Source organism: Ananas comosus, linkage group 2 (genome assembly GCF_001540865.1).
Source record: "Ananas comosus cultivar F153 linkage group 2, ASM154086v1, whole genome shotgun sequence".
NCBI classification, from domain to species: Eukaryota; Viridiplantae; Streptophyta; class Magnoliopsida; order Poales; family Bromeliaceae; genus Ananas; species Ananas comosus.
Window position 1 is genome coordinate 10,606,802 of NC_033622.1, and position 72,089 is coordinate 10,678,890.

Genomic DNA, 72,089 nt, shown 5'->3' on the forward strand with positions numbered 1-72,089 from the left:
CGAAGAGGAAAGAGAAAGAGGAAAGAGAAAAAGTAATAAGGGTATATTGGTCAGTTTGCTGAAAAAGCGGACGGAATCTGCAAAAACGAAAAAGGTGGCCCGATTTTGCAAAAGCCCAAAATAAGTGAATTTTTTATGCAAAAAGGCCTTGGAATAATTGTCTATATACTTCTCAAAATTTCAAAAATATCTAATTTATTTGTACTTTATTTTATTTCTAATATACCTATTATATATTTCTCCGTTATTCAAAAATATCTCCGCAGTTACCACCCGTTAAATTATCTCAAGTTTCACGTGAGTTAAATGTCTACCAAAGTTAAAAAAAAATAAAATATCTTTTTTGCTCTTAACTTAAGAGCAAATAAGAAAAGTTGGTGATGGTAGAAGGGTATATTTGAATTTTGAAAAAATCAAAACATAAAATACTTATTTTGCCCCTAATTTAAGAACAAATAAAAAAATTTTGTGATGGTAAAAGAGTATATTTGAAAGGACAAAATAGTAATTTTACTAACACTTCACTAACAAATTGAACCCTAAGGATATATTTGAAATAATTTGAAATATAAAAAGAATATTTTAATATTAGCATTCCAAAAGAGATAAATCAGAAAGTCAAAAATTTCTTTGGAACATTACATATAGCTATTTTCCATTATATAATAATCTCTACCCTTATCCCTTGATATATTATTATTATAGTTATTTATATAAGAAGATGAGCTAGAGGTGTGATTCAAATGGGGTGCATCGGTGCACTATTAGGTATCTTTTGGTTCGGGAATAAGCAAAAAGTGGCTATTATAAGAATATGTATAAATTGAGGTATAAGTGGGAGTTAGATCAATTTTGTGTTTGATAAAATTAGGTTATTCTGGAAATAAAAAAAATAACGTTTGGTTAAGTAAAATAGAATAAGAATTAAAGTGAGCAGTTATAAAAAAAAATAATGATATTATCCTCTCATTATATTTGAATTTAAATTTTAATTTAAATTTAATATTAAAATTAAAATTTTAACTTTTAAATTTCAAAATTTGAAATTAAAATCAAATTTTAAATTCATAAAATTTTAATTTTTAACTTAAATTTCAAGCTTTAAATTTAAATCAATTTAAATTTGAAAAATTAAAATATCAAAATTTAAATTTTAAAAATTAAAATATTTAAATTTAAATTTAAAATTTAATTTGGAATATAAAATTATAAACTTTAATTTTGATATTATAAATTATAAATTTTTAAATTTAAATTTAAAATTTTAAAATTTTAAAATAAGAATAGGGTGTGAACAATTAATAAAATAATTTATCTAAATTTATAAATTTGATAAAAATAAATTTTTTAATAAATTTATAAATTTTTTATTATTAATAAATTTATAATTTTTTCAAAAATTCTAATTAAACTTAAATTTAATAAAAATAATTTATTGTAATATTTAAATATAATTTATTATAAAATTTATTATAATATTTCAATATAAATAATATGTATTAATATAGTACATTAAATAATTTTATAATAAAAATAATGTATTATAATATATAACATATTATATTTATATAATTTAGCTTTAATTTAATTTATAATTTTAATTAAGTTTGAAATTAAGTATTGAAATAGCACTATTCCACCAAAATGGTGGAATAGCAAATCTCAAGCTATTCCGGAATAACCGGAAATAGCAAGATTTGACCGAGATAAAATATCCAGATAAAAAATTATCTTGTTTGGCGGGAATATCCCGTGAACCAAACGAAGTCTTACAATATATATTAATATTCTTATCTTCTCGAAACTTACTTGAACTATTAATTATTTTGACCGAACTATCCAATATTTTAAAATTTTAATTAAATTATCTAACCTTTTAATTTATTTAATTTGAACCGATTAATATTATTTTAACTTTAAAATTTAAATCTTCAAAATCCGATTTTTCACTTTCTCTCCCTGTCATTTAAAAACCTACACTTTACCATTGTAGTATCCTTTCATATATATCTATAAACTATTATGAATCCCCGTGGGATTCAAGCTTTCTTCTTATTTTAGGGAAAAAGTGGGACCCACCTCTTCTGTAAATGTACAGAATATATTTCTTTAGTGGGATCCACTAAATAATAATGTTTAGCAGAATAGGAAACATTTGAACGTTAATTGAGGAGTCCATAAATACTGGGTCATTTCAAATGTTGCACTAAATAATAATGTTTAGTGGAATAAGAAATATTTGGAAGTTAATTGACGAGCCCATAAATGCTAGGGTGTTTCTATATATGTAACGTTTCACATAAAAACAAATTTTTTTTAAAAAAATATACAATAATACATGTCCAATAATTTAGTTATTTGTTCTTAGGTGTCTTAAAAAATTAAATTTGTATCGTCTGTGTAATTAATGCAAAGTCGGTTATCTCCTCAAGAGACTTCTCGGTTCTTCCCATCCACCCCCCATCTCCTTCTCTCTTTATTTTTTATTTTTTTTCTTTCGTTCACCTATTCACGAAACCCACGAAATAATAATGTTTAGCATAATAGGAAACATTTGGACGTTTATTGAGGAGCCCATAAATGCTAAGTCGTTTCAAACATTCGCATTAAATAATAATGTTTAGTGAAATGGGAAATATTTGGAAGTTTATTGAGGAGCCCATAAATGTTGGGTGATTCTATATATGTAACGTTTCACATAAGATGATTGTTTTTTAAAAAAATATATATACAATAATAAGTGTTCAATCATTTAGGTATTTGTTCTTAGGTATTTTAAAAAATTAAATTTGTATGCTCCGTGTAAATAATGCAAAGTCGGTTGTCTACTCAAGAGATTTTTCGGGTTCTTTCCATCCGCCCGTCCATTTCCTTCTCTCTATTTTTTTTTCCTTTCATCCATATATTCACCACCACCCTCTTTGCCCTTTCGCCGCTTCTCGCTCACCTTCGACGCCTTCGGAACTCCCTTCCTCGACCACCTCCGTCGCTGCAGCAGCAGCCGCCTCGGCCACTGCGTTGACTCAACACAGCCAAGATCATTTTGAAAGAGAGGGTTGGTGTATCGGCTGCAGAAGTGAAACATTGAGTGAAATTTCAATATATTCAGTAATTTTGTCTCAGTAATTTCAGAGACCTCATTGTGAATTAATTTTTTAATCGGGTTAGAGTGAATTTTTGATTGTTGTGTAACTATTTTGTAGGTACAGCAGCAAGCGGTATTAGGGGTGGAGAGTGGACTGCGTATTCATCAGTCAACAACCTTTAATAGTCATGATATTTATTTTCATGGTTTGTTTCTACAACCTAACTTTTTTATCTATTTTGAATATTACTTAATTATTTTTTTCATCTTTATCTATATTTTATATTGGTTTTGGCAATTCATTCCGCTTTAGGAATTCAAATAGTTTTCAGTTCAACTATATGAATATGCATAGCAAATAACTATTTTATGATTATCTAATTTCGTATTCTTGGACTCATTTCAAATATGGAAAGAAAAGAGTATATATATAGTTCGAATGTTTAGCAAAATTAATGTGTGATCGGATATAATTACAGTAGATATAATACAAAGATTGTAGATTTATCTTATTGAATATTTTTATTTTGTTTCAGGAATTGACTGCTTCTGCCTGCAACGATTAATTATATTGACGGGTTCTTTTTTATTTGAATTTAATGCTTTATTTATTTTCTCCTATTTTTCACTATATAATATATTTTAAACTAATGTTAACCTTTTTTATTAGGAATTCATTGCTTGTGTGTGGTTGATCTGTAATTGTTTGTCTCTGATTTTGTGCATATGACGTAAATTGCAGCCAAAAAAAAAAAAATTGCAGCTCTGATCNATAGGAGCTAGCCCATGAATAACAAGTTAAAAATATTAGAAGGAATATATATATACTAGTGTAGTGACCCGCGCGATGCGGCGGGTAGATAATATTCAATATTTAACGTTAGTTTTTCTACTATAATTTTTTCGTTTTTCAGTTAGATAGGTCTCCAAGAAAAAAGTTACAGTAAGCCTTGCACACGTGGAACATGATTATAAATATTAATGAAATTTTATTTTATAAATTGTACTTTGTAATATATAGATTTTTTTTGGAGTATTGAAAAACAACGATTAATAATTAAATGAATGTTTATTTAATGTATAAAAACCTATCGACGATTTGTTCGATGTTGTTGTCATGCTTCATTATATTTTGCATCTTATATATTACAAAGTACAATTTATAAAATAAAATTTCATTAATATTTATAATCATGTTCCACGTGTGCAAGGCTTACTGTAACTTTTTTCTTGGAGACCTATCTAACTGAAAAACGAAAAAATTATAGTAGAAAAACTAACGTTAAATATTGAATATTATCTACCCGCCGCATCGCGCGGGTCACTACACTAGTATATATATATATATATATTAGTACTTAGTTAGTTGGTGATGACTGAGTGTGGCTATGGATGCCACGTGCACCCCCCATGCATGCTTATCAACAAAGTTACATGTGGGCATTTCTTTATTTTACTTGTCACTCTCTATTTCTCTGGAGCCGTACGCAAGGAGGAGGAGAACCCAGTTAGAGCGCGTGTGTCGCCGACGTCGCGCCGCGGTACCGTTTGAGCGTGTGTTCGTCGTCGTAGCATCGCGAGGAGGCCGGGCGAGGGTGCGTTTACGCCGTTCTCGACGTCGCACAGGATTGGAATTAGCTTTTGAGGTGGGTTTATCATCAGATTTCTACTCCTATAGTCCCGTTGGTCGACATGTATAATTTGTGTTATACGTTATTATTGTTTTAGCTCAAATTCATAGGTATGCATGTTTTTAGACATATGAACTGAATTTGGAGCATGTTATTAATTGTTAGTAATTATACATGTTGGATTTGGATAAGACATAGGAGAAAACCAACGTTCGGGACTTGTCATATGTATAAATTATCTGATTTAGCTCTATGAGCCGTTGTATTTTGTATTGTCGCAGTATCCTTTTGGTGAGTACCCCAGATAGTTCAGATTACTGTTACGCTCGTGCTGGAATGCCGAGCCGATTTTTACAGTAGTGTTTAGACTGTTCCGGACTAGTGGGTGCCGTCACGATTGACGGTGGACCCCGAATTATCGTTTTGGTATCAGATTGTGCCGAGAGCACGTGACTAGTTGGTTGGTAGTTCAGTTGGACATGTTTTCTTGACTTTAGCCTGTGAGAGCCTAATTGAGCTCGGCAGAGATACGCTTGCATACTCGGTTGAGTCGCGCCCACGAGTGCCCCTCCGGAGTCTGGCTTTGTGCTTTCGCATTGATGTCGCTGATTATATTTGCTACCCACGGACTACTTAGTATAGAGGTAGCGTGGCTTAGACAAGCGGGACGAGTGCGTTCACAGTCCCTGGGACGGGGTACGGTTACAGTCCCTAATGAGATTGGGTCAGAATTGACAGTTGCTACAGTTGGATAGTGTAGGGTATGATAGTGTAGTGGCATATAGCTGTAAATTTTTTTCTAGCTTTACCTACTAGCTTTGTTTCCTACTGTAGTCATAGTGGGTGGACCGATGATGTTGAAGGCAGTACCCACTGAGGACTACTTAATTTTACAGTAGTTCTCACGCCCAGTTGTTCCTTTTTATTTTACAGAGCCATCGTCGTCGGCTGTTGCTGATCCTGATCGTGATAAGGGCGTCGCGAGTTAGAGCCCTACCAGACGAGTTAGAGCTAGTGGAGTACCAGCTATAGGTAGTTGTAGTTTTTGGTTCATCACATACTAATGTTATACCTCGCTGGAGCGAGTGTTTTTATACCAGGATACTGTGTATGTATTAATCCATTTTTATTATATGCTCATGTTTCTTTTCCCTAGCAGCTCTATACTACTGGTTGTAATGTTGTATTATTACTGGTACAGTTACAACTTCGCTTCGTATACAGGAAAAATTTCTTTGTATACGGCGGATTTGTTGGCGTGCCCGAGGAACGTGATATCCGGGGCGTGACAACCATCTTATAAAATAAAAAAGTCACAAGAGGTACCGTGTGAACTGTGATGACAAAATGACTATTTTGCCCCTTACCATTTTCGTCTCCTCCCTCATCTTACTCATCCACCGCCTCGATCGGCCGCGGTTCCTCTCCATTTTGTTTTTCACCAGCTTTCTCTACACTCTCGTCGCCCCTCCATTTCGGCAACGGTAGAGAGGAAATTGATATGAGTGTGGATGGAGAGGTGGGCAAGGGCAACGAAGGAGAAGGCGAGGCGGTGGAGGCGGGGTTTGTGGGCACGGACGGAGATGTGGGCGAGGACGAGGCAGTGGAGGAGGGCGAGGCGTAGGAGGACGAAGCAACAGTAGAGAGAGTGGAGGATGTTTTTGGTATAAAAAAAATATTTTATAATAGAATTCTAATAAATCATTAGTTGTAGGGATGAAGTGAATATTTTTTATTTTATAAAGAGATAAAGAGTAAGTTTTTAATGACAGATTTTTACATGAGGGCTTTTTTTGTAATTTTAGTTTTTTCTTTTCTTTTCTTTTATTTTAAACATTAAACTGTGCACCCGGAACTCGCACTTCCCAGCAAACAAAGAGCGGTAACGCTCCCTTCACACGTGCTCGCGCATTTACTCCCTCCCGTCGGTGATTCGGGACACGTGTAGGCGGGCGTTCCCCCCTCCCGTGGGGGCAACCGGAATCTCCCGGTCACCGCCGCACCACTCGCCGGTCACCGGAATATTCCCCTTTCTCTCTCTCTCTCTCCCTCTCTCCCACTCCCTCTCTTCTTCCCACCCCCTCCCCAATAACCCCAACTCCCAACTCCCAAAAGTCAAACCTCTTCTTCTCCCTTCCACACCTCTCTCTCTCTCTCTCTCTCTCTCTCTCTCTCTCTCTTCTTCTCTCTCTCTCTCTCTCTCTCTCTCTCTCTCTCTCTCTCTGTGTACCCTCCTTCATGAACGGATCCGGAGGGGGCGCCGCCGCCGCCACGGCGGAGATGGAGGCGGCGGAGCAGCTGATCATGCGGTGGGACTCGGCGGCGGCACCGGAGGAGGATCGGATGCTCTTCGACGGCGCCGATCGCTCCGAGGCCGAGCGCTACCTCCGCGCCGTCGACGAGCTTCGCCGCTCCGTAAGGGATCCCGCCGCTGCCGTCGGGAGCCCCCGGCGATCGTCGGCGCAGTCGGCGTCCCCGGCGTCGGCGCTCCAGGTCGCCATGGCGCGGCTCGAGGACGAGTTCCGCCACGTGCTGGTGTCCCGCGCCCACGAGATCGAGGTCGAGTCGCTCGTCGACCTGAGCTCCCTCTCCATGTCCAGCTCCCTGGACACCGCCGACCTCTCCGACGACGACAGGGAGGAGGAGGAGGAGGAGGAGGAGGGGGGGGAGGGGGAGGGGAGCTTCTCGGCGGCTGTGGCGGCGGCGGCGGCCTTGGGCTCGGAGGGGAGCAGCGCGGGCGCGCGGCCGATTCGGAGGAGCAGCTGCAGCTCGATACGGAGCATCCGCGAGATCGATCTGCTTCCCCCGGAGGCGATCCACGACCTGCGCAGCATCGCGGAGCGGATGATCGGCGCGGGGTACGGGCGCGAGTGCTACCAGGCGTACGGGTCGGCCCGCAAGGCGGCGGTGGACGCGTGCTTCCGCCGCCTCGGCGTGGAGAAGCTCAGCATCGGCGACGTGCAGCGGCTCGAGTGGGAGGCGCTCGAGTCCAAGATCCGGCGCTGGATCCGCGCCGCCCGCGCCGCCGTGCGCGCCGTGTTGGCGCGCGGGATCCTCTCCGAGTTCGAGAGCGCCGTGCTCCGCGACCCCTCCAAAACCCCCGTCCCGGGGGGCACCATCCACCCCCTCACCCGCTACGTCATGAACTACATCAGCCTCATCTCCGACTACAAGCCCACCCTCGCCCGCCTCATCGTCTCCCGCCCCTCCCGCCCCTTCTCCTCCTCCTCCTCCGCCTCCTCCGCCTCCGCGGGAGAGGAAACCCTAACCCTAATCCCCGAGCTCGACTTCCCGGAGCCCGAGAACCAGCCCCCGCTCGCCTCCCACCTCGTCTGGATCATCGTCGTGCTCCGGCACAACCTCGAGAGCAAGGCCGCGCTCTACAAGGACGCCGCGCTCTCCCACCTCTTCCTGATGAACAACGTCCACTACATCGCCCACAAGGTCAAGGACTCGCCCGAGCTCCGCGACCTCATCGGCGATGACTACCTGCGCAGGCTCACCGGCAAGTTCCGCCAGGCCGCCACCAGCTACCAGCGCGCCACCTGGATGAAGATCCTCCACTGCCTCAGGGACGAGGGCTTGCACGTCAGCGGCGGCTTCTCGTCGTCGTCCATTTCCAAGGCCACGCTGCGCGAGAGGTTCAGATCCTTCAATGCCGCCTTCGACGAGGTCCACCGCGTCCAGGCCACGTGGATCGTGCCGGACGCGCAGCTGCGGGAGGAGCTCAGGATCTCGATCGCCGAGAAGCTCTTGCCGGCTTACCGGTCTTTTCTGGGCCGATTCCGGCAGCACATCGAGAACGGGAGGCATCCGGAGATGTACATCAAGTACTCGGCGGAGGATCTTGAAACGGCGGCGGCGGATTTCTTTGAAGGCTGCCCGCCTTCTATCCACGGCAGGAGGCGGCCCCATTGAAGGGGGGATGGCTGGACTGGCTGTTATTCTTTCGATTTTTTCGAGGAAAAATTTGTCAGGCGTTCTTCGTTACCGTCAAAGAAGGGCTGCAGATTTCCTTTTCCGGACTTAATTTATGTAGCTGATGAAGATGTTGCAGTGCAATGGAATGTTTACTTCTAGAAGCAAGATCTTGTGGGAGCTGTCGAAGCGCCTGTTTACATTTCCCTCTGTAAGAAACCAGTTCCAAACTTGTTCATGATGAATTATTATGTTCTTGTTAGCCTGATCATAAGTAGAGCTTAGCAGGATCTTGTGTTTTGTCTTTCCCTTATTTGCATACTTGCCCTAGAATCTCTTGATTTTGTTGCTGCAACATTTCTTCAGTTGTATGATTGAGCTATGGGGATACGTTTTCATAGGTTAGACACGGCAACTCGACATTTTCATTATTTTTGGAATGAACTATCACTCTCACTATTAATTCTCACCTAGTCAAATTATAATTATAGTAATTTAGTATATAAAGCATATCTTCTACTCAAAGAATTCATCAAGCAACTAATATAGAGAACTACAATGTTTGATTCAATCACAACTTAATAATGCTATGTACAAGGAAATAGAAAATTAACTCCTTACATCATGTTACCTTCTTATTTTGGATATGCCATGGACACACTTGGAATGCAATGGATGTGCAAGAACATAAGGGATGTGCAAACATGCTATCGACATGTGCCGAGTGAGTGGTAGGATTTGGGAAACGTAACGGACGCATGACAAACATGTCTCTGTGGAGTGTCCGCTTAGGAAATATGTATGACACTTGTTTGATGCACAATGAGAACATTTTTGAAGTATTCGTGTTACCTTGATATTTTCACTTTAAAGGGAGAGTAGAATTATGCAGCAGCATCAGGTGACTGAAACTATGTATTTACTTACAGTTCTCTCTTTAGCCAAAATTAGGGCTAGATTGAAAGGGAAGGGTTATTCGGCCTTCATTCTCTTCTAGTTACTTCTACACTCTCTCGGTCCTCTTCTAATTTCTCTCTTTCTCTACTACAAAGCATCTGGTCTATGGGGATCTATATCAGCCCAGTTCTTGAGAACTAAGCTTCTCTATAGGAGCATTCATGATCACGAACAGTATTCGTTTAATGCTTGAGCAGCATACTTGAACAGGACATCCTTGTACTCATTCAGTAGGATGTGATCTCAAAACTACTATTTACAGGAATCAGAAGTTACCTTTTTCCCTAAGGGTAAGCAAATTCACTAATATAACTGCTTGCCTATTTAAGAATTACGAATATTTAGCTTCAAGTGTCATAACTTTTGCTTTATTTCTTCATCTTGGTTTAGTTGGATGATGAACGACACAATCACATATTCACATGGTTAGTTCATTCAATGGTGCTAAAAGTTTGGCTACTGAAGATTTTAACAAAAAATTTGGCTTCTAATTCAGAGTTCAGTTTCTGGCACTCAGCGGTGTTACTAGTTATAGGTCCTAAACATACATTCTTACAAATTAGGAACAACTTTTGTTAAACTTGCTGAATGGGTTGCTGAATATGCCTTTGATCTTTTATAAGTTTTATGCCCAGGCATTGAAAGACATCAAATTTCAAACATTGCTTGATTTTCCACATCTATGGATGCCGCTATAGATTGCCTGCTATACGATCTAAACTGTCAACTTTAGTGACTCAAAGGTAACATATGGTCACAGTAAATATGAACCATGGCCTGATTTAAAGCTGCAGTTCAGGTTTCAGTGGTTGACAATGGGGAAGTTATTAATTCCCAGAAAATGGGGACCTTCCTGTAGGTCAGGTTTCAGTGGTTAACCATGGATCATCTTATTATCCAGTGATGCCATGACTCATCGGAATGAAACTGTCAATTTCCAAATCATAGGATGTGCTCTTGATATTGCTTTCCCTTACCAGATTATACAAATATGAAAATGCTTAGGTGAATCAGTAATTGAGTGGCGCTGACAACTTGGTTCAGTTAGATTCTTTCAACCAATAAAATGCTTTGACGTGTGGAGATGAAGAGTTTCGTACAATTTATGCTAATAGAAGGGGGTGTTAAATACGGTTTACGGTGTCAAAATTACTGAATGCAAGATTATTAAGATCCATCGGAAGGATGGAAGTGCATTTTAGACATGGGCAAAGACATAAGCAGAAGTAGAACTAAACGTATTTGACATCGTAGCTCAATTATCCCATAGGATAGGAAATTAAGTATGTAAATATAGGATTAGGACACTTTTATCCTGGAATTCCTTTCACGTATAGGAAATCACCTTATGGCCTTCCTTTATTGTTGCAAAGATCAATTGCCTGCAAAAAGGTTGTTATGGAGGACTAATGTAAAAGGCTTAAAGCTATCGATGGCTTCTCCAAAGTGATTATTTATAGTTGGCTTGATATGGGCATTCTAACAGTAAAGATTGTGATTGCCACTAGTATCTTGTTCCATCTTTTTGTAGGGTCATATTGCTGTTGGTGCTAGCAATAGGAGAAAAGTTGGAGCCTTGGAGAAGAGCCATACCTTGTACTGCTCGCAATGATTAGCCCAGTGTTGTAACTCATTACTAAAAGGTCGTGGAGGAAGTTGAATGGCGCTAGTTGATTGAATAAATGACAATCAAAGTGACAAGGTTGGTTCCATAATTATTACTACAAAGTTTGGCTCATTTGGTAGAGAAATTTGCATTACACAATACTTGTATTCAAATGAAAGAATAAGCTGTGTTTGGTTGTGAAAAAGGTGAATCTGTGGAGAAAGACTGCTTGCCGGCCGTGTTTGGACATTACTATCTCTTACAGGAAGAAACAACTTTCTCCTGAATATTCAGGTTGTTGGCTACAAGTTTAATCTTTAGATTCCATTATACAATGCACAGACTTCATAGCAGTTATCATGAGTGCTATTGAGAAGATTAAGAATGACAAAGTGATAAGAAAAATTAGCAAAATAGATATCTACAGGCAATGTAGGGGGCATCATTTCATCAATTATTACTAAGCCCTCGATCATGGTTTCTCCTGAGTAGGATTTGCGCTCATTAACCTCCTTTCCTTATTCTTGAACAAATGGATACTAAGAAAGAACGAGCACATACATGCTAAGGAAAGGAAACTGGTGAGAGTAAGAGAAGCTCAGCTCGTACGTTTTTCTCCTTTTAACTCTTGAAGCTGAATTAGGATATTTCCATATCTCAGTATCTCAATTACATTAGTTTTGTGGTTTGTATTACAATTCAAAATGTCAACTTGTTTCGTTTGCCTAAATATCTTTAGTATTCCTCAGAGAACCTATTGATTATATTGATTTGGAATATATTTATGTTTAATGGATCCAATCTGTGGTGTCAATGTTGTTACTTCTAGTAGCTATCTCTTGATGTAATTTTTCTTTTTTTCCCCCAATATGCTAGCGCTGATTGATGTTTTATTTTTGCAGTTCTTCTTTATCAAAGTTTGTTGTGTCGATTTTATGCTTTTAAAATATAGTATCTATCTTTTGACGTCACAGGTCAATGGTCAATCTGTGGGCAGCTCGCTTTCCAACTTAAAACAGATTCAAACTATTGACAGGTAAGGATCAGCTTCCAAATTTGGTTTGAAAAGTCGATAGCTATTAAATTTTTGGTGCGTTTTGTTATATTGCTATCGTTATAGTGACAGTTAATGTGCTGTTGTTGTATTTTGTGACAATGATGATTTATTTTCTCCTTTCAGATAGAATTTATAGAATTGTTGGATTGATTCCATATGTTGTCTTGCTTTTGTCTTGCTTTTACTTTGATTAATTAGTTGGAATATGACTGGTGAAATCAATTTTGTTGAAAAAAAAATGAGACTAGTGAAATCTAGGAATGAATAAAATGGTCAAAAACAATGAAAATGAAACCTCAATCAATTTCAAAGTTTTCAATTTACCCTGCTGTCAAATTTTGTGAATAATAATGGTGGGGGGTTAGATTGACCATTTGAAACAAGCTATGAAACATTCTATGTATGTTGGTAACTGGATAGATAGCAAATTAGTATACATTTAAGCCTGATTGGATGTCCGAATAAGTTATCCAATAATAACTTATTTGGTAGGACAATTTTTTAGTATGATAATAAGTAGAAAGTTTGATTTTTTTTTTTCTTTTTGAAATGTTTTTGTTGTTCATGATTTGATAGAATAACATATTTCACCTACGAGATGATTTATTAAATTCTGAAAAAATAATTTAAAGACCGAATATAATATTCCTTTCTAAATCTTTGTCTACCGAATGTATAAATTTCTTAAGCCTCTGTTTGTTTAGATAAATATCTTATTCCGAATATATGTTTGATTTAATAGTTGATAGATGAGAAATGTGATCAAACGTCTTTAATGGAATAACATTTTTCATTTTCTACTTAAATTTTCGGAATATGATAAATCATTTTATAGGCAAAATATATTATCCTACCATATAATGAAATGACAAAATCTTTCAACTCCAATCGCACAAAAAAATTTTCATGCTGAATAATAAGTTATTCAATAATAATTTATTCCAACATCTAAATATCCAAATAGAGCTTAAGTAAATAAAAAAAATATACCGAATAAGATATTCATACATCCAAACCCAGCCTTAGGTTTTGTTTGGATGTATAAATATTTTATTCGGCATATATCCCTTCAATTTACTCAAGAAGCATTCAATATATGGTAAATGAGGAGCGCGATCAAATATATAGAATTTGATAAGATATTCATTCGAAATAAGATAAATCTCTTTGGAGGTAAAATATATTATTCTACTAAATTATAGATGTCAAAATCTTTCCGCGAGCAAAAATTAAACTCCTAGCTTTCAATCACACAAAAAAATCTTCATATCGAATCTATTTCTACTAGATATCTTATTCCGACACCCATTCAATGCCTCAGGTGCCGTTTGGTTTAAGGTTTATTTCTAAAAACATTAATTTAGGTTGGCAGGTTGCTAAGAATTGATATATTCTTATTGATCAACTACTAACGGTTCTCATTAAATATAGATATAAGTACTATCTAGGAATCTATAATAATTCTACTATTTCATTAATATTTTTTATAATTATTCAACTTGAGTTGAATAATAATAATTTGAATATTTTTAATAAAAAAATATAAAGAATTATTGGAATATTTTGAACCGTGAACCAAACCGGCTCTTAAATGCTAATATTTTTTTATGGTTTTATTATCAGGGTCAATGCTATTACTTGCTTTTTAAAAACCCCTTTGTTGGAGAAGTTCTACACTGTCACGCTTGCACCACGTCATCAATAATAAGTCAATTATTTTTTTTCTTTTCAAATAAAAAATATAATAAAAATATTTTTTTACAATCATGAAGAGATATATATCTTTAAAAGGATTTATTTGATTGATTTATGACGCCATGTCACTAATATATCCGGTGTATTCTAGAATTTTTCCTTTGTTGCCACTATGCAAAGTGTCGCTTTACTACCATGAGGTTTATTTTTTTTTATTATTATTCTGCGTTTGAATAAAGTTGTAAAATGAAAGTAGGAGGTTGTAAAGTGCTACACTAATAACCACATAGTGGCAAAATACAGTATACTATGGGCCTATCATTTTTTACTTTTCTGTTCTATTTTATAAATTGTATTATTTTGCTACTCCATTCAACTTTGATGGTAGATCCTTACAGTGAAATAAACACAAAATTATAAGATAGGCAAAATGTAAAAAAAAAAAGAAAAAAAAAGAAAAAAAAAAAGAGAAGATGTGCTGAACCAGAGGAGCCAATTGAAGTGTGTTTCCTTTCGAAATGTACTTCAGGTCTTAATAAGTGAATATTTTAGGGGCAACGAGAGGATGTAAACCAGTAACATGATTTGCTATGATTTTGATGTGGTGAACTACAATTGAAGAATAGTACTTACTACTTCACAGGAGTAGAGAGTGTGATAGATAGTTCGAGAATAATCGTGTAAGCTTTTTTTTTTTTTTTTTTTTGGAGTTATAGGGAGAATATGTTTTCGAATCAAATGACGGCAAAATAAAAATAAGCTATAAACTAGCAAAGGGGCAAAGTAGCCTTTTAAATCACCAGATGGCAAAATAAAAGTGAGCTAAACAACAAGAGGAGGGCAAGTTGAAGCTTTAACCTTAGCATTATTATTATTATTATTATTATTATTATTATTATTATGTGCATAAAAATCCAACCAAGAAATAATTCTACATTCAATATGCCTCCCAATCAACAGGAATAGTAGCTCAAAAACTGCACCCCATCCACAACAACCATTAATCTCATCTTGAATTGATACCCGCGAATTTGTATTTGCAGCAGGTCGGCGGAGTTTTTTAACTTCCCAGCTAACTAGTAATAACATCTCATGCAGAATAATACGGAGAAAATTGTCAATGTAACTCTGGTGAAACGAGAACAATAAATAAGATCCAAATAGTAACACAAGAGTTGAATCTTATTGTTCCAATTGGTTTTCATCACTCTCCAGCAACAAAACCTTCGGTTCAAATGATGAACACCACAAATAGCAGCAATACACCTGCGTCGTTTAACAGAACACGTATGACTTACGGATTATAAGTACTTGCACACAGCTACCGGGAAGTACTTGGATCCCCCTCGGGCTGAAAATGTTGCCTTCGAGGCTAAGCAGCAACTAACAAAACACAGCAACACCAAAAGGACTTTCAAGCACAACTTAAACTTATAAGTAAGAATACACCGTATTTCTAGAAGCCATTTTGGCCGACGATTGAAGCAGAGAAACTAAAAGGAAAAGTTTTCTTTTTTCGCCTTTCGCAATACCCCCCCTGTATGAGAAGCTGCCATAAAAAATCGCAGCCTCGGTGGTAACAGGTACTAAAAACGAAGCATAAGTGCGAATTGAATTGAATGAGAGGTTAATCAAGATCAAGAAACTCCATCCTCTTTCTCATGGTCCCTTTAAGATCTTTCGCATCCCTTTCTGCCTTCTCAGCCTGGAGAAGAATAAAGGGTGGGGACAAAAGTAAGAAACAGAAATATTACATGACCTATAAAATATAAATAAATCGTCAGTGAGAGAAGATGATGCAACCGAAAACCTTTCTGCCAAAGATGTAAAATAAAACTTGATAGAGCAAGCTGCATTGAGTGTATTTCGATACTTTCCAAACAAATTCTCCTACTCATGCGTTTCAAATATAAACAGAAATGAAGGATGTGGTATCATAACACTCACTAGATGCCATGGTAACCACTGGTAATACAACTTTCTTGACATGGAGCTTTTGCATAAGGCTGTTATGACTAGATATGCTTGAAAAAGCAGTAACAGCTTTTTTCACTAAGAGATTCCCAACAACTTTGCAGTTAAGTAGAATCAGAAGCCTCAAATTGCGTCTTCAGCTTTTGAAGCCTGGAAGCTCATTTAAAAAGCTTCAGGCCTTTTGAATGTTAAACGCCTAACAGGTAATTCTCAGAGAAAAAGTAATCCTGATTCCATGCCAACCAAACACTACATGATCCTCCTATAATCTTCAGGCTGTTCTTTCCACTTTCAAGCATTTAGCCCTTCAAAATCAAATGGCTTCAAGCATGTGGTGTTTTAACACTCTCTGATGATTTCATCTCAGGACATACCCACTGGCATTAAGTGCAATTCTCTTTAGTAAGTAATTCGCCTGATGAGAAACAACTAAATATTTACTTCACACAGATGCCTTCAGTAAACTTATGACTGCAGTTTCCAAGTTTAACACAACTGACACAAACTAAAGGGTCAAATAAGCCACCCAACACAGACTGCAACACGGAAGGCATGGAAAGAAATGACAAAAAGAACCAAAACTTTAGGCGATGATACGCACAAGAATAGTCACAGATAATAGTAATTACCTTTCTTATTTCTGCCTCTGAAACCTTCTTCATGTTAGCAGGAAGCTCATCCCTCTCATGGTCCTGTCGATCACATACCAAAGTTTTAATGAATCAAGGAAAGGAAATAGAATCAAATTTGCATAATTGTGATCCATGATGTACAGGAGAACTCCATACCAGTTCTCCTATTAAAACAACATTTTCTCCACGGATTACATATAGACCAAGAGGAACATCACAATACAGATCCCCAACAATTACTCGCTCACAGGCACCCAGAAGAACAGCATTTGCTGACAGAGGATCGAAAAGACAAATTGAAGAGATTTGGTAAAACAATGATATGGAAATATAAGATATAAAGACAAATGAAATATTTTCCGAAGAGATTATAAAAAAACATAGATATCAAAAGACATACCAAATTGATCAAACGAACAAAGAGTACCGAGTAGCTTTCGTCCATCTCGTAACAAAACAATCAGTTTCTCTGCAAAATGATTAAATTAGAAAAATTTAACGAGAAGGTCAAAGGGAAAGAATCAGTTAGTGCAGAATAAACATCTTAAAAGACATTTAAAGCTTAAGGCTAAAACTTAGCAGTTTGTGTGGTTGTCCTCCCTAGCTAAGTACAGAAAGAAGTTGAACTAACGCCTTTCTTGAAGAATAAATTTAAATCTTAAAGCTAAAAGTAAACGAAGAATACATTTAAAGCTTAAAGCTAAAGGTTGACGAAAAATACATTAAAAGCTTAAAGCTAAAAGTTAATGAAGCATTGTGCACCAAAACCTAACGTCTTGGGTTAATTGTCATTGCAAAAAATAACTACCTCTCTCAGTGTACTACACCAATGAATGAGCATGCGTAATTAAAGGATGACAAGTATAATATAAGTGGAAGGACGGTTGAAAAGGCTAACCATAAGTCATGTTTCTACCATACTAAGATTCCATTTGGAGTGGTAATGACAAGCATTCGAAGAAATAGTCTAATATAATATGGACATGGAGAATGTAGAATTGAGCTATATCTAGACATCACGGACACGGACATGAGATGAGACAAGACAAGACTCAGACACGACATGAATATTGCTAATAAAATATAATATTATTAATATAATAATATAAATTATATATATATATTTAATATATATAAACTATTGATTTTGCTTATTTTTAGGAAAGAAATTCTCCACCATATATAATTTATTTATATTGTCCAAAAAAATTTATATGCATTCATGAAAAAGCCAAAATATGTATCTTACATCACATATGCATAAAAAATAAAAATATTTTTTTTCTTAATGGGATGCATAATGAACCTGAGTTGAACATGCGAGGCTAATAAAAGTGCCTGGGATACATAGGCTAATTTAGACAATCAAACTAATGCAGAGCATTGTATCCCAATTCTAGTGATGGAAATAGCTTCCAAGTTTGGGAGATCAGTGAAACCACATAAGTACCGGAGAAAAATATATTTTCCTCTTGAATCCAATCTTCCCTCTTTGCATCACGTGAAGTTTTTAAATCCCAGAGTCTACGACTCAATTTCAAGAAAGTTACGAACTACGAAGTTAAGAAAATGAAGCTCACTAGTGATTCTCACGTTTGCAGACACACAACAAGTACACGTAGACATCAAACAGTTTGAAAATTCAACCCCATTATAGTCAAAATTCATAAGTTATTGTCACTATATGTCCAGCCTTTGACTGTCAAATTATGGCTCTCATCTTCAGTCAGAGCATTCATATCGCCGCTGCTAAATATTACACACTCTTAAAATCTTGTATTCTTTGATTATTTCAGTCTTCCATAGACATATCCACCGAGTAAAGGACTCGCAAAACACTATTTCATGCTAGTTGCAGAGGAAAGTAACACTTCCGATGTAATCTATTTCAGTACAAGGGTTGTTTGACATCTCATACAACAAAATTGTGACCTTGGTACCATATAAATCACCGGCCTTCTACATATCACTACAAAAATCTAGTTTCCTGTAATCTTTGGCACTTTGCACAAATCACTGTATCATCAGAAACAAAGAAAACAATACACTGTAGAATTTCCCAACCAAGAATACCAGATACACATGTGCTCAACTTGTCTATCAAACCAGATATAACATTACAAGAACAAATCTTTATCCAATCTTTAAACGACTAAAAAGTAATTCGAAACACAAATCACAAAATACTTTCACTCTCAAATCAAACAAAAAAAAAATGAGCTGCAAAAAGAAACAGAACAAAGAGACAACACCATCAAATTACAACTCATTACATTTTTAAAAAACAAAAAAAAATTAAGAGAGAGAGAGAGAGAGAGAGAGAGAGAGAGAGAGAGATTACTATCGAGGAAGCTCGCGAGCGAGGTCGAGAGGAAGCTATCATCTGGCCCTGCCCAAGACATCGTGAAGCACACCAATTTCGATCTCTGCGCACTCCAACGCCTCACAAAAGAGCATTTGGGAGATCGATTCCTCTCCAATGCCCCAACCAAATCCCCACAATTTCTAATCCCCTTCGCCAATCCCACACCAAATCCCCCGACAAACAAGAAAAAGATCAAATTTTTTACCGAATCAAACCAAGGAGAAACCCGAATCAGCGAGGGAGACCGCGGAGGGTTCCGAGAAGAATCGGGAGGAAGAGGAGGGGTAGGGTTTCGCCCCCCGATTAGATTTCTAGGGTTTCTTTGTCCCTCCGATTTAGAGGGAGAGGGATAGAGGGCGATGAAGAAGAGATTGGAAGAGGGAGCGAGGGTCGGGATTTTGACTCGAACTCGGACTTCGGGTTATGCGGTTGGGTTGCGCGCGTGCGAGTGTTGTTAATAGTTCGTACGACGAGGGTTTTATGATTTGACACGTGGCGTGTATTTGGCTAGGAAATAGAGTTAGGGATTTTTTTTTATATTTTTCCAATTAACCCGTAAAAAATTTATATTTAGCTAAATAATCATGTTAGAAATTTATTTGGTCAAACCATTCTATTTTGTCTGTCTCGGCATCAGAGTTGAACAATAATGGAACATAGTAAATCATTCGTCATCTTTAATTAAATGTAAGAGACGATGATCATTTACCATATTTCTTCTTTTTTTTTAAAAAAAGTAAACTATATATTCACATGTACGTGATATACTAAGAGGTTTCAGCACTGATGGCATATGTTTGAGCACCGATACTGGACATCATGATAGACTTGGTGTGACGCTCCAACTTTCTGAAGATCACCCATCCTAAAACTACTCTTATCCTATCACACTTAACTCTTTTAACCCCTTGGATCTAGCCACCGTCCAAAATGCTTAAATCGGGTTAAGAGTTTTAGTTCTATTAAATCTTATATAGGATCATATGAAATCTCACACTAGGTAAGTTGAATTTGACTCTAACTTAATTTGATCTTCTGCCTTGAGATTAGGGATGATCCAAAATCACCTTATGAAGGATTTGTAAGAGGTGACCGACGGTTAGAAGTGGATCAGAGATTCGAATGGACAGAGAGATCTTTTCTGCTAGAATTGGGATTTTAGGATTTTAAACTCTTGTAATTCATGTTTTTTAGTTTAAAGCTTCATTGTAGATACTCTAATTGAGAGAAAAGCATGAACAGCTTCTGAGAGAGATTCTTATAATCCAATCTTACTCCTTATATTTTTTATGCCATGGATTAATCGAAAAAACATTAAGGAGATTTTGCCCACAGACATAGATCGACACACCGTTAGTTGAACCACATAAATTTTGTATTCTTATATATTTTTTTATTTTTTTTATTGCTTTATTATTCTCGTACTTATTTTCTATAATCGTTCTCGTCTATTTTCAACTACGTAAGATCCAGTTTCCCGCTGTGCTCGTGTGCCGTAGCGGGATGGCTCTTGTAGGAAGGAAATTTCAAATAATCCAGTTTGTACAAAATTGCTAGGGTTAATTTCATAGGTGCTCTGGCACCAATCCCTAATTACATAGATACCCTCCAAAAATATTAATATCAAAAATACCCTTCAAATTTAGTAAAATTATCAAAGCTACCCATATTACCTGTATTTCAAAAAAAAAAAAAAGTTAAAATACCCATTTTACCCCTCTCACTCTTACAACTATTATAATTCATACTTTATTAGCAAGATAATATGCTTTTATTATAAGTATTTTTTAGTTTAGTTTAATTAATTTAATATGTCTTTCATTTGACTAATTTAATATGTCATATATATTCATTTTATTTGTTTAATTACAAATGGAAGAATTAGATACTTTTTGTTAGATTTATTTTAAGATTTTTATATTGTTCTAGATGTAGTTTGAACATTCTTTATTTTAGCTTTAACTCATATATATTACTCTGAGTTTTTTTTTTCATATTTGTCATTTTATAGTTTACTTTGACTACTTTTTAAATATTTATATTATGTTAAACATATTAAATTAATTAAATTAAACTAAAAAAAATACTTATAGTAAAAACACATTATCTTGGTAATAAGCTTGAGTAAGCTTGAATGACAGTAATTCATGCCATTATATATTAGCCCAAAAAAATTTTTTAGGATTTTAAGAAAATGGAGATTTTGAATGTACATAGTAGAACACAACTACATAAATGCAGCATAAGGAAATGATTTTCTCTTTCAGAAATGTAGATGCTAATTACTCAATGGGGGTCTTTTAAACAGCCCAAATCATCTGATTCAAAAAGAGTCTTGGTACCTGCAAATTAGGAGGTGAAAAAAGAGTTAGTTTTCATTGAATATAACTATTAACAATACTGTTTTCTAATAGCTTAAATTTTCAGACAAAAAGAGTAGTTTCACATAATTTCGACATCGTATTAGAAAAGGAAGTGACTTTGAGTCTATCAAAATGTCTTGCTTAGGAGAACTTATGATACTTTGTGTGATAAGTTGACAAATATTGTTACTTTATAGCCATCCGACCGTGAATTCATTTGTAGATCTTTCAATATTTTGCTTCTGAACCTCATTTGATTTGAATAGAACACTATGGTAAATGAAATTGCATATGACTTTGTCAAAGAAAAGTTTGAAATTGTATTAAGGCCCCCTCAACTGTAGGCCATTTAGGTCATTATGAAACTGGCCCTCGAATTTATGTTAATTTAAGTTACTTACACTACTCAGAAGAGAACAATGAGAATTTTAGTTCAATTGACCAAAATAACTCACATTAAAGCAAATGAAAGTTGATTCAAGAGAAAAACAGAAAAAAAAAAAAGAAAAGAAAGAAAAAGCAAAGAAAACAGCTTAAGTTTTGTGCACATACCAGACATTTTTCAAAGAATATAAAGCTCCTATATTTCAAGAACAATGACTGGAAACAAAGAAATTAAACATTAATTAGTACATAATTTAACATGTGATAAAAACATAACATTTCATGTTAGCATGCATATGAACTTACATTGTGAATCTGTTTTGACCCATTTGCCCCCATCTTCTCCTTTCTCCTGCTTCTCTTCCTCGATTTCCTGTGGTTTGCTCTCCAAATACTTGCCTTTTTTTGTTGTTGCAGAGTTTTGAGGATGTATTTGGTGTATTTTCTTGTGAAGAATAGCTCTCCAAATCTATGGCAAAATTGTTGTAAAATGTGAGGAGTTTGTCAGGAGAACACTAGCTGTTGAACTTCAATTCTTTTTATTTTTAAATTGCGTCGTTGTGTCGAATTTTATTGAAATTTCCTAAGGGATGATGCAACAAATAATTTGATTGCCATGGCAACTTTTAAAGATAATATGGCAGCTGATTCAGTTGTCACATCATTTTTTTATAAAGACGTTGTGATTAAATCAGCAGCCACGTCATCTCTTGCGCATCATGTGGTATACGATGGTACGTAGCTGAGTCAGTAATCACACTACCTCAGCAATCACACTGCTGTTATATTAATAAAAGTAAATCTGTATAGTGAATTTAAGCCAGTTTGGCATATGACCTGAACGAATTAGAAATTAAATGTTCCAATTACAATGAACTTATTAAGTGAACTTTTGCGATAAATTCAGCAACCAGTGCTGTAAGCATCTACCTTTTCCATTCTTGATTCAGGGAATGGAGCCCTCAACTCAGGAGCTGGAGTGAAGCCACCTTTGCAAACAAACATCTTCTTGAGGAGAAATGATGCTGATTTCTTCTTAAGTGCATTTTGATTTCCTGCTACCGAATCTTGGGCTTCAATTACAACGATCTCGCTATGCAGCGACAGATCTCTACTGCTTTCGCTGTCGAACTCATCGGTGCTAGACTCGCATTTGCGTGTCAACATGTCGTCTATTTCTTTCTCTAACCTATCAAGTTCTTCTACAGTGAGGTTGTTGAGATCTTGTGATGAATGCGTAGTCTCCGGAATTTGCCCTAACTCGCTGTTACCGAGTGTGCCGATCGAGAGAAGCAATTGAGGCCAGTCGCTGAATTCGTCTTCAGAGAGATCAGATGTGTTTGCGTCTGAAAAATTTACTACAGATTTAGTCCTCAATCAATAAAAAAGCATAAAAAAATGGATATTATGTTGTCCTTAAATATATCCTATAATCCTTGTGCTTTGATGAGCCTTAAACTAGTTTATAAATTGCAGATGGTCTTTTAAATTTTATTGTGTATAAACATACATGGTCTGCTTTATTAATCGTCAGTACATATTGTTGCATATTTCCATGGTTTATTTAAGGGCGATGACATAAACATAGTTGATTTTGATATTGGCAGATAGGTATATACATATATATATATTAAATACCACCACAATTTATTGAGTGAACTAGATGAGATTCAATAGATCCAATCTTCGCACCAAGTTAAGATGAATCAGTTAATATCACTTACCTCTAATTAAAGGTACTTTTTTTTTATTATGGTGGTTTTAAATGAATATAAAAAAGAAGAAATAGTGACAGGCTATAAAAATGAAAACAGGAAAAAAAGAGAAAACAGAAAACAGATGTGCTAATTCAGTAGGATCTTCTTAGTTGATAATTTTTCATAATATTCCACCTTTGTTTATAAGTTTTTCTTCTTCTTTTTTTTTTTTTTCTTTTTTTCCTTTTTTGTTTCTACTATACTTGTAACAAAGAAAGTCACCCAGCAGAAGCATCTAACCTCAGAACATGCAACAGTATACCATTACCATCTTATCACACTTACACACTTATTCCTATAGCTAGTAAGAAAATCTATGAGGTCAAATTCCAAATTTAAATAAATGTAGAAAATACTAATAATAATAATAATAATAATAATGATAAGTAAAAATAGAACTAAACAAATGAATGAACAGTACAAAATTATCATCACAAATAATTCATCAATACAACAACATTAAAGAATAAAGTTACGATGAACCGGGCGCGAATGCCGATCACATATCTTTGTTTCTTGCCTCCCACTTAGCTTGTTTAGGGCCCAACTGAAGATCTACAAAGAAGACAACAAGACCATGAGAAGCACAAGATGTAGGAAGGAAAGAAAGAAAACAAACACACACACACACACACACACACACACAACAATTTGTTTCTTTTTTTTTTTTTAAGGTTCTTACCCTCATGTCTCTAGAGAGAGAGAGAGGTGAATGAAGAGAGAATGAGTAGCTACCAAGAACCTTGGGCTAATGAGACTAGGGAACAAGTGTAAATAGATTGGTGGAATGAGTGATAAAATGCATTTTATTTTTTTTAAAAAAGTAAAAGGTGGTAAAAAGTTGGTATATTATTGAAGTGTCCAATAGGCCAGGTGTGATTCAGGTGTGGAGTTTCAATTACCAAGGCTTTGATTGCATTGGCTTGAGCATTTTGCCTTTTCTTTGGCTGCTTAATTAGCTGTACTACTAATCTACTATTCCCACTCAAGTGTTACCTTCACCCTTTTGGGGAAAATCCATGCAACTCTCATTTGTTCTTTTGTTTTTTTTTGTTTTTTCTCCTTAACTTTGTGGAATCTCTTTGATGATATATTATTGTGTAGCTAGACTAAGATGCATGGTGAAAGGTGGTGCCAAAGAGAGCTAACTCCACATTTCAAAATTAAAAGGTTATATAGAAAAATTAAAATTTTTAAAGATTGAATAGTAAAATCAAAGGGGGTCATAGAAATCATTCACTTATATATAATGATATGTCAGTTCAGTTTCAAAATTAGAACATGTTGAATAAGACTTTTGTTAGCAATTTTAAAAGTTGATACATACATACAAAATTTATCTAAATTAAGGATCATTTTGAATCAGCTATCTAGCCTAATCTTTTAAAGTTTGATTTTATTATCCAATCTTTAATTTGCTTGATTTGAGTTAGTCAATGATACTTTGATTTCAAATTTTAAACTAATAACTTATTTTAATGAATTTATAATTGTGAAAATTGCATAAAGTTAAAATGTTGTTCACTAATTTAAATCAAATAAACGGATAGTTTTGATAGTAGCATTAAAATTTAGAAAGGATAGATAGCCAACTCAAATGATCTATAATTTAGATATGTTTTGTATGCTTTTTACTTTAAAAGTTTTGTTCAGCCTTTTATTCTTTTTATTCTTTTTTATTTCTTTTAACAGGTCGGGTTATGCGTGTCCAAGATTTGGTAAAATCTAGAAAGCAAATGGTCAAAAAAATATATTAAAAAATTCTAGGTGGGGCCTAAGTTTTTTTATTTCTTTGGTTGATCACGTCCGCGTGAGTTCTATACGGACCTCCTAACAATAATAATTTATTAGATTAAAATAATTAGCTTAAAATATTTAAATTTAGTTATTATTATTAAAGTTCTTTGATGTGACATCGAGAATTATTGAAATATCACAGACTTTCAGACCTCAGACCATCGGCCCAAATTACTTAAACTCGGTTATTATTATTAGAATCTTTTGATGTGGCATCGAAAACTAATGGAATATCACAGACTTCCAACCCAAACCATTGGCCCAAATTACTTCAATTTAGTTATTATTACTATTAGGATCCTTCTATGTGGGACTACTGGTTCAAATTACTTAAACTTAGTTATTATTCTTAGAATCCTCCGATATGGGACTATTAGAATGTTACAGACTCCCATTCCATATGAGCCCAATCATACCACTGATTTAGGTTTTGACGTTCTCATTAGCCCAATTATATATATAGCTCAATATCACAAGACGATACGAGTCCCGCCTTATACTTTTGGCTAGTGATCCGACTCCAATACCAAGTATAACGGCTCGAATTACTAATAATAATAACTCGTTGGATCCAAATCATTAATCTAAAATACTTAAAGTCAGTTATTATTATTACTAGAGTCTTCCACTGTTTGGGACTATTGGTGTGTCACAAATTTACCTATTCGAAACTTACCGGGTAGGATCTCAGGCCTATTTATTATCTTGTTCTATTGCGCAATAGAACTTACAAATTCTAGTTGAAATTTATCAGCAGGTTTCAAATATTCGGAGAAAAATGGATATGAATATCAGATATCCATGTTTTTAATAGTATTATATTTTATATTAATAAGTTAAATTATAATATTTATTCCTAATATCTCGTTTCTCTAATTTTCTGATCCTAATATTCTTATATCTCATTCTTTTGTTTTGATAGAAAAATGAAATGATTTCTCGTGATCTTCTCTTGTTTTATTTTAAGTTTTAGGCAAAACTTCAAAAACCCCCATGTGGTTTCGTAGTTTCTCACTTGCCCCCCTGTGGTTTAAAATGTATCAATTTGGCCCCTGTGGTTTCTTTTTTCTCTTTTTCTTATCAATTTCATTATTTTTTTTCTTTAAATTAGTGATAAAATTAAAATTAAAGGGTACTAAAGTGAATATTTGATAAATCTAGATGGGTATCTGAAGTTTTTTGTATATAATTTAATGAAATATTAACGAAAAAGCTACCAAAAAGATAAAAAACAAACCACAGGGGGGCAAATTAAAACATTTTAAACCACAGGGAGACAAAGTGAAAAACTACGAAACTACAGGGGGTTTTTTGAAGTTTTCCCGTTGTTTTATATGCAAGTTTTATATGCAAACTACATTTGTGCCGGTTAAATCTCAAATTTTATTCAATCAAATATGTAAATAATATCCGAATATATAATCGACCCATATTCGAATCCGAAGAAATATCCAACCGTATCTGAATCTACTTTTCGTGGATATATATAGTACCAAATTTTAACATCCAAACATATATTCTTGTCTAAATTCGTATAAAAAAAAATTATAGATATAAATATGATTTCGTGGAATATCCGTCCATATCCCCTTTTTTATTTTTTTCATTCATTCGTTGATCGGCTAAATCCAGCTGGTGCACGTCAATTTTACCCAATCGGAAATCAACGGATCCAAATTTAAAGTGTACCCTTCATTTATTTATTTATTTATTTATTTATTTATATAATATAAGTTACTGAGAGGTGGAGCCCACAAAGCGGATTACAAGTGTCAATAAGACATTGATGCGATCGCGCAATTGCGAATGTTGTCGGATCGACAAGTGTCGTATTGGTTCTAATTAGCTTAATCTCTCCAGTTAATCCTTCTTGATTAGCGAGGCTAATCTTTCTTAAAAAAAAGGCCTTGCTTTTTGGTGGGTATTAATTAATTACGCTCTAATACCAATGCTAATCACATATATTAATTAAACCAATCTCCAACTCTCTCAGGCAACGAGGTACGTGTGAATGTGTGATTCGTTAATCGAACTATATCATAGAGAACTAACAAAAGGCTTGAGGGTATGCTTTAATTTGTTTTCTATTAAATTTACGAAGTTTAATTTGTGCTTTAGTACTGAGATATATACTTTTAACTTTGTTAACTAATTTTTCTAAAAAGAGTAAGTAACATCTCGTTTTAACTATTGATGATTACTAAATTAGTAACCAAATAATCTTTAAAGAGAGAATTTAGTGACTATATATATCATCTCTACCGGATGATGTTATCACTGAGTTAGCTACTACTTTGATTCTTAGCTAAAATATAATATATATATATATATATATATATANCTAAAATACAATATATATATATATATATATATATATATATATATATATATATATATATATATATATATTATTCGTACTTTCTAATTTTTAAAAATCTATATTTTATTTTCTCAGAATTTTAAGTTGATACTCTTAACCTTCTTTCGTGAGAGTGTCATCACTGTTTCGTTTATTTCTGATAATTTAAGAGAGAGAGAGAATATCGATTTTTGAAAGTCAGGAATAGAAGGAGGGGGGAGTGAAAAAAGTTTAGGGGCATTTGGTTCCGCGTAAAACGAACCGCAAAATTATTTTCGGTATGAAAGTTACCTTTCCGCTTGTTTGGTTAAATTTTTTTTATGAATTGGAGAGAAATTGAAGTTTTCGTTTTTCGCTATTTTTCAATGGAAAATGAAAACTCAAGCTATACAATTTTTTTTATTCAATCGAATCAAACAAATATAATTTTTTTCTGTTCAACTAACAAATATTGATAGAAAATTATTTCTTTTTCCTACAAGTCAAATTCTACCAAAGGTTTTTTTTTTTTTACTAGAAACATTTTTTTACTAAAAATTTGTAGTGTTTCAGAGCTTTTGATAGGATTGGCTTCGGTGTTAGTGACTGGTCGACACATCTGGAGAGTGTGAGACTGAGTCGGAGTCGTTTCTGTGCGAAATAGATGCAGAAATGGACTCGGCGCACTCAAATAAGCAAAATTGGAGTTTTGCCAGATTCGGGGGCCCAGAACAGGTTTTGGGTCGCCCAGAAGTTGAGTGCAGATTTGATCAGAACTGGAAGCCAATTTGGGTCCATGTTTCGGGCGCCCGGAAGTGGGTCCGAAAATTTCACCTCATGAGTATCGTTTGCACTGACACGTGGCTGGTGGTAGGTGAGTTTCGCCGGAGCCGGATTCAGGCGCAGCACACCGCAAGCGGAGAGTCCGAGAAAGAAGCCTTGTGTAGCCTGGAGGATTCGGGGGCCCATAATGTGGGTCCAGGCGCCCGGAAGTGCCCGTTTCTGCTGAGTTGTAGGTTTACAGCTGTTGTTCCTGAGGCTTATGGGACCGTTCTAACACCCTATAAATAGATGGTGTGAGACCCCAGTGAGGTCTTTTCACCTGTTCTTCACAGAGGAATCTCATGTTGCATTTCTAACCCTCAGATTTCCTCAAATTGCATCCAATCTTTCAATTGGAAGGTGGTGGAGTGCTGATTCTGTAGTTTTTCAACGACGACCTCCAGTGTTTTGGTTCGTGTGCGATGTAAGAAGGTCGGATCGCGATGAAACTTGGTTTGCTGGATTCTAGACTACCGGAGGAATCCACGAAGTCCTGAATTGCAGATTTTGGTTGAGGTTAGCTTGGTCGATTTCTTATTTTTCTAGACTGCTGGTGACTTTGAGCTGAAAATCTATTTTTCTGGATTTTCTTGATGTTAGCTGCAAAGGCAGTGGGATTTTGGACCTGAGACACATCACCCATCAGTATTTGCTGGATTTGGGACTGTCCTCACCTGATTTGAAGATCGTTAGGTGAGTTTTGACATTGGAGTTTGGTTAATTTAGCTTAAGTGCTGAATATTTGTGTTGATTGTGGTATCTTGATGGAATTTTAGTGGATTCGGAGGTTCAGAGCTGGATTGAGGACCCTTGCTGGTTGAGAGGGAATTCGGCTAAGTTTCCAGCATCTCTGAGATCTTATTGCTGCCAGGAATTAGCTTTAGAGGTGGGTGTATCATCGGTTTTTTACTCCTAAGTACATGTTAGTCGACGTGTATGAATTGCGGCTATTGTTATCTTGTTGTAGCTCAAATTCATCGATGAGTATGATATATAAATCTGAATTTGGAGTATGCTTAGTAATTAGATAAATTATACATGTCGGACTTGGAACCTGACTTAAGAGAAAACTAACGTTTTGACCTGTCATATAATTTCACTACCTGATTTAGCTCTAGGAGCCGTGATGTGATCGTATCACCGCTGTTTTAGCGCGGTGGATACCCAGGGTAGTTTAAAATGCATTTACGCTCGTGCTGGGATGCCGAGCTTATTTTTACAGTAGAGTCTAGGCTGTTTCGGATTGTCGGGTGCCGTCGGGGTGGACGGTGGACCCAGATTCCTATTTTTGGTATCAGATGGTGCCGAGGGCACGTGGGTTCGATTTCTAGACCTGTTTTGACCCTAGTTTCTTGACTTTGGCTTATTAGAGCCTGATTGAGCTCGACAGAGATACGCTGCATACTCGGTTGGGTAGCTTCCACGAGTGCCACTCCGGAGGCGGGCGCTGTGCTTTTGCATTGGTGTCGTTCGTACAGGTTGGACTTGCTCTCCACGGATTTGTTGGTGTGGAGGTAGCTGGTTAGTTGCAACCTGGCGGGACGGGTGTATTCACAGTTCCAGGGACGGATATGATTGCAGTCCCTATTCGAGATTGTGTCTGAGTTGACACTGTTCTACAGTTGGTTAGATTAGAGCATAATAGTATAGAGGCAGATAGCTGTAGATATGTTCCAGCTCTCCTTACTATTTCTTGCTTACCCTGTAGACTTAGTGAGTGGACCGATGAGTTGAGGGCGGTACCCACTGAGGACTACTTTTTGTAGTAGTTCTCACGCCCAGTTGTTATCACTGTTTTTGCAGAGCCGTCGTCTTCGGCTGCTGCTGTTGCTGATCTTGATCGTGGCAAGGGTGTCGCGAGTTAGAGCCCTTCTAGACGAGTCGCAGAGCTAGAGGAGCACCAGCTACAGGTAGTTGTAGTTTTTAGGTCTTTACATACAGTTGTTGTATCTCACCAGAGCGAGTATTTGTTTACCTGGATGACATGTATGTATTGAACCACCGTTTTATATATAGTTTATTTTTCTAGCTGCTCTATACTACTATTTCTAGTATTGTATGATTACAGGTACTTTTACTTCTTCGCTTCGTATGCAGGAGAAATGCCTATGTATATGGCTGGTCTGTTAGCGAGCCCGGAAAAATGAGTAATCCGGGGCGTGACAAAATTATTTGTCACGGTTTTACATTGAACCAAATGGACCCTTACTTAGAGAGGGTTTTCTAAACCCAATATCTGTTTCAACTTGTTTTTCAATAATTTGAGAATTGCTATTTCTAGGCAATCCATTGAATAAGCTTCATACCATTCTTTTTAGGAGGCAAAGTTCAATTTCTCTAAGAACAGATCCATCTAGAGAGTATATAGTGAAGTGATAATACATAGCGATGTCAACGGGTCAAATTCATGATGGATTTTAAAAAATCCAAATCTGAACCTGACTCCAAACCTGAAACTCGAATTTGAACCCAAACTTAATGGATTTTAAAAATTCATATCCAAATTCAAACCCGAGCACAAATCTGAAATCCGAACCCGAACCCAAAAATCCAAATCCGAAACAATTATTTCTCTTTCCGTATTTCAAAATATATTACATTAAGTCTAAATTTTTAAAATATAAATTCAAATATAACATCAAATTGTTATATATATAGAGAGAGAGAGACAACAAGAAATTTAACTTTTAGCAACATTTAACTAGCAATATTTGACTAAGTCACACAAATTATAAAATTTTCAAAGCCACATTAAATATATTCTAAAGTAGGATCTACTAGAATTATTTTCTATGTTCGGTATTATTTTACAGAAGTAGGTGGGTAATGCGTTCCCTACTTTTATTTGTCCTAAAATGAAGCGAAGAAAACCTTTAAAATCCACTGACAGGGAATGGTTGGATTCCATAAGGTAGAGTTTATAAAATATTTTATTCATAGACACAACCTACCAAGAGACACACAATACATAATATATGAGCTTGCGCAATTGATAAGATTGTTATTGTATGTATCTTTATATCTTTAATTTAAAATATTATTGCAACATTTTTTTTTATCGTGAAAACGGTGAGTGTTAGAAAAAACCCATATCGAGTTATACAGGATGCAGTGGTGTCAATTAACTTCTCACAAATTCTTGAATAATCAACTACTCTCAAACCTTATTAATCTCATATATTTTATAAATTATTTTTTTATAAATTTTATTTCGTCGTCCAACTGTCTCCTTAGTTAGTTACTGGTTCTTGATAACATTATCTATTTAGTGTACCTCTACTAAAGATAACATATTACTCTCTTACATTATTATGAAAGAGTTGTGTGTCTCTTCACTTTAAACTGGTCCACTTTTTTCTAAAATAAGGAGAATAACTTAGATACAGAACGGGATTATTCATAATAGTGTTTTCACTTAGTCAAATATGGATTTCTTATCTTCTATATATCTAATAATTATCCACTAATATAGAGTAGAAAAATCCTTTATATTATGAAATCTCCTATCAATAATTATTTTTGATTTATTAATTTTTAATGTAGCAACATGATATATTGGTGAGTGAGAAGATGGAATTCTATATATATTACTATATAGATTGTAATCCGTTTATGTGCCTATTTCAATATTTTAGTGTTATTGTCTAGAAGGATATAGGATTGGTAAGATTGAATCTATAGTCTCTTCTTCAAAAAATCTTTCTATTTTATAAGAAATAATAGAATATGTTAAAAAATTTCATCATTTGTAAAATTTTAATATATGTTTTCTAGTGTCGTCAAAATTTATAGATTCTATGATTGAGAGTATTTATTCTTTTCTGATATAATTTAACGCTTATTGATATTTTTCATTGATATCACACGCTAAATAATCGACTCAAATTTTATTGTATGTGATAGAGTAGAAACCGGTGAAATTGAAGCTCATCACGCTTTAAAAATAGGAAGCAGTACAAAGTTATAGAAATTGAAAGCCCTGTGGAGATCATTTGATTAATGCAGATATTAATATAATATATAAGCGCTGGTAAATGATTTCAACCGCATTTTTAAAATATAATGATTTAGTTTTAAGTAGAATTATGGTAATAGCGGTAATATATGAATGATGGTCTACTCTCTCGATTTTACTTTAAAATCTATTCTTTCATCATAATTATTTATTTTTTACATTTATGGAAGTTATACCTTATTTTAGTAATATATTTATAAAATATTTGATAGGGTTGTAGTTATTATATATATAACTAAAATTGTCTTTTAGAATTGTAGCTAAAATTATATATTATAGAAATATTACATATTTTTATCTTTTATTTATATTTTTATATTTAGGAAATATCTATTATAATTATATAAGATTATTATAATAATTAGTGAGTATAAATATATAAACTAAAGTGTAAAATATCAAATAGTCATATAAATTATTACGATTGAATCTCTATTTAAGTAGAATAATAGAGCGAGCATGACTCTCTTGGGCTTGTTGTTCGGGCCATTAGTAAAGTGAATAAAACGTTCGACAAATATAATCTTTACTCTCTTTTGCTAGGTAGTTTAATTTTTCTCTAACTCCTTTATACCCATGTTAGTGTGTTTTTAATAAAGTTGTGTATCATAAAGTTAAGTATCTCTATGTCTTTAAGGTCTTCTCGTACTTTTTCATTTTACAGGCTCTCCCTGCGGTTCCTTTTTCTCACTTTTAGCTACCCTGTGGGAGAATATAATAAATCGCACATTTTTACTCAAAGCATTTGTTTTGTACCTTTATGTCTGGGTTTTACTTATTGGAAAGACTTCATACAGTACAACGAATAAGATGACTAGATTTTCTTATATTTACTTATGTACAAAGATATCATAATATAAATCCTAACTTATGAGAGAAAACTTCGCATTCATTTCTTATAATGGATCAATAACTGAATAAATTAAATTATGATTATTGATAAAATTCAACTCAATGTGCAAATGATTGTCTTATGTTATTCATGGAAGAGTTTTTAGTTTTAATAGTTGTTGCTCATTTTGAACTATCAATTAAGTATAAAAATTTTACGTACTATAAACTGTAGAATATTTTTATTATAGTTGAACTATTTTTTATTAATTCAACTATAATATATTTGGATTTATCTTACCAATATACTTTACTAATCACTTTTTAATATCACATGTAAATATAAAAACTAGTGTAATGATAAATTGCTGTAAACACAACTAATAGGATTATCGATAACTTTGATTTACATCTCTTTTAACACCTAAATTCAACAAGATACTATTATACGTGATTGTTTAGTTAATATTTTGGTATTAAAAATGAAAATAAAATTATGTAAAACCATATTAAGGCGTGGTTTATTATTAATGTAATTAGATATTTACTCTCACACTCACTATTATATAATAAAAAAAATTCTAAGTGAAGGAATACTCTATCATTTATTAATTTGTCACAATAAAATAATAACAAAAATCCAATATTTATTTGGTCGCTTATTCGCTCAAAAATTACCGGTCCAATCATTTTTTCGGTTTTTATTTTAATACAAAAATAGCAAGATTAATCGTCTGTCACCCGACATTTTTTTCAGACATACATCGAGAGCACAAATACAACTTTAATATACATATTTATCTCTGCACACCCACTTTTTCTATTCTCACATTCTTGCTTCCTTTTTTATCTACGTTACATTTTTTTTTACATACTCTTGCCTGCCCAAGCAGCTCTGGGTATGAGACTCTGTAGGCTAATTCTTGCTGCAGGCTAGAAACGGTCGTCTCGTCTCTCACCCTCTATTGCTCTCGCCTCGGCCCTTGACCCTCGTCCATGCCACCCCCCACTTCCTCCGCCCCTTCCGACCCCGCCGAAGCCCAACGCCGCGACTTTTTTTTTTTTTTGCATTGTGTGTCTTTTTCTTTCTTCTCCGAATCTTCATCAAGCGCTACACACTTCTGTCACTCGATCAGATCGCGCTCTTCGTACATTCACCATATACTCACCTCTCCCTCTCACCTTATTTATCTGCCACACACTACGAGACGGACAATGTTATATGGGCCCACCCCTACAAGTTAAGTGTTTGGCTAAAAAGATTTAGTCACATTTGTTTACTGTTCAGTCTGTCGGGTCAAGACACCTGTACAGAGTGGTCACATGTTACTTAAAGTGCTGATACATTATAGCCCTTCGGAGCGGGTGGGTTCAGTCTTAGCACGCGTCCAGCTCATCAGGCGCCGTAGCTTTTGAGCAGGAGATTAGCTGCGAATGCTATCGGAGAAGGATGAACAATATAAAATTACGTAGGATAAAGATTGGAAAAAAACATACAAATAATAAAATTATTATATTATAAGATACGGATAGTGAACACTCATATAATCTAATGCACATTCGTTAACTTACAAAAAATACATGATTACACTGGTTGCTACTTATTTAGAGAATGATAAACTGCCCTGACTTTAAGATAATACATTATAACTTCTTTCACTTGAAGTTTATCTAGAAATCATTATGTATACATGAAAAATTCTTTTTCATACTATTTGTTATATCTTAACTGCAATCACTTTTAAGTGACTATTGTATAACTGTTTCTACCTTTTATCGCTCAATAATCATGTATTTTGGTTCTTCTTCAGCTGCAAAATTCTGTATATTATTCTTTTATAGTTTCAATGCAGTAAAAATGCCGTGATAATAATCATTTTCTTGTTTAACGGTGTAAAGGCATCAAGAGGAGAATCCAAGAAAAGTCAATTGAATTTTTCGTTAAAAAATTCTTTAAAAACTATTTAGAACAAAGATCCATACTCTCGATTTGTGATCATACAGAAAAAAAAATAAACATGTGTACTAAATTATCGTTTCTTTTAAAATGAGGATATTCATTTTCAGTCGTTCGATGTTACCGCCCATGAGAATAAGGGAGATGCACAGTATCTATTCCAATAACATATTGACCAATGTGCTTTCTCCTCTTTTAGCGACTATTTTTTCACAATATATTTGTTTATTATACCTAAGACACTTCAGTGAAGAGTAAGAGATCATTTTCAAATGCGAACAAGTGAGCGATAACATCGCATCGTCGATTGAAAGGCTCCATCATCGAAACAATGCAAAATGAGAGAAGAAAAGTTAACAATAGATATAGTCTTCTTCAGAGAGATGTGTAAGGTTTCCTGTCTCTTTTGTTGCTCAACCTTAATTTTCTATGCCTATTTATTACAAAAAATTGGTGCTAACAGAGGAGAAACAGCTCATAATAACTTCTTATCTCTCTCTCTCTCTCACATCTACTCACGCTTGTACCTAGTTTCTTCTCTCTCTTCTCTTCTGCTCTCTGTCTAACTATTTCTTCTTTACTTGTTATACACTAGAAAGTTGTATATATATATATATATATATATATATATATATAATGTAAAATAAATTCGAATTCGAATCAGGTTCGGATTCGGGTCGGATACATTCAAAATTCATATCTGAATCCATATCTGTCGGATTTTTATTTTTCATATCTATATCTAAAATCATATTCGTTTAGTATCGAATAAATTCGCTTAATTTGAATTTGAATTCGAATAAAATCTCAGGTATCCGTACATACTGACATCCCTAATAATGCAGAGATCATGCTCGGCCTTAACATGATCAGAGGAATCAAACTATATATATATATATATATAATATGGGGCCAAACTTACCACTTTTACCGGAACTATTTTTAGATGGAGTGAGGAAACAAACTACATAGGGCCAAACCCATCACTTTTACTAGAACTATTTTAAGATGCAGTGCCTGAAACAGTAGGGACATTACTCTAGAAAAGGTGAGGAAAAGATTAAATGATGCAGTCGGTGTCAGAAACACAAAGAGCAGGTACTAGTTAGCAGCTACTGGATCTTACATTCTTATCCTGCAAAATGCATATGCCAGCTAAAAAATATATGAAAAACACTTCAGGCAAAGGCCCCTACTTTTTTTGGCTGGACATCCCATACATTAAAGGTGAATATTTCTTTTGTAAAATTTTTTATTTTTTTAGAAAAAGGTAGTGCGATATCTGCTTTATTTACTAAGTAAAATAAAATTGGTTATAATTGTAAGTGTCACGCCCCGGGGTCCCTTTTTGTTTGGAAAAACAGCGGAAACGACAGAAATTTTTTTTTTTTTTTTTGAAACACCTGACCCCAGGGTATGTNCGAAGTTACTATTCACTTAAGTCAGACTTCCGGGTCGCGTAACTTCTCCGTTTTAACTCGTTTTCTCCTGAAATTTGACGAGTACACTTATAATTATGTTACACACAAAAACATCGTCAAACAAAAGGGTTTAATCACTCAATCAAAATCTCAGTTATTACAGTAAGATACCAGTTAACGGCCTCGATATAGCAAAAACAGAAAGGTTGAAAAGAAAAAAAAGTAGGAACGAGGAAAGGAACCGGTAGCTAAAGGCAGTGCTCGTCTCACACACTTAAGAGTCTTTGCTTATCGTTTTACTTGTCGGGTTTGAGCATATATCTCGAAAAAAGGATATTATTTCTCTTCAGCCAAGTTGCCCACCATATGATATCTAAAGTGGTATGCACCTTCTTTTTTTTACCTATATCTCTTGCGCAGCCAAAGCGGTAAGCCCTTTCTTTCCCTCTCGCCAAGTTTTTCATAAACATCTTGAGTGTAATTTTGTTGGAATTTTTTTACCGTCCGCAACACAAGTGGCAAAAAGTATAATGGTTGGTATATAAGATTTCAAATTCAAAACCTAGTTAATTTACATTTCTACCTAAGTTCATTTATTAAGAAAAATGTGCAAAACGGAAAGCACGCTAACTTTCTCTCTTTAAAAAAAAAAAAACTTTTTCCTAATGTTCCTTGATGATTTCATGAATGTATGTTTGGCCAATAAGAGGAGATTAATTCCTTGCAAATGCTTCATCTTTGCATTGATGCGCAAAACACATTCTCTTCTCTTACCACATTTTTAGAGAAAGGTAGAAACAAATTTAGTTGAAAATATAAAATAACAGACTTTGAACTTAAGATCTCAGCTACAAACCATCCAGTACTTTTATTTGTGCTAAGGACAATATTTCTTCTTTTAATACTATTACCAATATATGGATACTAATGAGGAGCCATTAATTGGGAGTTATTTAACTGCACTAGTATGAAACTGAGGTAGTAAAACTGAAGAAATTAGTTCTTTACTAGGGCCTATTTGAGTATTTGATTCAAATGAATATAGCTTTTTTAGCTATGTGGGTTGGTAGATGCCAAGTATATATTCACAAGTGAAAATAAATACCATGGTAATTCAAAAAAATTTTAGATCTTTAAGTTGTGTAAGTTCTACTTGTGGGTAGTGCAAACTTCTATTTTTCGCTTCGGCTACTTGATTGTACGTAATTATAACTGTACTACAGTTATAACTATATGCAGATTCAAATTCTACATTTGTCATGGTGCATTTGAATTCAACTATTGCACTTATACTTACACGAGAAGACTCAACTGTAGCATAGCAGTTGAGACTACGCCCAACAATTTCAATTGCAGCATTTGAAGAGAATAATTTTAAATAATGATAAGCTTATCTCCCTAATAACCTGTTAAATAGATTTTTTTTCTTTCCTACATAGAGAAAAATCTCACTCACCTCATAAATAAAATGATAGAATTTCTTAAATACACTTTTCAACCGTATACAACCAAATAAATTATTTATAACTATAGCACTTTCTACTACATCCAACTAAACAGGATATACATAATTATAATTATTATATATTTAACTGCATGTATTTTTAGCTATAGAATATTTATAATTACGATTTACGCCGAATCAAATTAGAAAAAACTATTTGAGAAGCCAGAAAGCAAACCAATATGCGCTTTTTACAAGAAGATAACAACTTCTTCAATAAACAAAGCGAGTTTGATGAGAGATGAGCAATTAAACAAGTAGTAAATTAATTATTCGCTAATTAATGAAAAGATTCTACATGATTGAAAAAAAAATAATAATAATACAATTGGTACTTTAATAATACCATATCTGTATCCATATTTTTATTCAGATGCAAATTGGGATGCAGATTTGTGCCGCATGCTAAATTTTTTTTTTTTACCATATTCTTTAAGAAATTATTCTGATTTAGGAATGTGTTGAATTTATATTTCAATTAATATTATGCAAATAATAATATATACCAATATGTATATATAAATATAAACTAATTAAAATTAATGTAAATAAGACACACGGTGCAATTGAAGACTCACACTCATATTCAAACTTTATAAATCTATATTTTATTCAATAAAATATAATATTTTAACAAATATGAATGCAATTGTAGCATAATTTATAGCAAGATAAATTTAAAACATATTCCTTTTATCTTTTAGAGTGAAAACAGTCAAATACGTGCGGACTTGTTAAAAAAACCTTAGGATATAGAGAATGTGATTCCGACTACTATACTCTTATTATAAGTACAATCGTCTTCGTATTCATAAGTTATTTTCAATAATAAAACTTTCAAATCAACAATCCATATAGTTAAATATTATCTAAAGATTTTGGAACTTTTAGAAATTAAATTTCATAATTTTTAGACATCATCAACCTTGCGATCAAAATTTTAAAAATTGATAATTTTTAACGGCTGGTATGTGATACTTGCTAGTTTAATGGTACAAAAGAATCTATTAAATTACTTGAATTTTTGATAGAAATTTCTATTCACTATCTAAATAATTAAATATTAGTAACTCCGATCTTAAATTGAAATATCAAATTCTCTATTTTTGAGGAATCGTTCGATTTTAGTGATTCATTTTATCTCCAATTGATAGACTTTATTATAATTTTAAAAAATTAAAAAATTTATTTTTTAAAAGTTTTAAATGTTCTAAATTGTATTTAACAGTACGGATAATCAATTCGGAAGCTCTCTAATCGAAAATAATTTATGAATACAAAGAACTCTATACTTATAAAAGGAGTTGAGCTAGATTACTATCGATAGCAAACGATCTCTGTTGCCATCCATTTGTTTTCGATGATGGACCCTTCAAATTGATGATCGTCACCGTTGAACATGATCTATACCATTTGAAGTATTTAGAAATTAAATTTCATACATTTTCGATATTGCTCTCTTATCTATCGAGTGGACACAAAAATGAACGGCTGAAAATGAATATTCTTAAAAAAATGATGATAGGAGTCTTGTAATCAAGATCAAGAGTATAGATCTTGTTTTAAATAGTTTATAAAATTTTCTAACAAAAATTCAATTGATTTGGATATCTTTATGCCGTTAAACGAGAAAACGCTTCATTTCGACCATTATAATTACAAATTTTGAAACACTTTAATCATTAAACAAATGATGTCGAAAAGATTTGAAATTTGATTTCTAAACACTTCAAGTATTATAGATCATGTTCAACAGTACCGATCATCGATTTGGAGGCTCTATCATCGAAAATAAATGGGTGGCAACGAAATCCGTTTGCTATCGATAGTATTCTAGCTCAACTTCTTATAAAAGTATAATATATGTAGCCTTATTTTAGAAAACATTAAATTTTGATATTCATGTTCGCACGCTATGGAATCTAGCGTCCCAATTCCTGGATACTACACATAGTAATAAATTTTTATTTTTTTTAGAGCAAAGAGAAGGGAACTGCTTCCCCATGTGGTTCCCATGCTACATAAGGATAAACCTTATTTCTCACTCCTCGAGATTCACGCCACCATGGGAAAAAGGAGGGTGACTTTTTTTGTGTGAGGAGGAACCTCAAAGCCCAAGAAATGTTTAATTAATTAGGAGCAAACCTATGTGGTTTTTTGTCAACAAAATACACTTTTAATAACAATTTAAAATACAAGGGCTTGCATGGGGAGCCAATGTGGACTCTGTGATTTGGTTTCCGTACTTTAATAACGAGAACAATTTGTTGGAATAAATACCGCAACGAAAATTTGATTGTGATTAAAATCTAACTAATTTTGTGATAACAATAAATAAATCAACTTACAGATAAACGCAAATATTTCAATAAAGATTTGATTTTATCCGGAAGCGTATAAGGCACTGTCCTAAGGTCTATTCCCGTCCTTACGTGCGGGATTAACCGAAAATAACACCCCACAGCACGATTGTGAAGGAGGTTGACGGAGATTCTCAACACCCAGTGGATAAGGGAAATGTTTAAAAATAAAAGATAAAAGAATAAATGGATAGAGATTAACCCATGATCAAAAATCTTTACTGCTTGCTCTATCTTGAGCGAGGAGAAAAAGAAAAGGTATAAAAAAGGAAAAAGGACTTCACGCTCTTTCTCATTACGCTGAGAAAGAAGCGTAACCCACGCAACGAAACGCAATTCCGTTTTGCAAAAGAAACGGAACGGGAAAAAAATATCTCGTTGGTTTTTTTCTTACTAAGAAAGAGAATAAAATAAATAAATAAATAAAATAATAATAAATAATAAATAATAAATATCAATAAATATTAAATGGATTTAAAGTTCAAATAAAATAAAATAAATTTAAATTCAAATTTTGAGTTTTTCTCCAACACAATTTAATGCGTAATTTGCATGATTGGACTTGTTAATATAATAAATGATTCGGTGACAACACATGCTTTACGAAAAAATTTCTTTGGTGATTGCATGTTATTAAAAGAGTTTGATTTTAGCTTATTGTAATGCTTTAGTTATTATGATTTTGTAAAATAGTGTATTTCACCAACACGTACGTACGATAATTTATCTCAATCTGATAGCATGACTCATAGACCAAATGTATCAAACATATGCTTCATCTTCTCGGAGTATGACAAATTATCTAGCAGGTGGAAAACAATTTTTTTTTTTGACAAATCACGGCTTCTTAACACTTATAAGGAGCTAAATTTAAACTCCTAAATTATAATAAATTCTTTATATAAGTTATCACAACTTATCTGCCATCCAAACAAGTCCTAAATGTTTAAAAAAAAAAAAAAGGTTAACCTTCTTTTATCAGATAATCATATCATAATTGATTCACTAACTTAAGATGCTGCAAATATGATTAATTAAATATAATTTTAGAATAAAATCTTTACTTTTTTACTGGTCAACAACTAAAATATAATATATATGAAAGTTTAGAAACTCTGAATTATTTTTAAATTAATAGTGTGGTGACTGAATTGTCACAGGGACATAGTAAAAGGGCTATCCATATATTTTACCCTAATTACGCACCTTCTAAAATGGAAAATGTCCATAGAATATTCTACCACCCATAAATGTATAAACGTCTAATGTTCCCCCGTACACACGCACTGGTCCCTCTAACCCTAATCCCCAATTAATAAAAGGAAAAACATATAAAACTTTCCAAACTATAAATCATTTCAAATCAAGTATCCAATCTCTCAAAATTTTAATTATATTATTTATTTTTTTAATTTACTTAATTTTAGTCCGTTAATGATATTTTGATTTTATTTAAGCTAAGTATATATTTTAATAAATTTATAGTTGTAAGAATTATGTGAAGCATATTAAATCTGCAAACGTAAACTAGGTATTCAAACTTTTAAGTTAAAATGCCGTTAACTGATTCATATCAAACGAATTAAAAGGCTGCATAGTAAAATCAATATTTTAAAAGGTTAATTGGTTAATTTAAAATGATTGATAGTTCATGCAAGTAACGTACTTTTTATGAGACGCCGAATAGTACTATATACAAAATATAGTAAGGTTAAAATTCTTAAGCCGACTTAAGTATTTTGGGCAGTGGCTAATCTCAAAAGATTGAGAGAGTTAAGCGTGTTACGATGAAAGTAATTTTAAGATGGGTGACCAATTAGGAAGTTGAGGCATCACAGTTAGTATCAGAGCCAATTAACAGCCGGAAGTGTAAAATGAGTCTCGGCTGAGTCAGAGTTATACAGCGGAGAGAACGAGACTCTCATACTATTGACTGTTGCGGGTAGAGCACGGCTCCCCACAAGATGGGGATGAGTCTCATATCGTCTGATACTTGTGAATTTGAACCTGACAAGAACGTCAGGGTTTAAAGAGGAGGAGAATGTGAGACACCGAATAATCTTATATATAAAATATAAGATGGCTAAAACTCTTAACCCGACTTAAGTATTTTGGACGGCGACTAGGCCCGAAAGATTGAGAGAGTTAAGAGTGCTAGTACGAAAATAATTTTAGAATAGGTGACCCATTGGAAAGTTGGAGCGTCACATTTTCTATCTAAATTTTATCAAGCAACTTGGGTGTACCACAATGGGGTCACCGAGAGGGGATAAAAATGTATGGAGACCCCCTTAACTATAAATATACTATTTTTATTGACAACTCTTTTAGTTTTTTTTAAAATTTTTATTTACCATAAATGTAATTCAAACTATTAGAGAAAAACTTCCATTTTTAGACTAAAATTATTTAATTCTAAAAAAAATTAAAATCAAGGAGATGTTGATCACAAAATAAAAAGTTGAGGGTACATATTGCTTATTTGAAAGTGACTTGAGAGTGTCTCAATGCATTTTTGCCTAATAGAGGGAGTTAACCATCTTATTGAGCACCTTTAATTGGGTAAATTTTAATTTACCCACCTATAGTTTAGCGTATTTTTATTTTATCATATTATGGTTTAGAAAGATATATTTAAGTAATCTTAGAAAGATATACTTAAGTACTTAACTACTTTATAATTATTTTTTTATGTCATTATATGAAACTTTCACTAAACAAGATAGCAAATTAAGTGATAAAATTTAAAAAATCATAGAGTAGTAAAATACATATTAAAGAATGGCAAAATACTATATCGTACCTCCAATTGGTTTGTAAAAATATCAGCTTGCTTATATGTCGTTTAATGATAAATTTTTATGAATAAAACAAAAATAACATCGCAGAATAATTAAGTACGACTTTCTAAACTACCGGCGGCAAATTGAAACCGCGCCAAGCGACAGGGGGTTAAAGTAAAGTTTACACTAATAAATTATAAGGAGAATAATAAACTGAGGGAAAATTGGTTTTCCTTCTACTACTAGATACACGTTAAACTATAGAGTACTAAACTAAGAAAGTGCGAAACCACAGAGGTGGTATTTGAAGTTTACCCTTTCTATTAAGTATACATTATATATGAGCATTTCTTATACATTCAGTGTATAACTTTTTTTACACTATGAAATTTTAATTTTGTTATATTAATAGGGTACTAAAGTGAGAAAATGAAAACACATGATACTAACTTTGTATACTTTAAACCACATGGCACTAAAGTGAGAACGTGGAAAAGTACAGAGGTGGTATTTGAAGTTTGCCCTTTTTATTAATTATAGATTGTATATAAGTATATCTTATACACTCGGTGTACAATTTTTTTTTATACCTAATGAAATTTTAATTTTGTTATATCAACTATTAAAAAATAGAATTGGTTCATGCGCTAAAATTTTACACTTGGTATAGAAAAAAAAAAAAAAGAATTCAAATTATATATTGTATATGAGAATGTTTTATACACTTGGTGTATAATTTTTTTTTACACCGTATGAAATTATAATTTTCTTATATCGACTATTAAAAAATAAGATTGGTCTATACGATAAAATTTTAGAGTTGTGGGAAAGAAAAAAAAGAAAGGGTGTTGAGTGGAAAAAAAAAAAAAAAGAAGAAAAGAATGTTGGTGAAAGCAAAGAAAAAAAGAAAGGGTGTTGAGTGGAAAAAAAAAAAAAAAAAAAAAAAAAGAAGAAGAAAAGAATGTATGGTGAGAGCCCCCCCCCCCCTCAGGAGGCAGCCGTACCCCCTTGGGTTCTTCTTCCATAAAATGAAATTTTAATTTTGTGTATCAACTATTAAAAATAAAGATTGGTTCATGCGCGCTAAAATTTTACATTGGTATACGAAAAAAATAAAAAAAAATTCAATATATATTGTATAAGCATATTTTATACACTTAGTGTATAATTTTTTTTTACACGTATGAAATTATAATTTTATTATATCGACTATTAAAAATAAGATTAGTCTATACGATAAAATTTTACACTCGGTGTAAGCAAAGAAAAAAAAGAAGGGTGTTGAGTGGAAAAAAAAAAAGAATGTATGGTGTGAGAGAAAGAGAGAGAGAGAGAGAGTTAGAGAGAGAGAAAAAAAAAAAAAGTGGGGTGCCCCCCCCCCCCCCCCCCTCATTGCTTGAGGAGCGCAGCGTCCGCTTTTGGGTTCTTCTGTCATGTATAGAAAGATGGTGATGGTTTGGTTTTCTCTCTCAAATAAATTAAAAAAGGAAAAACTTCAAATACCCTATTTGTGGTTTCGCAATTTCTCACTTTAGAATCATGTGATTTAAAATATATCAAGTCATATAGTACCTTGTAGTTTCGCACTTTCTTACTTTAGTACTCCGTGGTTTAAAGTGTGCCAAGTTAGTATTCTGTGACTTTATTTTTGTATCAAATTAGTATCCTATGATTTCATTTTTCTCTTTTTATTATTCATTTCGGAGTGTTTTTTTCATTAAATCAATGACAAAGTTAAAACTAAAGGGTACTAAAATGAATATTCGATAAACCTAGGTAGGGTATCTGAAGTTTTTTATATATAACTTAACGAAATATTAAACCACATGGTACTAAAGTGAGAAAGTGCAAAACCACAGGGTACTAATTTAATACAGTTTAAACCACAGGGTATTAAAGTGAGAAATTGCAAAACCACAGAGTACTAATTTGATACACTTTAAACCACAGGGTGCTAAACTGAGAAACTGCGAAACCACGGGGGTGTTTGAAGTTTTCCCATTAAACAAAGGTAATGGTTTGGTTTGGACCACTAACAAAACATTCCTTAATAGATTAAATAAGGAGAAAACATTAACCAAAAAATAATCCTCCTGCAAAGAATCTAGAGGTTAAACAAAAGAAAAAATTTCAAATATCATTTATGTGATTTCACACTTTTTCACTTTAGTATTCTATATTTTAAAATGTATCACTTTCGTAGCTTGTGATTTTATTTTTCTCTTTCTGTTATCTCTCCACTAATTTTTTTGTTAAATCAGTGACAAAATTAAAGCTAAAGAATGTTAAAGTAAATATTGGATAAACCATAAGCAGGATATTTAAAATTTTTTGTATATGATTTAACAAAAAGTTAACAGAGAGGGTGATGAAAAGAGAAAAATGAAACCACAGGATGCTAAATTGATACACCTTAAACCGCAGGGTACAAAAATGAGAAATTGTGAAACCACATAAATGGTATTTGAAGGTTACCCTAAATAAAAAGGTACATAAAATAACTAGTGTTAAATATAGAAACATTATTGTTTACTGGTTTAAGTTTTTGAAGAATACTTATTTTTTTATATAATTTTACATATTATCAAAGTATGAAGTTTTAAACTCGGATTATGTCAGGCTCCTATTTTTTTTATTTTTTTTCACTTATTTAACTCAAGTCTAATCTAAACATAAGAAAGAGTGTTAAATATAAAGAGATAATTGCCTATATACTCCTCGTGCGTCTGGAAATATCCGATCTACCCCTATTTTTTTTTTCTTTCTAAAATGTCCCTCATATGTTCCACCGTTATTTCAAAATACCCCAGCAGTTATCCCCTGTTGCTTAACTCAGGTTAAACATCGGTTAAATGTGTACTAGAGTTAAAACCTATATAAAATACCTATTTTACCCCTACCTTATTATGCTAATGTCTTAAGTTATCCTCTTTCTCTCCCAACTTGATCGCCGGCTCCTCCGCCTCCACTTCGCCTCATCTCCTCCCAGACCATGGGTGAGGATGACGCCCGCCGCCTCCCAGACCACAGGCGGGGACCTGCGGCGGCGCGGCGGAGGAGGAGGAGGGGTGCCGCGATGACGCGGCGACGCTGCGGCTGAAGCTGGCGACGATGGCGGCGATCCTGGTGGCAGGGATGGTGAGCGTGGCGATCCCGTTGGCGGCGGAGGAGGAGGAGGGGTGTCGCGATGACGCGGCGGCGCTGCGGCTGAAGCTGGCGGCGATCCTGGTGGCGGGGATGGTGAGCGTGGCGATCCCGTTGGCGGCGGAGGAGGAGGAGGGGTGTGGCGACGACGCAGCGGCGCTGCGGCTGAAGCTGGCGGCGATGGCGGCGATGTTGGTGGTGGGGATGGTGGGCGGCACCTCCTGAGCACGAAGAGCGGCTTCTTCGCCCTCGCCAAGGCCTTCGTCGGGGCGTCATCCTCGCCACGGGCTTCGTCCACATGCTCCACGACACCAAGGCCGCACTCACCGATCCCTGCCTCCCCCGCTTCCCCTGGCGCCGCTTCTCCTTCTCCGGCTTCTTCGCCATGGCCGCCGCCCTCGCCACTCTCGTCCTCGACTTCCTCGCCACCTAGTTCTACGAGCGCAGCGGAGGACGACGAGGAGCACTCCATCATCACGGCGGCGCCGGAGCCACTCGTGGACGAGGACGAGGACGAGGGCTCCGCCAAGGGCGGCGACGCGGTGCACATCGTCGGGATGCGCGGGCACGCGGCGGCGCACGGCCACAGCCAACACCAGGAGTATATTAGAAAGACTTAGAAACATAAAAAGAGTCTATTGGAATGGGCAAAATGGTAATTTTTCAAAAATAACGGTAACTCACTAACGGAATTTAACTCCAGCGGTATATTAGAAAGACTTGGAATATAAGAAGAATATTTTTAACATTAGCCTTCTAAGAGGGGTAAATAAGAAAATCGAAAACTTTTCAGATGTATATAGGCAATTGTCCCAAATATAAAAATATCATTCTCTACGGGTATAGTGGTCAGTAATAATTTGGTACAAGCGCCTCACGGGCCCAATTACTGTGAATTGGCCAAACTATGTCAAAGTCACCCAATCACATCATATCATTTGGATATAAGTAGTCCAAAAATGCCGCACGACTGGACTTTCATATTGCTTATTAAAATATTTTGAGCCTAGTTCAAACCCACATAAGGTTAAAAAATGATATATTTAATAAAATTCATTCCGCCTAATAATTTTAGTACTTAGATCGGATCTACTAATATATATCTATTTTTTATTTATTAATTAATTATATCATATGAACAATTAACAATTTTTTTTTATTTTTTTGAAAATAATTTGGCACAAGCACCTCACGGACCTAATTATTGTGAATAGGCCAAACTACGTCAGAATCACTCAATCATATCATATCATTTAGATAAGTAGTCCAAAAATGTCGGATGATGGGACTTTCATATCACTTATTAGAATATTTTGAGCCCACTTCAAACGCACGTAAGGTTAAAAAATGACATATTTAATAAAATTCATTCAGCCTAAATTTTTTTAGTAATTAGATCGGATCTACTAATATATATCTATTATTTATTTATTAATTAATTATATAATGTGAAAGTAGTTATTCACATATGAACTCTTAAGAATTTTTTTTATTTTTTTTAAAAAAAATCATCTTTTATTATTATTAATTTTTTTTGGAATATCCATAGGCATTCTATTTTAAGAGGCAATGCAAAGCAGAGACCCAATACAACGAACATAGAAAATTAACCGCAAAACTATATAGCAGAAAAAGACAATGATACAAATAAAAAAAAAAACAAAAAACAATAAAGAGGAAAATATTTGTGTGGGTCCCTTAACCTAATCAACAACTTTAATCAACAAACTAAAGTTATTTCAAATATATCCATATAGTTAAATTTTGTTAGTAAATTATTAGCGAAAGCCGTTATTTCTGTAAAATTATTATTTTGTCCTTTTAAATATACTCCAAATTAAAGACAGAAGAAGTATTTTGATTTTTTAAATTTTGGTAGACATTTAACTCATATTTAATCCGAAATAACTTAACGGATGATAACTGCGGGAGTATTTTTGAATAACGGACGAATATAAGAGAAGTATATTGAAAATTAAAAAAAAGCAGGAATAAATTAGATACTTCGGAAGTTTTGAAAGGTATATAAGCAATTATCCTTTTTATTAATGAACCTAGATATAAAACTGAGATGACGAGGTCTCGAAAAAAGAAGAAACGAAAAATAAACAAAAGAAGAAAAAAACTAAAGATTATAAAATAGCTCAATTGAAATAAAATGGAGGGAAGAAGAAGGGAACAAGAAAGCTCGGTTGCATAGTGAAGGAAAGATTACCCAAACAGAAAAAAAATCAGAAAACACTTCATATGCTTAATTTACTGTGATTTACTCTCTTTTTGCATTAGTGTTATATAGTTTTAATTAGGGATGTCAGTGGGTATGGATACCCAAAATATTATCCGAACTCGAATCCGAACGGGACGGGTTTACCCAAGCTAAACGGGTATGGATTCGGTTATGGATATAGAAAATAAAAACCCAACGGATATAGATACGAGTATGGATTTTGTATTTACCCGACCCGAATGCGAACCTGAACCTGAATAAATTATATATATACATAATTTATTTTTAATTATTTATATAATATATAAAATATTTAATAATTTTTTATCCCTTACATTTTTATCCAACGGTATGGATTTTTAAAACCCGTTGGGTTCAGATCCGGATCCGAGTTCGGGTTTCGGGTTTTTGGTCGGGTACGGATATGGGTATGAATTTTTAAAACCCGCCGAGTTCGGATTTTAATTTGGTTTTCATGTTCGGATTCGGGTTTTTAAAAATCCAACCCAAACCCGACCCATTGACATCCCTAATTTTAATTATATCACTGAAGTATTCTGTGATTTCTATTTTATTTTTGTTAACCCCCATTATCTTCTCCGTTAAAGTGTCATAAATATGACCATCAAGAATGTCCAGCAAAGTTCGATAAAAACAACATAAGATCGTCTATGAATGATGAATGTTAAGCCATAAGAGGGTCCTTAGTGGGACATTCTTGACAATAAAGTGCGAGCACATGGAATTTTAATAAAAATAAAAATTACAGAATACTTAAGTTATACAGCTATAAAATATATAGTAAAGTGAAAAAAATAATAAACTACAGAAGAAATATTTAAAGTTTTTTCAAAAAATTAGGAAAAAGATTCCGCGATATTGCCTGAATTTTGGCAGATTGGACATCATCTTTTAGTTGTAAATAGTGAGTTTACTCTAGTCGTGACTATAAAAATTAGGGTAAATTATACTTTTGGTCCTCAAATTATGAGGCGCAAAACATTTTTGTCCTCAAATTTGAATTTATGGTAATTTTTTTTACTTAAATTTTAGAGATCATTGCAATCAAGTTCCACAATCTAATTTAGTTGGCTAAATATTAATAAATTTGTTAATATAGAAGTGATGTAAAAATATTATGATTAATAATATGACAATAATTAAGATGTCGCATTATTTCTATATCAACAATTTATCAATATTTAGTTCACTAAATTGGATTGAACGATTTGATTGCAACAATTAAAAACTCTACACACTCAACTTTAGGATGGATCCGTGTTTGGATACTTAAGTTATTAGCGTACCCATCAGCTCTGTTTGAGCAGATCTAGGTAATGACTATCTGTGAACGACCTGCTTAAATATCCGGTGTGAATCTGGTGTAAATCGAGTATATATTGGGTACATATATCCGTATGCATATTTATGATATAAAACACTAATATTTATTACGTCATAAGTTCAAAATAAAAATACAAAATTTGTAATAGTTATACATGTATTAATTTCTCTAAAATACATAAAGCCACCATCTAAACACATACAACAATATAATAAATAAAAAAATTATATTAATAAGTCCAAACACATATAATACAATTACATAAAACACATACAACTAATCAGATAATGCACACCATAAATCTAAAATACATGCACCTACTACAATATAGTTAAAACACATACAAAATAAGACATATATATTACAGTGAAGGAATAAATATCAAGTTTTTTTAAAAAAAATTCTCATTGCCTGTTTTGATGGTCAATTATTTTACCGGATCAAGGTTTGGCGGGTCCGGGTTTGGCTCCGAATATGAATTATTATTTCAGCTCAGTACTCCGGGCCGTGTCGGGCTGAGTTTTTGCAGCCCGCCAGGCCCGGCATGGCACGGCCCAGCATTTTAAATTGCTAGGCCTGCCGTCCTGGCCACCTGGGACTACATGTAGGAGGAATTCTACACTGCCACACTTGCACCACATCATCAATAACAAGTCAATCACATTTCTTTTTTTTCAAACAAAAGTACAATAAAAATATTTTTTTATAATCATGATCGGACATATATTTTTAAAAGAAAATATTTGATTGGCTTGTTACGCCACGTCACCAATATACCCGTTGCATTCTAGAATTTTTCTACATGTAGGGTGCTGTTGCCTGATGGGCTGCTGTAGCCTAATGGCTTAATCTTAGATAGGGATGCAAACGGGGCGGATCTGGGGGTGGGAGCCACGCCCCGCCTCCCCCACCGAATAGCAAAATCCAGCCCTGCCTCACGCTCCGAATCCGTGACGAGTTAAAAAATACATCCCATAATTCGTCCCGCCTCGTAAGCAGCCTCCCGCCGGCGCCCCGAATCCGCCCCGCCAACTAATATTTTTTATAAAATTATAATATTATTAATATTTTATAAATTATAAATTAATAATTTTTAATAATATTTTATATAATTTAATAATATCAATTATAAAAATCAAAAATATCAATTACAATTCAAAACAAAATTCAAAAGTTTTCAAATACATTAGAAATGAGAGTACTAACTTATTTATATTTTGAACTTTTTTTGCAAATACATTATTTTTTAGGACTATTTTTTTAAAAATATAAATGATTTTTGGGGCGGATTCGGGGCGGATCATGGCGGGGCGGATTCGGGGGCGGGTCAAAATTTCTCCCGTTTCCTGCCCCGAATCCGTCTCGGATCGTAAAATTTACCCCGTTTTCCGTCCCGAATTCGTTTATTTTCTCCCGTTTACTGCCCTCGTCGGGGTCGATCGAGGCGGGAGCTCCACCAACCCGGATCCGTTTGCATCCCTAATCTTGGAGGATGGGCCCAACGGCATTTAAGTAGTTGGGTCCCATTTTTTTTTTTAAAAAAAATACTTTTTTATTTTTATTTTTTCAAAATAAGGGTCAAAAATATTAAAAAAATATTTTTTTAGTCAAAATGACGACAATGCCCTCACTAACATTTAAATTTTTAACGGTTTAGAGAGCGAATTTGGTCAAAAATTAAAAAAAAATTATATTATTTAAAAAATTAATTTTTTTACATTTATAAATACTCCTCTAAATCTCCAAACTCATCACCAACAAAAATTATTCATTCATTTATCTCTAAGCTTTAAATTTTATATAATATTAATTAACAATGTTAAAAAATAAATTTATTGTTAGTGTTTAATTTTTTTAAAATTTATGAATTTTTTTTAAAATAGTTGGATATAATTATGTAAATTAAAAACTATAAATCAAAAGTCTATAATCTAAAAACTACTTATCTCTTTTTCTTCAAAAGATAATTTAAAAAAAAAAAACAAAAAGGGCAATTAGGAAGAAATTCCCTATTACTAGGCCGGCACGAAGCCCGGCCCGGCCCGGTTCGTGCCGGCTGGGTCAGGGATCCAGGCCGGGCCTTCCACTCTAAATAAACGGGCTGGCCCGGTCCGGCATGGGTAATTTGGGCCGTGACCTTTTATTTTTGGATAAACTTCAAATGCTATTACTGTAGTTTCGCGCTCTTACACTTTAGTATCTTCTGATTTAAAATATGTCACTTTAGTATCCTGTGGTTTCATTTTTCTCTTTTCGTCAGCACCTCCGTTAACTCTCCGTTAAATCATATATAGAAAACTTCAGATACTCCACCTATAGTTTACTGAACATTCACTTTAGTACTCCGTAGTTTATCGAAACTATATGGTACTAAAGTAACATAATTTAAACCACGGGGTACTAATGTGAGAAAGCGCGAAACCACAGGGTTGGTATTTGAAGTTTGTCCATTATTTTTTTGCTTTTGTTAGAATCATGGAGTTTTGAGTTCCTCTATAATCAACATTAATCTTTTAAACTCCGGATTTTTAATATACTTCGTAAGAATTTGATTGAGTCCAAGTTCCAGGTGATGATGTCCACATATTAATGAATTGCTAGACCAGGTCTAGGGGACAGCATTTCCACACCAAATTAAAGAGCACACTTTTCAAATTTAGTGGTGCATGATTTGGACTTTTGATTCAACAACACAAAACTGATTTTTCAGGTAGCAAAAGTGCTTCAAATAGTACTACTGCAACTGCATGCTGTTCAGCTTCAGCAGTAACTGCACTCCCTCTTCTTCTTCTTTTTTTCTTCTTTTTTTAAATTTTTTTTTTTCTTTCTCTTTGTCATCTTCTCTCTGTCTACATTCAAGAGAATCTAAATTGGATATATGTTGTTTTCATTAGTCCCAATGTATACTACTTATCTAAATTATGAGCAATTTTAGATCTACTAATCAATCTTTCAGTTTGCTTGATTTGAATCGGTTAATGACATTTTGACTTTAGCGCAAGTGGCAAAGAATTTGATGACTGATACTCGAGGTTCCAAATTTAAAGCCTAGTTGCTTCATATTTTCAGTTAAGATTATTTCTAAAAAAAAATAAACGAAACAGGTAACATGCTACATTTCTCTCAAAAAGAAAAAAATAAATGCATCGTTTATCTTTACGTGTATAGGTAGTACGCTTCATGAATTTTTGAAACTATAAAATCATTAAAATAAAAAATATATATATAGCTTAAATTATGAAGGCAAAGTGTTTTTAATTTACTCAAATCAAACAAATTGCAATGTTAGGTAGTGAAAATAAAAATTTTAAAAGATTGAGTAGCAAATTCAAAATGGTTTATAGTTCAGATAAATTATATATATTTTTACTTTTTTTATTATATACAGACCAAATTAATTGAGTCTAATTAAATTTTGTTAGTAAATAATGATTGGATTTGATAGATAGATTTGGGTCAAAATGTTGTTAGATATGTTCTATGTTTGGGCTTTCATAGTGTGAAGGTTTTCAAGAGTAGTCGTAATACCACTGTTTATGTTCATGATAGATATCAGATGAACTATGTCACATGTACGAACAAAAAAAAAGTAATGAAACAAAATAACTAGTATGAAACAGGTGTGAAAATTAAGCTCAAAACATCTTAATTGACCTGGAGTAGGGGTAAATGTGGTTAGGATAAATTCCGATTGAATTGAACATCGGATTCGATAGGATGCGAATATGGATATCAAACCGAATTATCGAACCGAACAAACTTAAATTAGTAGATTCCGTTCAAATTTTACATATAATTTGGTTCGGTTCAGTTCTAAAACTAAAAATTAGAAAAACCGAATAAAATCATTAGTCTTAACCTTTAAAAAATAATGTATTAGTTTTAAATAATAATCAAAAAACTAGAGATATTAATTATGATTGACTTAGATTAATAATTTTTAACATCAATTATGATTATATATTTTATTTAGTAGTTTCAAAAGAATTAAATCGAATAAAAATATTTTGTTAAAGCCAAATAAACCGAACCAAACCCACCGAATTATTTTGGCTTGGTTCGTTCAGCTCATGTACCGTTGATTTGGATCGGTTCGGTTTTTTTTTTGAAAAATCTATAAAAATCAAACTAAAGCAAACCAAACCAATCAATAATTAGCCAAGTGCAAGATGATTGGTATCTGAGATCTTAAATTTTAAATCTAATTGCTTCATATTTTTAACTGAATTATTCCAAAAAATAAATAAAATTGGTAGCTTTTTCTCGATCTCTTTCTCCAAATTTTGGATTTGGATAAAAAATTAGGTATCTATACCCATAGACATCCTAGTAGAGCTACCAAATACTCTATATCATATGAGCTTGTTATACGTAGACATGATAATTTGTACTTGTGAATGCGTCAAAATTTGTGCAAGACTTTGCTTTTTTCGACAAATAATAACTATCACAGCTCACAATATATTCCACCCAAAAAATATAAACAAAAAGTTATAACTTATATTCCTTAATCTTTTGTTAGGTACTTATAATATAGTTTTTTATGGGTAAATTGCAGGGGGGTCCTCAAACTATGAGGGTTGTGACACCTTGTTCTTTAAACTTTAATTTATTATAATTTTTTACTTAAGTTTTCAAACTTATTACAATCATATCTTATAGCCAATTTAGTTTACTAAATATTAATGTATTACTGTTATGAAAGTGGTGTAGAGTGTCATGATTGGCGATGCACCCGTAATTAAGATGATACAGTACTTTTACAATCAGGAATGCGTCAATATTTAATCAATGTTTTAAAAGTTGGGTTGAGCAACGACTCCAAAATATTACTGAGTCAAGGATCACTGGTTTAATCGGTAGGTCAACCACACGCTGAACTAGTAACATAAGCATAACATCATAAATACTTAATTATTATTTCTATTTTTGGTATATATATATTATTAATTATTATATTATTTTAGTACCATACTTAATTATAGAGTATAGATTTCTAAACCAAATTAGGCATATGGAAGTTTTCAAGTTTCACAATTTATAATACCAATATATGTTATAGAAAATAAAGTCAGCCAAATTGATTTTAAGCGATTAGACTTTAATATGACTTGATCAAAAAATTCATCCAATTTAATTAAAACTAGACCAGAACAGTTCACTAGTTCGATGGTTAAACTACCGGTTCAAACGATTTAAAGCAATTTTTTTGACTTATTCCGTATAAAGAGTTGAACCGACCGCTTTATAAACTGGGTCACGATTGGACCGGTCCAACTAACCGATTCAGCTCAGTCCTTAAATCATTGCGCATAGTTGGTGAACTAAATATGCAATTTACTCTTTTTTTTTTATTTAGACAAATGCATGATGTGAAACAAAAGAAACATTAATTATAGGCCTTGACACACTATCTAACAAAGTGTCCATTTAGTGATTGATTAATTGCAACCACCACAAAATTATGGTGATCGTATATTCATATCTAACAACCATAAATTAAACACCACCCAAGGATTAACACGGCAGTGTTCCCCTAATAAATTTTAGGGATTTAAAACATGGTAAAGTAAAGCTGATCGTGTTATTTGAAAGACCGATCCGTTAGAAAATAACCTGATTGGATTAGTCATAACATCTCAAAGTTACCATTTTGAAAAAAAAAAAATTTCCTTTTGTTTTGTGATTTTATATAACAATTGAAGAATTAATTTTTATTCTAAATTGGAAAATAACAGAGAACTTTAATAACTTTATTATTCAATTCACAATTGCTTTATCCCGTGTCGACANGTAAAGCTGATCGTGTTATTTGAAAGACCGATCCGTTAGAAAATAACCTGATTGGATTAGTCATAACATCTCAAAGTTACCATTTTGAAAAAAAAAAATTTTTTTTTTTTTTTGTTTTTTGGCTTATAAATTGAAGAATTAATTTTTATTCTAAATTGGAAAATAACAGAGAACTTTAATAACTTTATTATTCAATTCACAATTGCTTTATCCCGTGTCGACAATGAGTATAACAAACAAAAAGCCCGTGCAAAGCACGTGCTAAAGGTGGTATCTAAAAAGCCAGGAAAAGGAAAATTCAGGAGATTAGCATGTTTGGGCATTTTCCAAAATGAGAACAAGCAACTGCTTTTTTGGAAAGCTGTGTTTGTAGCCCCCAAAGTTTAGTCAAATTCTCTTTAAATTTACCTCTTTAAACTTTTGAATTGGATATTTGGTATTTTTAATACTTTAAAAGTGCTTTATTTGCATAAAATGTACATATGCACCAGATGCAAGTAATAATTTTTTTCTGCTAAATTAAATATAAATAAGAATTAAGATGAAAAAAATATAAAATTTGGCGTGCTAAATGGTTCAAATCAAACAAATTGAAGGATTGAATAGTAAAATCAAATTTTTTGAGTTTTTTTTTTTTTTACTAAGTTATGGGGTTCAACATTTAATTTTTGGCTTAAATAACGCAACGGTATATGAGAGTTGTTTTGAAGAAGGTATCTAAATCGTCAATAAGATTAGTCGCCGACCATTTATAAGATTAGTCGCCGACCATTTATGCGAATTCCTTCTAATACAGAACCATCATTTACAACCAAGAGAGCACCACTATATAAAACCATACAACAAACCGGAAGAGAAATGAGAATTTGAAGCTCTTTAAGAATTGCAACTCACATGCATTCTATTGCAGATGACGTGCGCATCTTGCGCATAAATAAGAATGCAAATGGGATAGATCTGGTGGCGTGAGGGGTTCTCCTACCTCCAACTCAGTTTTCCTAATAGATCGTGAAGGATTCGGTGTGGATTAATTTTTATACTATTTTTTACTCCCACTTACTTCTCCATTCAAAACGGATCAAAACAGAAGTAAATTTTTAGTGAATATTTGACGAATTTGGACAGATCAAGGAAAAAAAAAATGAAGCCTACTGGGAGAGATGGATTGGGATTGAAGCTCCGCCAACCCGAATCCATTTACATCAATGCATTGTTTTTCTCGGAGCGGCATGATACAGCATGTGAGTTCTCCCGCGAAGGCGGCTCAACCATGTAAAAAGACCGAATTAGCCTCATGAGATTGATTCTCGGAGGGAATCAGTAGGGGTGTGTGTTGCTAAGGAAAAAAGTCTAAAACACATTAGTTATATTGCTGATGTGAGATTTTCAACCAATCAGATCTATTCATAATTATTAAAAAAATATTTTTATTTTATATTATTTAAAAAAGAAAAGATATAATTAGTTGAGAATAGATAATATGGTGTAAGTGTTACGGTGCAGATTTTCTGGTTGATGAGACAGTGGCTGTTTAGGTCAACGGCTGCTGGCCAATGTGGTGTGGTGGGTTCCGTTGATTGCGAGCTCTCTTTTACGCCACGGAAAATGACTTCCAACTGTAACCGAAGGCAACAGGTTCCCAAATCCCAATGCCCCACATTGCCCCTCACTTGAGAGTGCATTTATTTACTTACTAATAAGAGATTAAGGGTGCGTTTTGCTTCAACCTAAGTAATTAAAAATACAGTATAGTTAAAAATATATTTAGATAAAATTATAAAAATTGCAACTATATATATTGATTATACTTAGTAAATAATACTGTAAATATAAATAATATGTTCGGGTACATGCAGTTGAGGAGTATTCTTTTAGAATGATAAAATTATCTCCAAATAAAATAAAAAAGTTTGAACCGAAACAATACAAATTTGGATGTAGAAGTGCATGGAATATAATCTCATATTCATAAAAAGTTTATGTATAATTTGATTTCGACGATCAGAGCAAAATATGAGAGTATTCAAATTTTAAAGTAAAATTTATCAAAAAAATTATTATTTGTAAATAATACAAAAAATTGCCAAACCGTTTTAGAAAATTATTTCAGAAAAATATCTTTCCTATTAAATTCAGGCAAATATTTTATTACTTTTAATCAAAAATAAATTTACAAACTCGTACTCCCGCGTTGTTATGCCACGTGGCACACCAGGTGCACCAAATAAGCGCTGTTTCCTGTTCGGGTCCACACAGCAGATCCAGAACATCACGAATCGACTAGTGGCATAACTCGTAAATAAACGCCATTTTCCGCCCATTTACATTTCTCCCTACATAAGTACTCCAAGTTCAATCCCACATTCTCCAACGGATACCTCCATCTCTCTCTCTCTCTCTCTCTCAATCTCTCGATCTCTCGACGCTCCAAAACCTCGCCTTTAACTCTCGAAACCAACACCGAATCCGCGGCACCGAAACCCTGCCTCCGTAGATCTCCATCGCGTCGATCGATACCATCATTACCCCCACAATCCCCCTTCTCTTTCGAGGATTCGGCGCTCAGATTCGGTCACCATATCGTGTACGTTGTTGCCGCGATTTCACGGGGTTCTTTTTGATCGATTTTTGGGGAGCTAGGGTTTTCGGAGGAGTAGGTGAGTGTGCTTGTCGACGTTTCTGGTGCTAAATAGACGTTTTTTGAATTAAATTTGGTTAAATGTTTCCCTTTTTTCTCGGGTGTTGGATTGATTTCTCTTTCATGAGGTTTAATTTCGGGTATTGGAGATTATGTTCTGCTAAGGCTATATTTTCTTAAGCAGATGTTTTTTTTTTTCCCTTGTTGATTCGTTTCAAGAGCAAGTTGAGTCAAATTCTTGAATTTGATTAAAAATAGATATAGAGATCGTGTCAAAATTTTAATTTTGTTAAAAATAAGTTGCGCGATCGTGTTAAATTTTCGATTTTGTTAAAGCTAGGGTTACAGGAATGTGCTAAACTTTTGAATCTAACCAAAAATAGGTTTAACGGATCGCGCTAAATGTTCGAAATAGGTTTGCAGGCGCTAGAATTTGAATTTTGGTTTTTTTTTTCACTGCAGTGTAAAGTTGAAACCTTTGGCAAATGCTTGGAAGGAGAGTGTTGTTGTTATGGCCGGGGGTAGAGTGCAGGTGATCAGCAGCAGGGGTTGCTCACGGCTCTTTGTAGGTGCTTCTGTTCCTTCTCTTTGCAGTTTGAGCTCCACCGACATGATGTCGTCGGCTTCTTCGTCGGTGCCCCTCTTGGAATCTACTGGGCCTTTTTCGGGTCTTGTGATATGCGTCACGGGGCTATCGAAAGGTAATTGCAAATTATTTCTCCTCTTCATGTTTTCCTGTATGTTTCAATCTAAGGGCGTGTTTGGCTCGCCTCTTTTTCACCCTGGAATCATAATCGGAATAGATGAATCCGTTTGTCCGTGTTTGGTATGCGGGATTTTCATTCTGATTCCGATTCCCAGGTGAATGGGAATCTCTCTAATTACCCCTTTTTTCAATCCAGCCTAGGAGGCCGGATTGGAAATTGAATCCAGGCGGAATGGATTTATTCGGATTAAATTAACTTTTTTAAGCTTATTTTTTAATTAAAATAAAAAAAATAATTAAAAAAGAGTTCTAACACCTGTGGAGAGCTTTGGCTGTAAAAGAGTTCTAACAGTAGCTTTTACTTGTTTAATGCTGTGGCTGAAATGATGAAAGTATGCAAACTTCGATCTTTGACTTCTAGTCCAGCCAAATCCATATTTTTGCTAGGTTCTTCGTTGATTGCATTGAAACACTGTCTTTGGACTTTCTATTCCATGCAGATTTAGGGTTTAGAAGCCAAATAAAATAAGAAATTGTTTAGCTGACTCGTGGCTAAAGTTTATAAAGCTGCACATTGCATATTGTCGGGAAGAAACTGCATAAATCATGTGCCTTATTTATGACAAATTGTTGATTCACTGTAGCATTGTGGATTGGAATTTGAAAATACTGACACTACTGAAGCTTTTTAAGAGTGAAACCCTGATTTTTATGCTAGAGTCTTAAGTGCTGTAATCTTGACCTGTGACATATTTTGTCTATGAGATGACTCTTACATGTGCTAATTGTAATACCTTTTGGACGACAGAAGCAAGAGATCAAGTCAAGACTGCGACAGAGAAATTAGGTGGCCAGTATAGTGCAAGCCTACATCCTAAGTGTACTCATCTTGTTGTACAGATATCCTATTCAATAACATAATGTCGAAAGGTTTCTGATTTTGCTGATATTTCTTGCTCTACATGTCATGCTGGCATTTTTCTTTATCAATTAATGTTATAGCAAGAGTTTTGTGCGTCTGTTGGGGCCTTAACACTTATACAGCTTTGGTGGACGCAAGTTGGAACATGCGCTTAAGCATGGAGCAAGGAACGGTCTTCTAGTCATTACGCTGGCTTGGCTTGTTGATAGTGTGAGGAGAAATGGTGAGTGCTAGATTTGCCTCTGCTACACTATTTGCAGTCATAGAGTTGGAAAATAACCTACGACCACCTTGAGTTGCTTTCTCTATGACTCGTAATTTTACCTTCTTGATTGGTGAAATAAGTTATCGGATCTTGACTTCTACCATTCGCTAGTATTTATTGTGTTTCTTGTTGATTCGATTTTGCAGTGAGGCTGAATGAATCTTTATACAGTGTAAAAAATATTGGAGAGAATGGCTTTCCTTTAGGGGAGTTCAATCGTCTTGTTGGCCTTCCCGGCAGTGAGAAGTCCTGTCTTCCAGTAATGGCCTTTGAAGATCATAAATTTTCAAACACAGCTAGGCAACACCAACTAGAATCCACTAGAAAGGAACTAAAAACTGCCGGTTCAGTTTTCTCCAATGACTCTATTTATATTGATTCAGATATTTCAGGTGAACTGAAGGAAAAGGTATGCTCTTGTAACGAGTGTTGTGGGACATAAACAGTTTACTGGGTTTTATTTATATTGCCATTATTAGTGTATGCCTCGACTGGTTTATTTCTCATATGATTCAGCAATCGGTTTGTTTCATATAAATATCATATTCTGCAGCTTGTTGATGCAGCTTCCAGAGAAGGTGCTAAAATGTTGGAGCACTGGTTTATTGGTTGTCAGGCAAATTATGTTGTGTGTGAAGGTCCTTCAATCCAAAAATATATTGGCCACTCCAACAATGTTGTTACTGTAAGCAATTCTGCATGGCATCTCCAAATACTGTAGATGGTTTTTCTTTTCTCATGTTTCTCTAATACTTTTGTTGTATGCGGCAGCCGCTGTGGATCCTAAAAACAGTTAAGGAGAAGTCTTTGCAGCGGCTTGTGCATTTCTCATCGGACCTAGCTAGGCAGGTTGCCATGATTCTTGAAAATGTTTCGGTTTCCAGAGAGGTATCTAGTTGTTTCCTTAATTAGTAATTATGCTTGTTTGCAATAAGCAACATGCTTCTTCTTCCAAGGTGGAACTTGTATTATTTTTTTTGGAGTCTTTTGTTTTGTGCTATCAGTATGCTTGATATCCTGTGTGGATGTCAGCCTCGTTAAGTGATTCTGGATTATTATTATCATACTAATACCCAATTTAAGAATGTTCACTCTTTTTTGCATAATGATGAAAAGGCGATAACCTATATTGTTGCGATTAGAGATATGCTGTCGAAAGCTTATCCGAACTGTCATGGTGCAATTGTTGTTTGACAATTTGATCTTAAAGGATTGTCGAAGATTGTTATTTAATAACTGAACAAAAGGTGCATCATAGCATATGTACTCAACAAGTCTATTCAATTTTGATTCGATTCCATTGCACAAGGACAAATTCTTTTGCATTTTTATCCATGGTGGTGGTTGTTGTTGTCATCTTAATAGTTCACTGCTGAAGGGTAAGTTTCTCATTTTCTGGAAGATATTACATATAGATTGGAAATCTGTCAAGAGTATGAACATTTTTTTTTTTTTTCTAATGTCCTTTTTTCCCTTTTTTTTTAACTATTTTATCTTACAACCCAGAAGCATATTATGTAGCTTTTCATATTTTAAATGTTTTGTGGAGAAACTTGCAAGTTATTCTAAACTTTTCCTGGAGAGTCAAAGCTGTTCTCGGAAGATCTTCTCAAGGAACAGCTTAACATGTACAAAATCCTTTAAAGAACACTTCCGATATTCATCATATAATTTAATCAGTCCCGAACTTAATATGAATGGGAGGATAATAATTTAAACTTTTCGCCTGTTAGTTATTTCATTAACTAAGTTGGCGAATAATGTTCTGGAAACTGTCGGCAGATGTTCACAGTATAATGAAATAATGTAGTTCGGTTTTCCAAATTGACTCTTGATGCTGTCGTATTATTTTACCAAAGATTTTCTTTCTCGTGTCAGATAGCAGCATCATGTCATGAATGCCAGAGACATCATTTTTTGGGTTGCTGAAAAGTGATTTGCCATTGCCCTGCAGGATAGTTGGGCACTTCTCTGATCCTTTATGTGACATTTGCTTTTCTTATCTTCGTCACTAATTTCAGGAAACAAACGGTGGAAGTGTGTGTCCTGTTGCATCAAATTCTAAAAAATCGCTGCCGACATGTAAGGGCATTAAAGAAAGCCTTGAAGAGAGGCAGAAAATAACTGACTTAGCAAAATTGGGTGTCCGAAATCGCCGTTGTCACCGCATGCAAGTAAGTGTTAGTTGACATTTATTTTCTCCTGCGCTTGTTCAATACTTCAGTTTACTTGCATTTCATGTGGCTTTCACTTTCACGATTTCATATGCCATTCCATATTTTTCAGCCTTTTTCTCAAATGTTATTTGTTCATACCGTTTGTTTTATGAAACCTATATGAAAAAACAGTTTGATTGTGACATAATTTATTTTTGTTGGGTAACAGACATGCCAAATTCCGATCCATCCGATTACTCCATCCAGCCTTTTGGATACAATCTGCTGGTCAATTTCTGAGCCAACCTCATCAGCATGTGTTTATACTGACTCTTCTTGGTCAGAAGATGTTAACGAGCAGCAAACCATCTCTTCTTTTGATGTGAGAGGAGATGCAACGGATGCAGAATTATCATCTGAAAACTTCTCTCGCCCACTTAAAGAAAGGTAGTTCACCGTCTCAATAAAATCCACCTTTCGCTTTAAGAGCTGTCAAATTGAAGACCCGCCACCGGTAACAAGTTTTTTGATAGAAAATTTGCTAGAAGCATTCCACTGCAGTAGAAGTAGAAGTTTCAAATTAGAGCTCATGTTTTTGCAGCTCAAAAGCTCATTTTAACATCCTGCTGTAGCAGAAGCTTTAAAATTTTCACTGTCAAATACTTGGCAATTGCTTTTTGAAGCTGAGAAGATGCTCTACAAGCTAGGCTAAATGATCAAATGTTTCACCAGATCTGAAACTGCCGTTTGTAAGCGTTCGCGTTTGCTTTTGTGGTTACAGTGAGAAGAGGGAAGTGATCTTCAAAAACCACTTCCTTACTATACTCTTTCCAGTCGACCGTTTCAGTGAATTGGGGCCTTTATCGAGGACATTCTTTAGCAATGGTGGTTTTACACGCATGCAAGTACTGGATTATATTTACAGCTTTTATCAGGTATAGGACACGGAATTTCTTCTTCTTCTTCTTCTTCTTCTTCTGGCTATAGTTATCATGATTTTGACATTAATATCGAAACTTTTTGCTTTTTTGAGTTTCGTAATAGACACCGTTAACTATCCTGTTAAATTCAGGTTCTTATTGAGGATTTTACAATTTTTTAGCTACAAATTAATTTTGGCAAGTTAGCCAATTTTTGTTTTCAATGCCCACAAATAATGTCAGGATTCTCATTAATTTTTATTCACTTTTCCATTGAGAAAATAAAAAAGAAACTGTTTCACTTGTTACATGGTTTACTTTTCACCTTTCGATTTCTAATTTATTTATCACATGAATTTCCTTGCTGTTCCCTTACTGTTACGTGATTTATCTAACTTCGAACTGAATTTAAAGTGCCAATACATGAGGATCTTTATATCATCCTTTCCAGGAGAACATGTTGGAAAATGAAATAGAAGTAGCAATTCACACAGATTCAAGACATGCCGATCGCCTCCGGTCTCTGTATGCTAGCGAAGAATCGGTAGAGCGCGGTTACATCTCGTTCAAGAGAATCGATTTCATGGGGAGCCGAAGGAGCTTCGAGGTGTTGAAGCGGTTGAGTGGCGAGACCAACTGCAATGTTTACGAGCTTTTGATCAGAGCGTAGGTCGTTTTACTGTTTGATCCAGGTTTGGTTTTTTTTTTCTTTTTTCTCTTTTTTCTCTCTCTCCGCCTCTGATGCTAAATGTGGGTGTGGGTTTACGAAAAATAAAATATAGAGCTTGCAATTTTGTTTCTTGTGTATAACAAGTGTGATGTGAATACCAATTAGCCAAGAGAATAATGAGATTAATGGTGCTTATATACTAACACTGATGAACTTTGTGAGGCTTGCATTGGCCGAATGAACGCTTCCGAAGGAAATTAATGCTGTATAAACTTGGGACTAATTTGGGATTGCGTGTCTAAACGCAACCGCTTTTATGTTTCGAATCAGATCCAAAAATTCGAAAGCCTAGCCTAGCCTCTTGCTTGCCGATATTACAAAGCAGTGGCAGTAAGAATGGGAATCTGACAAGCAGGTGGTTGCTTGGTTCTCTGATCGCAGTTCCTGCCACTGTTTTTTTTGTAGTATCAGAAGAGGGGTGGACAGATTGAAAGTGCATTAAGATGTTTTATTAGGGTTTCTAAAATATGAAAGCGGGTGCTTATAGCCCTTGCAATTCCAAACTAGGCCTCAGAAACGGGTCGAGAATGTACACACTGCACTGATCTTTTCCTAGCACGAGTAAAGAAACAGCTTTATGATTAATAACCGAGATTCCAAATTTGGAGTCTCTAAAAATACTTTATATTTCTAACTAAGTTTATTTCTAAAATAAATCAACAAAACAAATAACAAAGCTCTTTACCTATAGCCTCTCTCTCTCTCTTGCATTTTACATATTTTTCACCTACAGTGAACCCCAATTACTAAGTAGTTTATAACAGTAAACAGCCCCACAACGGATGATGATGACTGATGACAGATGACAGAAGAATAATGGAGTTAAATTGGTTCAAGCATTTTATAGAGGAAGCCAAGTCGTCAAAGTGAACACAATTTAAGATCAATGAGAAAACTATGACTTCAAAGTTCAAGATAATATGGAACCAAAAATTAAGGAGATGCTGGTGGTTTCTTTCACGAGAGTCCACTACAGGTTCAAAATTTTAGAGAGGGGCAGGCACAATTGATAGGCCATATCAGCCTGTATCGTAAGGAAGAAAAATGAGATTGGAATAAATAATAATAATAATAATAAAAGTGAAGAGAGTCTACAAAATGTTAATGAAATGTCAGTGAAGATAAAACTACAAAACTCTACAGTGTTAGAGATATATATGTACCCCTCTCTCTCTTCCATATTAATTTACAAGGCTTCCTGTGCTTCATACCTTTTCCTTTCCTTTCGACCCTCTTGTTTCTTTTCTATTTTTCTTTTTTGTTTCTTCTTTTTTCACGCGTGAACCCTAAAAGGGGGTTTAATATATGACAACCCGGAGAAGACCGGGTTGAGGCTGGGTGAAGTGAAGGCCCTCTTCTAGAAGGAACTGCTCGACGGCAATCGGCAACCTGGCAGGGGTCCGCGCACCCTTTGTGTGGTGGCCGGTCCCAACACAAATCATAACCTGAAGCCGGTGACCAGATGACCTAGCTGTGCTCTTCAGAATACTCAGTTCGTGCTTTAGAATGTGCAATGCTTCGCTTACGTGGAGGCCGTGCAAGTCGATCAGGCGATCTTGCCCTTGGCCGTATCCTTGGAGTTGGGAACCAACAGGGTTTCTGCAAGAAAGAAAGAAAGAAAGAAGAGAACATTAAAAGGGTTATATTGCATCCGGGGTGCCCAATCCTCTGAGGTGGTTTCAATTTTTGTCCTCTTTTTTGCTTCCATTGTTGCAAATCGGTTCCGATCTTTTCATTTTGTGGCAGTCTTACCTTTCCGGTCAAATTCCTCCACCGAATTGGGCACAAATTTCACCGCAATGTCATGTAACAGCCACATAAGCAACTCTTGGATTTCTCAATGGACAATACAGTCTAGTTCAACTAAGGAATTTAATGACAAGGGTACGATTGCAACAAAATGCAAATGTCTATGGATCCAATTGCAAGAATTGAAAGGTTAGGACCAAACTGAAGCTATTCTGAAAGATCGAGGACCCCTGGTGCAATTTAACCAATTAAGAACGAATGATGGCCCATCCATCTGGGCCAACCTGAAGTAAAATTTTAAGAGGTTGTCAATTATTAATTTCCACAACAACTGCATCAATTGGACTCCAAAAGAGTGCACATTTAGATTGGCAGCTACAGTATACATACTCCCATTACCATGAAGAAGATATACTTCAGTGCTGGAAATATAATTACCAGAAAATAACTGTGCCAGTAGAATTTAAGACCCCATTACGCTTCGGCCTTGTTTGGTACTTCTGCCACATTTTTTTTTTGTTTTTTAGAACCCATATTTGTGTAGGCGAATAGCTAATACATCTACAGGATTTGTTTGGCAACAAAAACCAAAAACCTAGTGGAAACTTTTTTGGCTTAGTTATTTTTCTGAAGATGCCAATCAGCATCTGAGTAAGGTGCATCACAAGCTAATAAATGACCAGAACAGAGAAGTTCATCTGTTGGTTCATTCAGATGCAAAAATTTTAGTACACTAGAAGGGCAAAAATATCAAACAAGGCCTTAACTAATGGACTATGTATTATCAGTTAAGAAAAAAGAACAACGGGTAACCTCTGACGATAAATCGATTCCTGGGCTTTCTCGTGTGCTGCTTTCATGTGCATGTTGTACAACCGCCCTTTTACGCTCAGTTCCTTTGCCAGTGCCTTGTTCCCAATCAGATAGGCCTGTCTTGCCTGTCAATAATCAGTTAAAAATTGAGATTTAGTAAATGTTAACAAGACCAAGTGAAAAGACAAAAATAATTAGCTAAAAGAAAAAAGAAAAAACTGTCCTGTCTAAACTCCAAAGAGTAATCAAAACTGGAAATCTCATAATGAGAAATGCAAGTTTTTTTAGAAGAGATTTAAAATCTTCATTTGGTTTCCCATAGGAAAGCAACAAAGGGACTCGACTGTTACATTCACTAAAATTTAGGGTTTGAAAGTAGCTCATAAAGGAGAACAAGTCTACGAAAAATTATACAAAAACGTAGCTCACTAACTTGCAAACATGAACAAAGAAAAGTACCACTGAATCAAAGGAGGGCAGTGCCAGCAATTAACACAGATGGTGTATGCATAGCAACCCATCAGGAACTACTTATCCCTTGTCCATTATTGTAAACCCTCAAAAAACAACCAAATGCTTCTAAGCCAGAGAGTGTAGAAACAAGTACGGCATATTAATTGACGCAAGAAGATGTATGGCCATTGAAAACCTCAGGGTGTGAGCTTCATAATCATAATCCTTAAATTGGCAAACTATAACATTGCAACATATTATCGAGCAAGAAATGCATGAAATCCAAGATACAAGGATTACAAAAAACATGATCAATCAGTACTTGCTTACTTGTTCAAAGAATGCATTTCGAAGACAAGCAAAATCTCGAGCTTCTTCCCTTGACTCGGAATACAGATTTGCTGTCAAATACAAAAACTAACATCATTTTTCACGAGAAAACAAATCAATTAACACATTAAAAAAAAGCAAACCAGAGATTCTCAAAAGACAGCCCAAGATTATTACCAACTGCATCACCAGTCTCAAGCCAAGGTGGAGTTGCTCGTGTAGTACCAATACTTTGCAACTTATTACCAAAACCTAACTTGCTATTAACATCATATTGTTTGGTTAAAACTCGTGAACCTCTACTTGAACCAACATTTTCATCATCAGCACCTTTCTTCTCCAATTTCCAGCTACCAGAATTCTGGGAAGCAAGTTTACGAACAGTTGAAACAAAATCTATGTTACTGCCAAATATAGAGGAAGATCTATATCCGCTTGTAGCTCCTTGGGAATCTTCTAGACTGTACTTGGACAACCCATTTTGATCCTCTGCCGTGGGAAGTGCAGGGAAGTCCAGCATGCTAAAGCTAGGAGCAGTTGAGGCCTTTGAGTTTGCGCTCTGATTTAAACTACCATCAACTTGCATCTGGAAAGACAAATAAAAAAACATGTAACAGAAAAAAAAAAGTAACAAGAACAAGAGCTGCACTAGCGCATTGCATTGCAAGAATAGTTTAAAAAAGTCAGAGGACTTCTGAAGCCTAGGTGGAAGGTGCAAGGTACGTGACTGAGAAAGATGACATGCACATTTTCACAAATTTTCACAATCATAAACATACATTAAAGGACCTATACAGACAAATCACAAGATTTAGAAAATTAGCATAGTTTAAAAACAGAATTATCGCAGAAAACAAATTAAAACTATTTTATTATAGTTAATGAATTCTCCAGTGCTATAATTGATGTGTCGATAACGCTAAGAACCACAAAATATCTAGAACCCACCAACTAGCGGTGTATTTATCATCAAAACCTGCATCTAGAGTGCCTAGACACTTTTAACCAAACATCCAAAACTCGCATTGAAACTCATAACTTGCATAGCAGAGGAATTGAAGACTTGTACCAATACTGAGTGGTGCGACTAGGCCTCAATGCACCATGCTTGGTGCCTTGAGCCTAGGCACCCAGGCATGTGTTTAAGGCGCACCTTTTCAAACTGAGGTAGCAAGTATGATTAATGGAATGTACAAGGTAGACACCAAATCAATTCAATCTATATTACGAACAGCACATGCTATTATGTATTGAGGCTTAAGCCATTATACGTAGGCCTTAGGACAGCGGCAGAGTCAAGAAAATCCATCAAATCACTGAAAAAGCAAAGATAAAGACTAAGCACCATGAACTACCTTCGCTTCTGTGTGCCTATAACAGGCTTCGAAACAATTATTGACATAGCAAACATGTATTTCTAAATATCCATTAGGCATAACATTAGCACTCTTGTTAGACTACCAAGTGTATTATTTGCACATCGCACATATATAATGAATGAAACTGCAGCTAAATTCAACTCCTATGATTCCCTGTTGAGAATCTTGAATGAATGTATGTGTGAATCTATTATCATCTTTATTGAATATAGTTATAGCAAATTAACAACGAAACGCAATAATTAGGCAACCTACAAGAATTTGTAACACACAATCCATACTTGGGAATCAGGATGCAATAATATGCCTAAACTTCCTCAGCGACAGTGAAACTTCCCGAAGTTTAGATGTTAGTAGTGATAGTATTGATAATTATAGCAACTTGCTATCTAATAGCATTATTCAGTAAATGTTACTGCCTCACTTACCCAATCTTCATCAGTTACTAGAATGTACCTATTAACACAGAAAATTACCTCAAGTTGGGTGAGCATTTCAATGGTCATATTCAAATCACAGCCATTTGCGTTATAGACATCTGCAAGGCTCTCAGCAGAAAAACCAGGGAAATGAGACACCAAGTATTCCAAAGGGTCAACAACAGCATCCTCTACAACAGCATTCTCTGTGGCAGAGCTATCCAAAAAGCCACCATTGTAGTCTCCATTATAATGGTATTCATCCTTTCCATTCTTAAAATGAAAATCAACACTAGCTAACTGTTGGTCCCAGTTGCTTGTGGCCAATGGCAAGAAAGCAGCTGTCGGATGGTTTTCACAATAACTCGAACCAGGAAACCCTTTTTTTTGACTCGTGATCAGACCATCACTACGACGAGGAGATATGAGCTGGTGGCTACTAGAAAACTGGCTGAATCCTGATGGAGAAAACTCAGAAGCTTCAAAATCATCATTCAACGACAAACCAGAAAGTGATAGTTGTCTTGATGCCTGCTCATCCTGTTCTATTACCTTAAAATCAGGAGTAATATCATCAGGAAGTTGGCAATCCCAAAGCTGGTTTGCCTCATCATCTAAATTATTAGATATTGAGCATTCTGATCGATCTGGGACTGCTTTTCCAGAAAGCCCATAAAAATCTGGCTTTTTTACATCCGCAAAGCTATTGTTTCCAAATTTAGATCGAAGAGCTGAAGGAACAAATTCTGCTGCGTTTGGATTCAATGTTGTGCCCTTGTTAGGTGACTTCAACTGCAAGTTGTTGTTGTTGCTTGGGATACCTTTGGCGGGTAAACTCATCTTTATTCTAAGTTCGAATATAACATGTTACATAAATATCATTCTAGATAAGAGAAAAGTTTGCAGAGGCTTTTATCCCAATCCTGCAAATTGTAGAAGATGGAAACAGGAGGTGGTAAGACTCAAGAGGCAGAGCTCATAAAATGTGACATAAATTTTACTTGTTTAGTTGCAATACGACACTACTCAGTATTCCCTAGACTATAGCTAAATTGCTCTTACAGTCTTACTAAAGATTGACTATTAAGAAAATTATCCATGCCAACTAAATCAGTAACAATTATGTTTCCTGATATATCACATTATCAGCATATGTATACAAAGAAAGAAGATACCTCGTTTTTCCTGATGGTATACATCTTAATTTCGGAAAAAAAAAACAAAACACGAGCAAATTTTAAGCGCTTGAGTCTCCTCCAAAGTAAATATTGACCTCCATAAACATATGGACTGATTAAAAGTAACAGATCCAAGGTCCAAGGCTATAAGTCAATACCATATCAAACAAAGAACTAAAATTACTTGTCAAATCTCTTATTTGATCTAAGAAAACAAACAAAAATCACACATCACAAACCAATCTACCTGTTGATTTGCTTCTTCACAGTCATGAGACTATGGAATTGGTCCAAATCATATTTCTACTGCGTTCTACCCTGTAGCACAGTATTTACAGGAGATTAACAATCTAATGACACTTCTTTTTTTGTCTCCCTGCAATTGAGAGTAAGAAGTTCCACAATCTTTAATAATTACGATGATCATGCCTCTTACCATATTAATCAATAATGAACTTACCAACTCAAATAAAGCAAAAAAAGACTCCATACTTTAAACAGCGACACAACTACAAATCCAACCAAAATTGAGATCCACAAACACGTTCCAATTTAGCTCACGAACTCTAAACGGACCAAAGCCCGGACGATTCCAACCTCCACAAAAACAATTATCAATCCGAAAAAAGGAAAAAAAAAAAAAAAAAGAAGAAAAGAACTCTATCCTATTAAAGGAACAACTATGAATCTCACCATATAAAACCTAGATGACACAAAATCACACGAATCACCCATAAAACAATAAACCAAGATTCAGATCTAAGATTAGCGGGGTGCGGAGAGAGATCAACAAACCCTTTTGTCGATCGATTCGAGAACATGTGGTATCAAATCAATCCATAGGGTAAAAGGGCGAAGACGAGGGCGAAGAGGAACCAAGTTGAGAGAGAGAGTGTGTGCGCTTCTTCCGCTAGGGCTGAGAGAGAGAGCTCCGAAACCCTAATTTTTTTTCGGCTTCACGACCGCAAAATAGGAAAAAAGAAAAAAAAAACCCAATAAAAAGAAAACGCTTACAAAAAGAGAATATATATACATATATAAAGAATAATAAAAAAAAAAAAAAAACAACAACTCCTTTTTGCCCCCTCTCAATCACAACAACAATCGCAAACGCGTCTCGCACAAACGTTGACTTGTTGACCCAATCGGATATCGAGTTTTAGGAGAATTTATTGCCTCCACCCGGTGTATCCCTGCGCCTCATGCACCGCAGCTTTTCTCATTTTGGGGGATACTTTGTCCCTTAAATTTTATGATGATATTATATTTTTTTTTAGCTTTAACTTATATATATATATATTACTGCAATCGAATCGAGTTTCATGCATAAGTAAATGATCTTGTAGTGTTGTGATAACTTGATAGATTACATACTTAAAATACTATATTACTGTCATATTAGTGACATATCAGTATTTAATCAGCTAATTGAATAGTAAGATTAAGTTAGAATGATTTAAAAAGTTCGAGCAAACAAGTATAATAATTTAAAGTTTGTGAACTAAAATATCATTCTAACTTAATCTTACTATTCAATTAGCTGATTAAATACTGATATGTCACTAATATGACAGTAATATAGTAAGCAAACAAGTATAATAATTTAAAGTTTGTGAACTAAAATATCATTCTTCGGTAGTTATAAGACGGCAAAGTAATTTAGTTTTTCT

At 34.5% G+C, this 72,089-nt stretch overlaps 5 protein-coding genes across 17 annotated transcripts; 2 read left to right on the top strand and 3 right to left on the bottom strand.

The window, feature by feature from the left end:
* Window positions 6,578-12,409, top strand: LOC109706554. 5 transcript variants are annotated; one of them, XR_002215230.1, is made up of 5 exons: window positions 6,578-6,858; window positions 6,907-8,845; window positions 11,123-11,293; window positions 11,404-11,491; window positions 12,172-12,409. XR_002215230.1 is itself a non-coding variant. In XM_020227470.1 (2 exons), the coding sequence occupies exon 2, from the start codon at window positions 6,955-6,957 to the stop codon at window positions 8,632-8,634; it is 1,680 nt and encodes a 559-aa protein (XP_020083059.1). In that variant the 5' UTR covers window positions 6,578-6,858; window positions 6,907-6,954; the 3' UTR covers window positions 8,635-9,097. The 5 variants fall into 5 exon arrangements, 2 of the variants coding, with proteins under 2 accessions (XP_020083059.1, XP_020083061.1); XR_002215232.1 differs by lacking the exon at window positions 11,404-11,491; XR_002215231.1 differs by lacking the exons at window positions 11,123-11,293; window positions 11,404-11,491.
* LOC109706783 (sm-like protein LSM1B) lies at window positions 15,073-19,332 on the bottom strand. Its single transcript, XM_020227766.1, has 5 exons — window positions 18,897-19,332; window positions 16,956-17,024; window positions 16,712-16,827; window positions 16,553-16,615; window positions 15,073-15,654 (listed from the first exon to the last, which is right to left on the bottom strand). Exons 1-5 carry the CDS (start codon window positions 18,955-18,957, stop codon window positions 15,577-15,579), a joined length of 387 nt encoding a protein of 128 aa, XP_020083355.1. The 5' UTR covers window positions 18,958-19,332; the 3' UTR covers window positions 15,073-15,576.
* Window positions 21,034-24,365, bottom strand: LOC109706677. 3 transcript variants are annotated; one of them, XM_020227628.1, is made up of 6 exons: window positions 24,107-24,363; window positions 23,901-23,979; window positions 22,598-23,013; window positions 21,974-22,136; window positions 21,836-21,883; window positions 21,034-21,262 (listed from the first exon to the last, which is right to left on the bottom strand). In XM_020227628.1, exons 1-5 carry the CDS (start codon window positions 24,110-24,112, stop codon window positions 21,864-21,866), a joined length of 684 nt encoding a protein of 227 aa, XP_020083217.1. In that variant the 5' UTR covers window positions 24,113-24,363; the 3' UTR covers window positions 21,034-21,262; window positions 21,836-21,863. The 3 variants fall into 3 exon arrangements, with proteins under 3 accessions (XP_020083217.1, XP_020083215.1, XP_020083216.1); XM_020227627.1 differs by having other exon boundaries at window positions 21,186-21,269; XM_020227626.1 differs by lacking the exon at window positions 21,836-21,883 and having other exon boundaries at window positions 24,107-24,365.
* On the top strand, window positions 58,117-64,241 carry LOC109706315. 6 transcript variants are annotated; one of them, XM_020227101.1, is made up of 11 exons: window positions 58,117-58,418; window positions 58,862-59,100; window positions 59,914-60,005; window positions 60,148-60,250; window positions 60,439-60,701; window positions 60,846-60,977; window positions 61,064-61,180; window positions 62,314-62,466; window positions 62,678-62,895; window positions 63,230-63,383; window positions 63,820-64,241. In XM_020227101.1, the coding sequence occupies exons 2-11, from the start codon at window positions 58,911-58,913 to the stop codon at window positions 64,036-64,038; spliced, it is 1,641 nt and encodes a 546-aa protein (XP_020082690.1). In that variant the 5' UTR covers window positions 58,117-58,418; window positions 58,862-58,910; the 3' UTR covers window positions 64,039-64,241. The 6 variants fall into 6 exon arrangements, with proteins under 6 accessions (XP_020082690.1, XP_020082694.1, XP_020082686.1 ...); XM_020227105.1 differs by having other exon boundaries at window positions 58,117-58,345; XM_020227097.1 differs by lacking the exon at window positions 58,117-58,418 and adding an exon at window positions 58,508-58,539.
* LOC109726818 (polyadenylate-binding protein-interacting protein 7) lies at window positions 65,144-71,407 on the bottom strand. Of its 2 annotated transcripts, XM_020256626.1 has the most exons (7): window positions 71,215-71,407; window positions 70,667-70,737; window positions 69,299-70,164; window positions 67,621-68,029; window positions 67,444-67,514; window positions 66,661-66,785; window positions 65,144-65,697 (listed from the first exon to the last, which is right to left on the bottom strand). In XM_020256626.1, exons 3-7 carry the CDS (start codon window positions 70,079-70,081, stop codon window positions 65,397-65,399), a joined length of 1,689 nt encoding a protein of 562 aa, XP_020112215.1. In that variant the 5' UTR covers window positions 70,082-70,164; window positions 70,667-70,737; window positions 71,215-71,407; the 3' UTR covers window positions 65,144-65,396. The 2 variants fall into 2 exon arrangements, with proteins under 2 accessions (XP_020112215.1, XP_020112208.1); XM_020256619.1 differs by lacking the exon at window positions 70,667-70,737.

Excerpts from the sequence above, each read along its gene's own strand:
- LOC109706554 (XM_020227470.1), top strand. The coding sequence starts at position 6,955 with ATGAACGGATCCGGAGGGGGCGCCGCCGCCGCCACGGCGGAGATGGAG.
- LOC109706783 (XM_020227766.1), bottom strand. The coding sequence starts at position 18,957 with ATGTCTTGGGCAGGGCCAGATGATAGCTTCCTCTCGACCTCGCTCGCG. Across the intron at positions 16,828-16,955 it reads TTGTTCGTTTGATCAATTTG|CAAATGCTGTTCTTCTGGGT; the intron begins GTATGTCTTTTG and ends ATCCTCTGTCAG. Across the intron at positions 16,616-16,711 it reads TTGTTTTAATAGGAGAACTG|GACCATGAGAGGGATGAGCT; the intron begins GTATGGAGTTCT and ends TGTGATCGACAG.
- LOC109706677 (XM_020227626.1), bottom strand. Across the intron at positions 22,137-22,597 it reads CTGAATCAAGAATGGAAAAG|ATTTGGAGAGCTATTCTTCA; the intron begins GTAGATGCTTAC and ends ATTTTGCCATAG. Across the intron at positions 21,263-21,973 it reads GGTCAAAACAGATTCACAAT|GTACCAAGACTCTTTTTGAA; the intron begins GTAAGTTCATAT and ends CCTAATTTGCAG.
- LOC109706315 (XM_020227097.1), top strand. Across the intron at positions 60,978-61,063 it reads ACTCCAACAATGTTGTTACT|CCGCTGTGGATCCTAAAAAC; the intron begins GTAAGCAATTCT and ends TGTATGCGGCAG. Across the intron at positions 61,181-62,313 it reads ATGTTTCGGTTTCCAGAGAG|GAAACAAACGGTGGAAGTGT; the intron begins GTATCTAGTTGT and ends CACTAATTTCAG.
- LOC109726818 (XM_020256619.1), bottom strand. The coding sequence starts at position 70,081 with ATGAGTTTACCCGCCAAAGGTATCCCAAGCAACAACAACAACTTGCAG. Across the intron at positions 68,030-69,298 it reads AAATGCTCACCCAACTTGAG|ATGCAAGTTGATGGTAGTTT; the intron begins GTAATTTTCTGT and ends TTGTCTTTCCAG. Across the intron at positions 66,786-67,443 it reads GAAATGCATTCTTTGAACAA|GCAAGACAGGCCTATCTGAT; the intron begins GTAAGCAAGTAC and ends GATTATTGACAG.